This window comes from Macrosteles quadrilineatus, unplaced genomic scaffold, assembly GCF_028750875.1.
Source record: "Macrosteles quadrilineatus isolate MER2022 unplaced genomic scaffold, UCM_ALF_1.0 Scaffold_3__2_contigs__length_128488019, whole genome shotgun sequence".
Taxonomy (NCBI): Eukaryota; Metazoa; Arthropoda; class Insecta; order Hemiptera; family Cicadellidae; genus Macrosteles; species Macrosteles quadrilineatus.
The window spans coordinates 92,640,712-92,695,779 of record NW_026542596.1 but is presented as its reverse complement, the minus strand read 5'-3'; the positions used below and the strand labels follow the sequence as shown (position 1 = coordinate 92,695,779).

The following is a 55,068-nucleotide window of genomic DNA, read 5'->3' as shown; positions in this document are numbered from 1 at the left end:
AAAAAATAGTTTTGTTCATAAAATAAAATTATAAATGCCTAAAATTAAATTTTATAATTTTTTAATTATAAAATTAAACTGTCATAACCTAACCAAACCAACCAAACTTGCTTATATGAAAAAAATTGTTGACAAAAAGTTAGTGCTACCAGCGGGATTCGAACCGGGTACATTCGGATTATCAGCCTGACACGCTATCCACTACACCACCGAGGCCGATGGCTCAAACCGTATCGTTGCGGTAATGGTGTTCCCTCAAAGTGACGTCAGTAGTTAGTGACGTCAAACGGCACCTAAAAAATCTTCCGTGTGCCGTTTTGGCCATTTTACTAAACTATGTACAGTTTAAGAATATGTATACAAGATGTTCCTTAAGTAAAAAAATCAGGAGAATAGGTTTAATGGGTCAAAATGAAAAGAAAACAAAAATTAACATTTTTTCCAAAAATAACTCGTGAGCAAGATATTTGTCATTTTGTTTTTACTTTCTCCCCCTATACATAGTATATGGAAAAAGTATTGTTTTTGTCCAAATTTTCGAGTTTGAGTTATGAGTGGATATATCCGTTTTCGGTCACTTTTCCCCCCTATACATAGCATATGGAGAAAGTATTGGTTTTGTTAATATTTTTGAGTTTGAGTTTTGAGTGGATACATCCCTTTTGGGTCCCCTGAACCCAAAAAAGTGGTTTTCGGAGTAGACCACACCTGTAGTCCGATTTTTATGAAATTCAGTAGGCCTATATAAGTGTCCATTGTATCTCCAGGCTTTTTTTAATTTTATTGAAATTTTGATTTTAAATGGTGATTTTTCCATAAAAACCCATAAAATAACGGAATATAGGATTTTCTTGAAAATGGCCTGAACGGTTTTGATACTGTAGTCCTTTTAATCCTGAACAAAATTGTAGAACTCATATTCCTGTAAAAATTACGGTTCAAAAGTTATTGTAACTTATGTTATTTTCCCATAAAACCTCAACAAAAAACCGGAAAAATGGATTTTTCCAAAAGAAAATCGATTCTGATTGAAATTTGTCTTTTATGTCCTTATAATTCTAAAAAAATATGTAGTGCAATCTCCCATTACTGTGAAAATTGCAGTTCAAAAGTTAATGCAAAATTTACCTATTAAATATCATAGTTAATTTATTGATAAAGTTTATCCATGTTTGCCTCCTGGATTGAATAATAATAATAATAGGTTAAATACCTTGTATACGTCCTCAATCCAAGTCGTCTTTTATAATGACTATAGTTTCGTTTTGTGTCAGTTTGAGTCAGTCAGTGTACCGGTCCGCACAATTATGTAATCACTTTTGTTTAGGCCGGCCAAAAAGTATAATTTTTCAATGTTACGTGTAAATATAAATGTTTTGTGTGTCAGTGTATGTGTATATGTGTACTTAACGGTGACCAATGCTATAAACAGTAATTAACAAGACAGAAAATTTGACAATGGGGCTGTTGGCCCCGAAACTATAGTCATTATAAAAGACGACTTGGATTGAGGACGTATACAAGGTATTTATCCTATTATTATTATTGATAAAGGTTGTTGGCAAGCTAATGGGAGAAAGTACGTTTCAGATTACTGATACCTTTTATTTGTGTTTAAAATTTATATTTCAAAAACTATTCAAGATATCTTTATGAAATTTGGTGTTGCGAGTAATATCAAGTCATAATTTAATTCAGAAAAACTACAAATAAGAAAATATTTTTGGTTTCCAAGATAGCGGCCATTTAAATTTGTATAGTCATAGCTTAAATTTGAAAAACAGAAGTTTTAAAAATGCCAAGAACACTAGCTTCTATTTAGCTTTTAAATTCCCTATCAAGTTCAGACACCAAGTTTAAAAACATCTACCTAATAATAAATAGCTGAGAAATCAAACACAAATTTTAAGCGTAAAATGAGGCCAACCTGACTGCATGGCCTAATTTTGGCCATACATGGTGTTTTTATCTGGAATTATAAATGGTAAATTAACTAACGTGTTCTTGGAATTTTTTTCATAAAATTAGAATTTTTTTGTATTAAAAAATTAAAATGCTTTTTAAAATATAGGCCTAAATGAGAAAATGGGAAACAATTTATCTTTCTAACGACACATTTATGAAAAAAAACCTTATTCTTGATTTCCTTTTTATTTTGACCAATTAATTCTATTCCTAAATAAATTTTGTATTTACTTACAAGACACCTGTATATGCCTTGCAATTTAGTTTAATTATATTACTTATCTTTAACACTTGAAACAGATTTCAAAATTGAAAAAAATTATGGTCAACACCAGAAATTACAAATCTCAAAACCAAACCTTTAAAAATCATATTCCGAATCTCAAAACCTAAATGCAAAACTTTTTACTTGCCTAGTTAAGGTTACAATAAATTAAATAAATAGAACTTGTTATGCAATCAAAACTAAAAGGAATTGGACTTCTGACCCTGTCATAAAAACAGGGTAGGCTATATATAACTATTACATTCATTCGCTTTAAACTTAAACGAACCTAGAAACATTAATTTTTACAAACAAGAAACTCTTAAATAAATATCAAACTCCTGCCACTGAAATAATATAGATATGAAATTAACTCAAATGTTTATATAGTGGTCAATATTATGTCTATGTCAATGATCTATGACAAAGAAATGTTGGCAGACTTGGTTTTGAGTCTTGAATCTTAAAACCTACCTATCGAACCTCCAGAACAAAACTCTTCCAACGTTTTGGTGGTTTTAAGATTTCAGATTTGGTTTTGATACATCACTAAAAGAGGATAGTAAAACAGTTTTTAGTAAAAAACCAATACATTTATTACAACATATAACTGTGTTAGGAGAAGTACAAAGTGCATCAAATAGGTAAAAGATTGTATATAAATATATTTTCCTACTTAAGTAAGTATAAATCAACTGTTTAAAAAATATCTGTACTTTCTATGTGTTAAAATTTCTGTAGTTTAAGTTTATTGGCCCAGGAAACAGTAGTAGTCGTTTACAGTAAAACCAAAGTCTTCTTTTAGGCACCTATAAAAACATATAGCAATTATCTTCTAATAGTGCCATGATGCCTACATAATCTTATATATTTGAATGAATACCAAAATCAAATTAATATGAAGGGCAAATAAAATTATTTCGAATTCATTTAAAATTTAATCACAGAAAGTGATTCATAATTGGTGGAGGCGCCAATTTTCTCTCATATTGATATCATATGTTGGGACTAATTGTCACATAAGGTCAGGAACCGGCAAGAATTTTAGAGGAAGAAGTAAAAAACCAAGCACTGGTACCAGTTATAGCTCACTTGGCACTATGTAAACCTTAATTTGCAGACAATTTATTCATTGCAAAAGATGATAAGAACAGGTTTTAAGTTGAAGTTACTCAATCTCCACTCACTAAAAAACATCATCGAAAAAAAATTATTAACGTTAAAGTTTTAGCGGTTAGTTCAACTTACCTTTCGGTTAGTCGAGTGAAAGACGTCGGTCCACAAACGCAGACGTAAGTTGAGTTAGGGATGTCAACAGAGCATGCTGGGAGATGGGGTTGAAGTAGGGAGATACTAACATGTCCAGTCTTCTTTGTCCATTTGGTATCAGGCTCTGATAAGACATAGTCGACAATAAACCTAGAAAATAATTTCAGACACTTAAAACATTCTTACTGAATTCTCGTAACTACATCTACAAAAACATAAATCTAATTAATTATAAGACTAGCCTTAAAATTAATTGTCAAGTTAATATGAGTAAAATGTGGCTGTTGGTGATAGGAGTACAACCATTGAACATATTGACGTTATTGTAGCTCTTTAAAGTTCACAATCCTGAGGAAAGGGATAATGTTTTTGCGGTGTCAACATGACAAAACATATGCTGATTCAAATTATGTACACTGATCATAATACATAAGAGATAACATTGATACATAAGATAGATAATATTGATTGGGAATTTTCATGAAGTACGGAAATTTAATCACATCATCAAGAATAAGGATACATTCTTTATTAAAGTGCACATTGAACTGTTTGCTGATTGTCACAAAAACAAAACTGAATTATGCAACGAAAATCTAAACTGTCTCTGTTTTAATAGCCTACTATACTTTTTTTATTTTGTGCTATAAAATAAAATTAATGGTCATTTTGCAAAACTTACCTTGAGTTTTCTTCTGCAAGTTTGTCTAAATGTTCTCTCCAGATGATATCTTTCTCAGTTTTATTGAAAAATATCAGGCAAACTTTTAATCTGAAACAAGAAAATCAATGGTTAATAAAGTCTTACCTAGTAGTAATGTAGAAAAAATTCAATATACGTTTAGTACAACATTGTAAGCAGTGGTGTATAGATTTTCCATTGTGAGAAGGCTCATTATTGCCTAACTTGAATAACATTGCATATTTTACTAATCTCACTGCAATCACAGGAATTGTTTATGAATTAGTAGCCATTACAGAAGATGGTGATATCTCCTTGACAGTGGAAAATGTTCACAATTTCACCACACTTAACATGTGCATTGAAGTCGAGTGAATGGTAAAAACCCCCACATTTCAAATTTTTAACACAACTTTGTACCATATCTTACAATATGATGGGCGCAAGCATTGACTTTGGTTATTGAAGTAAGGACCAGACGTAGCCTGGCTCGATGAAAAGGTAGGTAGGTAGGTATTATACACCATAGAAATTAATTTAATGACACGGAGTGGGCCAATGACTGGCTTGATTAAACTTTGTTAGTATTTATTCTTAAATTGGCTACGGCTTTACAATGAGACTTGCATGTCTCGTCTTCATAGTCAAAGTGTGTTATCTAACACTACACTGACCCAAAGAGACCCTCTCACTACTCATCTTGAACATTACATACGAACCTGGTGGATCTCAGTGCCCATGTTATAAGGGACACCATGGGTGTGATGCCTGTTCCAGCCGCGACCATAACTAGGTCCGTCTTGCCTCGGAGAGGGGTCAAGGAGAAGCTTCCCTGAGGTATACTGAGCGACACTCGAGCGCCCAGAGGTCGAGAGGTCAACCAAGCACTCAGACGACCCTCCGAGTACCTCTTGACTAGCAGACGCACTGTGTTCACTGGAGGAATATTGATACCAGCCAGACTCGTTACAGGAGTGTAGGGACGGAGCACTGCTTCTTCACCTTCTGTATGCGGGGAAGAAGTATTAATGGTTTACAAATTATATTTAAATGTCTATTATATGAGATTATATAAAATTATATGAGATGTCTATGTTGAAAGAACGAAGACTTGCTTGGTCTATCCAAGAGAGCATTTAGTATGTATGGGATTAAGGAATGATAAAAATTTAGAGTACATTATATTCTACTTGGATTAAGGGTTGGATTAGTTTTATGACACTAAATTGTAGCATTAAATTCAACTAATAGTTAAAGTTGAAATGGGTTTTTTTGGTTTAAAAACTGGTCAGACCAAATAAGTTTTTTGATCCTAATTCATCATAAAACCTATTGGAAGAAAGTATATTACTTTGTTAGGTGCTTAATTGACAAATGTATAAAAAATAAAATTTACATTTCAACAATGAATGATAAAAACGTGTTGCAGAGTTAAGTGTTACTCAATGGAGTCTAATTATTTGGCTGTACCCATTTTTGTACTTGTTCAACATCTCTTATAAACACATCAAAATTTGGAAAACCAACCTTTATTCTTTAATAAATGGGGAGAAAGTAAATTAAAATATAATATTTTCCCTATTGACAAAACTTTACGAATCTTACTACGGGAAGGATGGCTTACCATTAACCACAGCCTTGACGGTGACATGATGACCGACCGGGATGTGGTTGTATACATTTTCCGTGTACGCAAAATCAATCTGGTACGTGTTGTGCGTTACAGTCACAATATTTATCACAGACGCTTCCCAAAACTCCGCAATGTCCTTTGTGGAAGGTTCAAAAGAGCCAAAGCGAGACCACAGGCCAGGTTTTAGTTTCTTCAGTCGCAGCTGAACTTTGCCAGCAGCGTCGGTCGTGACCCCGCAAGGCCAACTGACCGAGGACTCCAACCGCAAGTGTTGATTCTTGTTGTTTATCCTGAGGCAGAGCAAATTGTCTCCTTCCAGCTGAATATGTACCTGTGGAAATCAGCTGATGTATAGTTATACTTAGTTTAAGTCTGATTTATACTTTAGCACTCTGGAACTAAATCTAAGAATTTTTGGAAAGGGAATAGAGTTCAGCTAGGTTACTTGAGAAAATTAGAGTCCAGCGACCAATAGATATACAATTAGATAATACAAACATAACACAGATGTATGTTGTGTTGTTTTCCACTTCAACCTACTCTCTGAAAAATTCTAACATCAGGACAAAATATCAGTGTTATTTTTTGAGTTCTTTTGTTAAAATGAAATTAAAATATCTTCATCTATCCAGGCAAAGTTTGGGCCGGATGACACTTTATTTAACTTAACCCAATTTAAAAAAGGAAAATAGGCCTACCATTATTGTGAATGGTAAAATTTAAGATGAACTGATACTTACATCAGGGCTCGGGACTTTTGTATAGAAAACCAGACATATTGAACCAACTTGTTGGAACCAATCCATCTGAAAAGGTCTATTCTGAGCAGTTCCATTTGGTAAACTGGCTGGAAAGGAAAAGAACTTTTAAAATTTGAGAAACACTTAAATATTTAATTTTTCCACTATAATCTAGGTTTTCAAATATCTTTGGTTTCCTCACAACACATGCAAATATTTTGTTCAAAAAATCCTATATAACTTCTACGTACAGGGAATTCAAAAGCACGCTGCTGCGGCCTGTGTCTTTGTAAGTGCATTGAGTTAAATGGTAGCTTTATACCATGCGGTGGGTTACTTGTGCGATGGCGAACCTACGGCGGGCTAGATGAAAGTGGATTTAAGGTGCGTTGCGTTTTATGGGAGCTTTTATATATACTCTATGCGACAAGCCGCAGCGGCACTGAAAGTACAAATGCCTCCTTAACACAAAGCTGCATTTTTTTAATACAATTTTAAAGAATGATTGATTACACTCTGAAAAAATTATTTTACTATACAATAATAATTAGTTAGGCCTATTAGGCTTACTATTATTATTAACAAACTAATCTATATTGTTGTATTATGCTACAGTCTGAGTTTTAGCAGGGTGCTACACCCCAGATGTATGATTAAAATTTTAGTAAATTTAAATTTTAATACTTTTTATTTCTAATACTATTTATAGTATTCTATCTTAGCATTACTACAATCGCTACAATTTTTAATGGTGAATAGAAATCCTTAAGTTGGCAGCCCTTTCAGCCCCCACATTGCCACGGTTGCAGCGGGGTGCGGCGTGACGCAGAGTATGAAAGCGGCCTTGGGTGGTGAAACTGTTGCGATAAAATCCCAAACAAAGAACCACAACAAACATAAATTAGCTTACTGATTAGTTCACATTCAAATTTTTAAGAACCCAAGTAGTTTTATGTTAGTTTTTTCCTAACATAAATTTTTAATTTTAATCATTACTAATCTTTAGTTTTTATGTTTAGACGTACAGTCGTACAACATACCTACCAACTCTGCTAAAGTCTAATGAGGGATAGAAGAAGGTATTTAACTCATTATCCTAAAGAGGGGAGAGGACTTTTTTGTCATAGGACGCTAGGCACTAACCCGGGATCGTTTTTAACATTTCTTCAGGGTTACCTAAGGGTACGGCATTTTCACTTAGGTAAAATCAATTGGCGATCTAACAGAATTTGACCCCGGGACCTCAGGGATCGAAGTCCCGTGTTCTACCACTGGACCAGCTCTCTCGCCAAAGTGGGAGGAGTACTGGTATTATATGTGATGACACTTCCGTCAGGTAGAATATATGAAATATCAAAATTAGTACTGGTACAAAGCAACTTTTTTACTTCACTCCATAGCTTATATTTACTTTACCAAGTAATGATTATCAATACCTGCAGATTTGACCTGTAGTTGATTCGTAGGAGTGCCTGGAGGAGAGAGAGATGCTGTTATATCAATGTCTTCGTCACACGCTGGTTTGAGCTGTCCAACCACACACTTTTGTAGTATAGACTCGTAGTTGACCCACGCATGCACCTGTGTATAAAACACATAAACATTACAACCAGTAGAACATTGTTTAAATTATTAATTTTAAAAAATATTAACCTCACCTCAAATAATTATAGTTTAATCATCTTTATTAGTAAACTAAAAGGTTTTTCATCCTGTACGTAATTTGTATAAGAGTTTTTCATTCTTTCGAATGTGAGATGAACGTTTTGATTGCAACTGTGAGAGGTTCAATATGGAGAATGTATAATTTGAATAATTTGTGTATTTTATATTCCAAAAACATTATTGCTGTATTGTTTAGGATAGGCTCTATAGCCCTAGACTAACATTGTGCAGGTATAGTAATAGCTATGTAATAGCAATGAATAAAAAACCTATAAGAAGTCCAATGCCTTCGTTAAACATTCATTCTGAGAATATTTGAGTTTTGGATGGATCCCGCGGCGGCTGCTAGGTAGACAATTTTCATGTTTATGTCATGTTTAATTAATTACACAATGAGCACGGGCAGTCGTAGGGAGTACGGTAGGAGGAGGAATAATAAACGAGAATTTGGCGTTGAACTGCTATGCTAGTGCTGCAATTGCAAGCCGGCGACTGGCGAGTGGCGAGACTGCCTGTTTTCTCTATGCTCGTAGTCTATGCTTCTGCTTTTAAATTTAGAACTACATTCTTTTCCAAAAATAGCATGAAAGAGAAAAAATTAATAAAACGTTGTGGTAACTAACTTAGCCTAATTTGATTCATTTATATCTAATTATTTTGGTATATAAGAACCAAATTATGAAAGGTATTAGCTTGGCCTGTTAACTGGTTATAGGATATAACCTACAAGCTGTCAATAAAGCTTGCAGCCTGGCTCATTGATCTATTAAATATGCATGCCTTTTTAAGGTATTTATTTGGTTGGACGTGTAAATATAATGTATCACTTCTGTATCTTACATCGTTAAATATTTTAGTAGCATCAGTGCCAACTCCTTTCATCAGCTCTTCCAGTCCTCCGGGATGGAAGTCCATATAACTTGTCACATTGTATACTTTGCCTGTAATAGGAAGTGAATTAATTACCTGTGTCTGCCTAGAACTAACAAGTAATGCCATAAAAATGTTTATCTTCAACCGTTTAGCCCTTTCAATTCTGTTCTTAAAATTGAAAAGATTTACTTTACAAAGCATTGTTTACTTACTTGACCTACGACCATTTTTTAAACTAGCCGTTTCAATTCAGTTCTTAGAATTGATAAGATTCACTTTACAAAGCATTGTTTCCTTACTTGATGAAGTTGTAAATTCACAAATGCTAGACAAGAGTAAAAATATGTATATTTTGTAAAAAGATAAAGTGAACAATAATAATTGAATGAATTAGTAAACAAATAAATATCATCTGTTAAATAAAGATTTATATACAGGTAAGTAGTTAGGCACTACAGTACCCCCTTGCCAGTGGTTGAGCTGTGTAGCTGAGCAAACACGAAAAAAATCAACTCTGGAACCGTACTGGAAAATGAACTTTTCTCCCAGAGCGCGTAGTTAATGGTGTAGATCTCAGAATAGGTTTAGATGTCAAGGTACCTCGTTGTTGAATGTCAGAATGAGAAAAGTGAGGAGTAGAAGTTATGGTGTCTCTGGAAACGCTGGTATCATCATGATCGAGTTGTAAGGAATAGACTGGCTTAAGTCGATCCATCGAAATGGTTACATCATTGCCTCGCATCCGAATAACTGCAGTCTTGTCAGATCTTCTAATGACGAGGTAAGGACCTGAGTAGGGGGGATCGAGTGCACCCTTAGAAATGTCGGTACGTACGAAGACATGAGTGCATTTTTTGAGATCCTTGAACACGAATGGCGTCCTACCTCCATGTCTTGTTCCATCAACTGGTCTTAAGTTGTTGAAATGCTGACGCAGATCTTTGGCAAAACTTTTTGGGTCAAGTTCATGGTTGGAATCGCTAAGTGTAAGGAACTCTCCAGGTAGGCCATACAGGAGTTCAGCTGAAGAAGCTTGTAGATCATCACGCCATGCTGTCCGTATTCCCAAAAGTATGACGGGCAATACCTCAGTCCATCAGGCTGTTGCGTGGCATCTGATGGCTGCCTTCAGTTGACGGTGAAAACGTTCAACTAGTCCATTTGACGATGGGTGATAGGAAGTTGTTCTGAGACGAGTCGAACCTAACAAATCTCCTAGGTGTTTAAACAGGCTTGACTCAAATTGCCGACCTTGATCTGTTGTAATTCGTAGTGGTGTTCCGTATCTCGAGATCCAAGTGGTAAAAAGTGCTCATGCTACTGTTTCTGCTTCTATGTTTTCGATTGGTACTGCTTCTGGCCACCTTGAGAAACGATCGACACAGGTCAAACAGTACCTGTAACCTTCGGAGACAGGTAGCGGACCAACAAGGTCAATGTGTATGTGCTCAAACCTGGAAGATGGAGGGGCGAACATACCTACAGGAGTCCAGTTGTGACGTGATATCTTGGACTTTTGGCATGCCATACAAGAACGGGCCCATCGACGACAGTCAGAGTTCATTGAAGGCCAGACAAAACGTTGACTGACAAGTTTCAATGAAGCTTTAATACCTGGGTGAGAAAGATTATGTAAACTGTTAAAAACGGTTTGTCGAAATGGCCTTGTGATGAAGGGACGAGGGATGGGAGTAGATATGTCACAGTAAAGCAAAACCTGTGTTCCTGGTATTGGGACCTGTAGAAGTTTCAGGCTGGAATCAGACTGTATGTGACGTATTAACTCTTCATCTTTGCTCTGTGAGTCTGCTAATGCCTGATAGTCCAATGGAACGGTAATCGTCTCAATTCTGGAGAGGGTGTCAGCTACCACATTACCTAGTCCAGAGATGTGACGGATGTCTGTTGAGTACTGCCCAATGTATTCCAAGTGACGAAATTGGCGGGGAGAGCATTTGTCAGGTTTTTGATTAAATGCAAAAGTGAGTGGTTTGTGATCTGTGAAAATGGTAAACTGCCTACCTTCTAACATATGTTTGAAGTACTTTACCGATAAATATATTGCTGTCAACTCCCTGTCGTAGGCACTGTAATTTTGTTCAGCAGGGGTTAATTTTTTTGAGAAAAAGGCCAAAGGCTGCCAGTTATCACCTATCTTTTGCTGCAACGCACACCCCACAGTATGGGCGGAAGAATCGCAGAAAATGGCCAATTGAGCATCTGGTACAGGGTGAGACAGCATCACAGCTTTACTAAGGCTTTGCTTGCAAGCCTCAAATGCTTCATTACTTGCTGTGGTCCAGTTGACAGGGGAATTTTCCTTCACATTAGCCTTCAGTAGTTCGTTTAGTAAGCTTTGATGCTCCGTCGTGTTAGGCAAAAACCTTCGATAAAAATTGATCATACCAATAAACCTCCTTAGTTCCTTAACTGTTTTAGGTTTAGGATATGAGTTGATGACTTTAACCTTTTCAGGCAAAGGTTTGATACCTTCTCCAGACACTTCATACCCTAGAAAGCTAACGACTGATGTTCCTAGAACACACTTACTTGGGTTAATGAGAATCCCGTAAGTAGAAAAACGGTCAAAGAGCTGTTTTAAGTGTAATACGTGTTGTTCTTCTGACTCTGAAGCTACTAGGATATCGTCGATGTAAGCATAGCAGAAGTCTAAGCCCCTAAGCACGCCATCTATAAAGCGTTGAAACGTTTGAGCAGCATTGCATAGTCCAAATGACATGTAAGGGAATTCGAACAGACCAAAAGGTGTAGTAATTGCTGTCTTGTGGACGTCCTCAGCAGCAACCGGGATCTGGTGATAAGCCTTAACAAGATCTAAGGTGGTGAATATTGTCTTACCATGAAGTTGGTGAGAGAAATCTTGAATATGGGGAACAGGGTACCGATCAGGGATAGTTCTAGCATTCAAAGCCCTGAAATCTCCACATGGCCTCCACTCATTGCCTTTTTTGGGTACCATGTGAAGGGTAGAAGACCAGCTACTAGAAGAGGGTCTAGCTATACCTAGTTGTACCATGGATTCAAATTCTTTTTTGGCGAGTTTAAACTTATCCGGTGCCAGGCGGCGGGGTTTACTGAACACCGGAGGTCCTGGTGTTGTCTCGATATGATGTTCTGTGTCATGTTTGGAAGTACAATCAGGTTTACCTGAAGGTCTTGTGAGGTTTGGGTATTCATGAAGTAATTGAGAGAAAACTGTTTGTTGACAAGACTTAATAGTTTTAACACTACTCACTAAATGAACTGAAGGAGTCTGACCTTTGGAAAAAAATGAAGTTGACTGGTCAACTAAACATTGACATCGTACATCAACAAGCAGATCATTATGGTGTAGAAAGTCTACCCCTATTATTGGTTTGGATACATCAGCTACGATGAAACGCCAAACAAATGAGCGGCGTAGACCAAAGTCTAAAGGCAAAGATACAAGACCATATGTCGTAATTTCAGTATTATTAGCTGCATATAGGGTATAGTCAGTCTTGGGTCTTTTTTTATCTAACATATTACGAGGGTAGACGCATACATCAGCTCCCGTGTCAACTAGAAATTGTTGTTTGGTTACCTTATCGGTGACAAATAGGCGACGGGAACATGTGAGGCTCGGAGTCGCTTGTCGCCATTAGAGACTCCCTGGGTCGTTTCCCGATCTGCTTCCTTTGAATCTGCAAGGGTCGGTGCACTTTGTTGCTGCGTCGCCGAACCGCCAGTGATACCAACAGATGTCATGGCGATCAAATCGATTCTTGGAGCGTTGCCATGATTGTCTACGTGGATATGTGTCTGATGTCTTGTGGAAATTTGGACGTCTCATGTCTTCTTTGATTCCTGCTATTTCTTGTTGAAATTTGTCTGTTATTTCTCTAATATTTGATGTCAACGTGGTTGTAAAGCGTTCCATCATTTCTTCCATCGAGGGAGCTGATAAGGACGCCTCCGATACTTGATGGTGAGGACTGACTTCATGGACAGCATCCGCAAGCTCCGCCAGTGTATCGAGGTCCGCAGCCTTTTGTGTTACCAAGATGGCTTGTGTTGCTGAAGGAAGACGGCTAAGCCATTGAAACCTCAGTAGTGGATCAGGTATCATGGTTCCGGCTAGGGTACGCATGTGCCTCAGGAACTGTGATGGTGTCCGATCACCTAACTCTTCTCGTTCCAAAAGTTGTTTCGTCTTCTGTTCCTGGGACAAGGTAAACCGTTTTATAAGTTCTTTTTTTAACTTGATGTACTTTTCTTCTGCTGGAGGGTTGGTGAGGATATCCCTCACTTCCGCTGCGTATTTCGCATCTAGGTTACCGCAGACGTAAAAGAACTTAGTTTCATCAACCGTGATCCCCGCTAGAGAAAACTGGGTTTCAATTTGAGCAAACCACAATTCTGGATCTGAGTGCCAGAAAGGAGGGATCTTGACTTGAATTCTGTCTACTGATTGTTCTCCGTTTGACATTTCGAATCACGTCGGGGTCACCAAATGAAGTTGTAAATTCACAAATGCTAGACAAGAGTAAAAATATGTATATTTTGTAAAAAGATAAAGTGAACAATAATAATTGAATGAATTAGTAAACAAATAAATATCATCTGTTAAATAAAGATTTATATACAGGTAAGTAGTTAGGCACTACACTTGACATACGACCTAGCCGTTTCAATTCAGTTAATAGAATTGATAAGATTTAATTTACACAGCATTGTGTTTATTTACTTTACATTAGTGATGGGAACTATCCGAAAGAAACAAACGATTCTACGAAATATGGCGCTGTATAGGAATGCCAAATGCCACAATACCAAAACTATCTATCTGATCAGGCGCGCAAACTGATGGTTTATCGATTCATTCCCTAGTTGGATAGTTTTGTCTCCGGAAGCAGCACAGACGCTCCCCACCCCACTACCTTAAAACGCATCAGATGAATCATCCATCTGAAGACTATCGGATGAATCAGTCGTTTGTCCCATTACTACTTTACATCATTTTTTTTTATTAACAACACTAGTAACAGACGAATGAGGGTTCAAGGATTGAGAGAAAAGAAGTAAAATTGTAATGCTTCAAAAGTCAAGTTATCAGCTGTTGAGACCAATTTAATTGTTAATGATTGGTCGGTACAATGAGTTGTGCATCACTATCAGTGGCAATGGGAGGTTATAATAGTGATTGTTAGTAATTAAAAACTTGTCGTAGGTAGGTGTACGCAACTCGCGTAAAAACTTAAAAGAGTAAAGGCTTTTGCTCTAATACAAGCTGGTTCTATAAAATGTTACTGTCTAAATACAGAGCCAAGTAAGAGGGGCGTTTGAAATCAAACCTGAAAATTGCATTAAATGAGCTTAAATTTTAAATGGCAAAATGCAATATTCTCAAAAAAATTGCTGTGTTTTTAATTTTACACTTTACACTTGTTGTAAACCTGTGTTGTGAATTTTTCTTATTTCTATTACAATAGTTAAAAAGTTCTTTTAGTAAATGTTATAGTAGACAGAAAAATTGTGTCGTCCTGTGTTTTATTAGGCTTAGGCCTATATATGGAATCTTAATCTTGATTAACAACTTAGTAGATTTATTCTTTGGAGGGAGGGGGTAAACTTTCTGCACTGAACAGGAATATGACTAAGCCTTCCCTCCAAAAATGTGCAATGTGTCCTCAAGGAAAAACAGTTGGGGACCCCAGCTTTAAGCCTCAAACGCTGATAAATCAGCTATCAATAGCAACCGAGCTTTCATTTAAAAACTACGAAGAATGTGAGTAAAAAACAACAACAGCTAAAAAGTATGTCAGCGACCTGGTGGACAATAACCCCGAGCAATCCATGGTGTTGGTATTTATGAGAAGAAGAGAGCACCGTATATTAAAGGTTTTAATCCTATCACAGTAGGATCTATTGTGAAACTTATGAGGGTTTCAGCTGTCTGAGCAGCGCTTAGTGGGATAGGCCCTTTAAAATAAACAGTGGACGGCTGAGATTTTCTTCTATAGGGTACTAAAAGAAATAGCTTATTCCCTATATGGGAAATTCGCTAATAGGAGAATTCTGTGATTGTTATTGTACCTCAAATCGGACCTAATGCTTATTTTAACTTGGCTTATAAAGAAAGAAAAGTTCACAGGTCTTTTATGTTCAATGTCACTTCTAGACTGGTATGAAGAACTTACAAGTTAAATTTTTACACTTACCTCTAATCGAAAGCCAAGCATCATCAGGTTTGTTATGTTGGGCCAACTGTGCCTTTGTCACACTGAGGTAGGCTCCACCCGTCCCTGTCAAGTCTTTCCCTGAGTTTCCGAGGCGAATCCAATCCATCAAAGAATGTCCAGGCTTTAACGCCACTTTATTTCTTGGGTTACCTGTACAAAAAAGCTCATTTGGGTTACCTTTTGAGTCTCTTTTAGCTACGGTCACTTTTAAACTCAAAAATTATATATTAACTGAGTAATTGTCAGAGGCATCTTCAGTGGTACTCTTTGTAAGAAAAACAGTTAAAACAACGGTCTTGTTTCCGACCAATGTTAACTAGGGCTACCTTAAGTTATTCTTTTATGATTTTCTTGGGATGAAAACAATTGGAAAAAATATAAGGCTACCTATTGAAGAAGTATTATTACAAATTAGTTAATTGATTACCCTTAAATATAATATCCTTAAATATCAAGCTCAAGCTATGACAATAGGCCTAAGCTAGGCAAAGGATGTCCCCCCCCCTTTTTACGGGGAAGCCCCTCAAGCCACTCGTCTCCCGATCAAATTCCTTCCTGATCGGCCTACCCAAAAATTGCCAGGATTGTCAGGCCTACCCAGAAAAATTATTCCTGTAGCCATTCCTAGGTAGGTAGTAGGTAGGGCCTATAGTGCTAATTATTTTGGGATTTCATAATTTGATCTATAGTAGGCTATTATCTTAATAAGTATAAATTTAGCTTAACATACCTGTAGCTGATCCTGAAGTCATTTTCTTTTTATTTAAGTTACACCTACCTAGCTATAAAAGAGTGTAAGTTACATCACTTCTAAGGGAAACACAGGTAGGGCTAGGCCTATTTCTAAAGTTAGTAGGGAAAACTACTACTTAGATTTATGCCACATTTAAGTTGTGTCAAAAGAGGAATAGGCCCATGCTAAACATTCTTAGTTTAGCTTAAAAGCATGAGTAGAAAAAGATTGACTGGTTTACTTTGAAACGCTGTTAACAAAGTTAAAACAAAAATTTATGATTGACCAACAACCCAGAGTCTAATGTAGATGTAGAGTAATTTAGTCAATGAAGGCTATTCTTATGTAGTGTGACAAGAATGAAGATTCGATTTGGATAATTTCACGATTGGTAGATAAAGCACGTCGAGACGTCAAGATCATTTTACCAAGGAACTATGCCTACTTTTCAACCTGTCTGGTTATTGTATAAAGATACAAAGTAATAAACATTTATAGCTTATATTTATAGTTTAAAAAAATATAGAAAATCATATATTTTGAACTCAAAATTAGGCCTCGTCTAGATTCTAATAACTATATCACTTTATAATGACAACCGTAAATGACAACAAAGCAGACGACAGACAGCCTTGAAGGGCCATTGAGTAAGGATTGCAGTTTTACAGGGGAAAAATTAATAGACTAACACATGTTTTCTTATAATCAGTGGCATGACAAGGTGATTCTGTCATTTATTTCAGTAATTAAATACTATTACTATGCCATTACTCGGTACTGAAACTGAATAATTTATTTTTCCTACAGTTACCTAACAATGTACATGTTCTCTCACTGATTTGAGAAAGCAAATTGGCCAATTCGCTCATCAGTGAGACAATGTTAACATTGTCTCACTCTAATTACTTTGTCTCACTCCAGATTTGCAACGTGAAGGCACGAAATAGTGAGCGCGTAACATGCAGGCAACGTCGTATGCGCGCGAAATATGTTGGCAGCACTGGCTGTAAATCAGCTGGTCAGCTGTTGTACTGTTGTACTTGTCACTTCTCATTAACTATTATATTAAAAGTTCACTTCTGTGTAAAAATAGGTTATGTTTCTTAGTTTCTTCACAAATTTATTTGTTTTATGGTAACTGTAGGAAAAGTATAATGTGCAACTCGAGTTCAAAGTACAATTGCCTCACTCGAGAAACGATTCCTCACTCGCCTACGGCTCGTGAGTAAGGATTTCTCTCGAGTGAGTCAATTGCTCACTTTTCTCACTAGTTGCACAAATAACTATTTAACAGGTCAAACTATGTTTTTAATAAAATAACAATCACTAGTCTCTGTTGCAGAAAAGACGCAAGGATTATAATATTTGATTATCCAATGACTTGATATGTAGATATGACCATTGAGTATAAAGTTTATACTCAATGATATGACATAATATTTTTTTATTAATTCATTACATCCAACAGTTTAATAATTGTCCTTGGACAATAAACTGTTGGTATGTATTTTTTTTAGTTGGATAGAAATATATCTATGTGGAATAAATAACACAATATAACGATTTTTTATAAGGGTGAAAAACTTAACTGTGCCCCTATATTGGTATCTCAGAAACTGTTATATTTCAATAAAACATAACATTAACAATACACTATACTACATGCACACTATACACTATACATACTGTATAGTGCACTGTGTACACTATACATGCTGTATATACACTATATACTATGTTTTAATGGTTTTATTTATGGTTGCGTAACACGATATTCATTTTTGTATCTGGTTTACTGTATTTGCTACGTAACTATGTTCACACATCACCACATGAAATTCAAATTTATGGTAACCTTCTACCGTAGAGCCCGGAACCCTGATGACCCCAAAAAATACCTTGGAGTATGGTTGGATACGAAAATAAATCGGAACTTCCATGTAAACAAAAAAATTCCTAAGGTATGCATATGCTTGCAAAGCTTTTCCCTTTGATCAATAGGAAATATACTCTGAAACCTGATTGTACAGTTCTAATCTACAAATCAATGATTCGGCCTTTGATAACATATGCATCTCCTATCTGGGGATTAGCTATATATAAAAAAAAAACTCTTCAACATTCAAGTGATCCAAATTAAACAAATTCCTAAGAATATAGCGGTGAATGCTCTGGTGATGGTTTATTAGAAACAGGCATATACATAAGGAGTGGAGTCTATCACGGCCTTTATTGAAAAAAAACCACCCCAAATTTCTGAAGTCTTTAAACAATTTTCCTGGTGCATTGACTTTTAAACTTGGCGAAGCAACTGAAAACAGGAGATGCTACGTCGAAGGCTCCCTAAAGATCTATTAAACGAATTAAGCCTAAAGAAAATTGAATTAATATGTTTATCTAAATGAATTATGTTGGGTGTCTCAGGTCTGGACAAACCCACGATATTATTGTTAATTTCTTGTTTATATTTTGTTAACACTTCTGTCAATAATGTCTTCGTTGAACCATAAATAAATACTGTAAAAAATATATAAAAACCTGTTATACGAATAATGTTATTTATTATTTGGCATTATGTTTTGGGCAAATGAAGAAATGATTTATATAATTGTAAAATGGTTATACTGTAAATAAAAAAAAAATTCAACCCTTAAAAGGCCCATGTTAAATTTCTTAAAGTTGGGAAAAATCCTCGTTGCTCAATCATTTGTACCATTTCAGATTTATACTATCATAGATAAAACAAAACTAAAAGACTAACAACCGGACAGAATTCAGTTCTGGCCGCTATTCGCGGAGAACTATTCGCCAGAGCCCCACTTCGTAAGAAGCCCCTAATACACCTCGGAACTAACAATAAAATTTTCTTAATCTGATCCATAAAGGATGAAATATCTATGTATGTTTTATCAAGTCAAACCTTGCCATCGTTGATTAGCAAGACTGTGCTTGTGTGACTGCCACGGCCACCTTTAACTCCAGGCCGCGGCCTTCGAAGTGGCAACATCGCAAGAAGGGTTGTAACAGCTGTTTTGTTTTGGAGGTAGCTAATGGTATTTGTGTATTTTTTGATAATATTTAAAATACTGACTCCACTACTTTTAAGTATACAAAAATATATTTTCAATTTAAATATTATTTTGGTTCTCAATTCTATAGGCTACGTTTTATTTTCAATCTTTTAATACTGTACATTATGTTCATAAAATAAAATTTAAATAAATAATACGCAAATTAATGAGCTGGTGTCATATATCAGCCATGTTATCTTATGGGACTCCTGGCACCAGACAAACACCACTTGCAACGTTGCCAATTCTATCAGGCCGCGGCCTTGTGATTGGCAACATCGCAAGTAGGGTTGTAGTAACAGCTTTTTTTGGAGGCAGCTAATGGTATATTTATGTGTATATTTTAAGAACAAGAAAGCTTATGGTTACTAGGCTATGGCAATATTGAATTCACTTTAAATGTACAAAAAGGGATTTTAAACTTTAATGTTGTTTTTGGTTTTAAATTATATATGTTTTATCTTATCTCACTTCTTACTAATATTAGAAATCTGAAAGTTTGTGAGTTTGTGTGTTTGTGTGTTGCTCAATCACGCATAAACTACTGGACGGATTGGGCTGAAATTTGGCATGATGATAGCTCACATTCCCTATTAACATTTAGGCATATCCCTATATCTCAAAAATCCTTTCGGGCTCCACCCCAGTGGCTCTGTAGTTCCCCATGTTAACTTTATGACTATTTTTTACAAATTGTATATGAGTATATTTAAATGGAATTAAAGCATCTTAACAGCTGGTTCGACTAAACAGTTTGATTCTGTGATGTTCAATAGCATTAACAAGTTAATAGGTTTACCAACAGGGTGCAGCACTATTTTTTTTATTTATGAAAACAGCTAATTTGCAACCAAAATTAAGGTGAGTGAGCGTAGCGAACGAACTTCAACCCGGGGGCGAGTTAGCGTAGGGAACGAGCTAAACCTGAAGGCAAGTGAGCGCAGCGAACGAGCTCCAACCTAAATGTGTAAGCGTAGCAAACGAACTTTAACCAGGACGTGATTGAGCGATGCGAACGAGCTCATATTGAAAATTAACAAGCATTTTACATAAAATCACATTAGGACAGGACAACGTCTGTCGGGCCAAAAATTTGTGGTACACACTTTACTTTTTTCTATGGTTTAGGTGCAGTGGTAGAACATTAGGTCTATGGTAGATGTGTGCTACACTATAGGAATTATATATATAAAAGGCAAAGCCCTCACTGACTGACTGACTGACTGACTGACTGACTGACTGACTGACTGACTGACTCACTCACTCATCACTAATTCTCTTACTTCCCATTTACCTAGGAGGCTGAAATTTGGTACACTGATTCTTTAGGCACTAAATAGGAATACCCCCGCCGCAGCAAACCTGCGGACTAAGCGAATTTCCATTTCCCTGAATGGATTTACACTAAAATGTCTCCTTAAAATTATCACATTTATTCCCTATTTAAATAGAATCAGTTTAAAACATACTTAGGTTTGCTGCAACAGGGAGGGTAAAAGTGTTTTTTATGTAAAATGTTAATAGTTAGTAAGAAATAAAAATATTTTCCAAATTTGGGCAAAATATGTTTATAAACAAGCAAACTACAACAGTTTACTTATTCTCCATAAGAATAACATAGGAATTTTAAATTTACAATTTTTTGGAATTTTCTCCGTAACCATTAGGCGCATTATAACGCTTCAATATACTAAATTGTTTGTTTTTTAAGCTCTACAAAATAGTTTCAAAAGAAATTGCAAAATTTTATGTTTTTTGGGTCAAAAATGGGAAAAACCCATTTTTTCCCCATAAAAGCCCCCATAAACCCCCGTTCCCATGGTCCGATCATGCTGGTTCGCGAACTCGTTCGAATAAACGTAGGTTTACATGTTTGTACCAAATTTCATCAAAATCGGATCATTTTTGCTCGAGTTATCGCGCTAACGGACACATATATATATAAATATATATATATATATATATATATATAAATATATATATATATATATGAATTTGAACGGATGGTGTTTTTGACCTCTAGGGACCTCAAAACGAAAAAAAAATCGGTCCCGGGTCCAGGTCTTACCGTGAGTACTACGGTAATAGATTATTCCCTATATGGGAAATTCGCTAAAACTAAGCTGTTTTTATTCTGATCGGACTCTCGGGCTCCACACCAGTGGCTCTGGAGTTTCCCATGTTAACCTTATGTGTACTCATATTTAAATGGAATTAATGAATCTTAACAGCTGTTTCAATTAAACAAGTTGGTTCTGTTCTATGATGTTCAATAGCATTAAAGTTACAAGGATTACCAACAGGGTGCAGCACTATTATTTCTTTTACAGTTATGACAACAGCTAATTTGCAACCAAAAGGTGAGTGAGCGTAGCGAACGAACTTCAACCTGGAGGCGAGTTAGCGTAGCGAACGAGCTAACCTGAAGGCAAGTGAGCGCAGCGAACGAGCTCCAACCTAAAGGTGAGTGAGCGTAGCGAACGATCTTCAACCAGGACATGATTGAGCCATGCGATCGAGCTTACGTGAAGTTAAACGGGGCAAAGCCCGCGGGTACAGCTAGTCTAAATATATAAAAGGCAAAGCCCTCACTGACTCACTCACTCATCACTAATCCTCCCACTTCCCATTTACCTAGGAGGTTGAAATTTGGTACACTGATTCTTTAGGCATTAAATAGGAAAACTAAGTTGATTTATTCTGATCGGACTCTTGGGCTCCGCCCCAGTGGCTCTGGAGTTTCCCATGTTAACCTTATGAGTACTCATATTTAAATGGAATTAATGAATCTTAACAGCTGTTTCAATTAAACAAATTGGTTCTGTTCTATGATGTTCAATAGCATTAAAGTTACAAGGATTACCAACAGGGTGCAGCACTTTTATTTTTTTTTTAGTTATGACAAAAACTAATTTGCAAGCAAAAGGTGAGTGAGCGTAGCGAACGAACTTCAACCAGGACGTAATTAAGCCATGCGAACGAGCTCACTTTTGAAGTTAAACGGGGCAAAGCCTGCGGGGTACAGCTAGTACCTTATAAATTAAAATACTAAATTTTCCTAAACCGTGTCCTCTCATACTTGGCTTAAAATACCTACTTTGTATGGTCTATGGTCGCCATTTCTTTGCAAAGTATCAAAAGTATCTCGCATAACGTAATAAGCATTTTTATACTTAAATATGCTAACCCTTTACGAAGTACGGGTACTCTGCTAGTTTTAAATATATTAATAATTTTATTTCATGATGGTTGGCCTCTGAATCGTTAAAATTAGCACGAATAAGGTTTAAATTACCTGGCTTCTGTATCTGATCCTCGGTAGTTTTATGAAACTACAGCTGTTTCATGCCTATTACTGGCACATCTTCAGGTTTGTTGAACGCCAGCTTCTTTATAAAACATCCCTCGGTGTTGAGTTTGTCATGGATATACAAAAAACATGCAGACATTTACACACACGAAAACACGCACGAAACATTTAAACATTAATTAAAGAACGTTCATATCACGTTCATCACATTTCGCAGTCGTTCTATAATTAATGAACAGATACAGACGATGCAGTCGGTCGTCAGTTTTTAGCCGTGCACGTGCCTTAATGTTTTCGTGTCGTGTCCGTGTTTTGTGTTGTACCCTATGTACTATTTATTAAACTTTGACGCAATGAAAATGAAGAAACCACGTAAAAAATGTAAATATGTAAATAGCTCAGATTAGTGTATGATGACTACGCACCCGACGATGGAGTTATCTCCGAAACGGCCGTAGATTGCCGTAGATTGCGAAGACTGTAAAGTAACCTTTATATTTAATTAATGTTTAAATGTTTCGTGCGTGTTTTCGTGTGTGTAAATGTCTGCATGTTTTTTGTATATCCATGACAAACTCAACACCGAGGGATTTATAAAACATCCATAACACATTTATAATACATTTTTTACGTGGTTTCTTCATTTTCATTGCGTCAAAGTTTAATAAATAGTACATACAACACAAAACACGGACACGACACGAAAACATTAAGGCACGTGCACGGCTAAAAACTGACGACCGACTGCATCGTCTCTGTATCTGTTCATTAATTATAGAACGACTGCGAAACGTGATATGAACGTTCTTTAATTAATGTTTAAATGTTTCGTGCGTGTTTTCGTGTGTGCAAATGTCTGCATGTTTTTTGTATATCCATGACAAACTAAACACCGAGGGATGTTTTATAAAGAAGCTGGCGTTCAACAAACCTGAAGATGTGCCAGTAATAGGCATGAAACAGCTGTAGTTTCACAAAACTACCGAGGATCGGAGACAGAAGCCAGGTAATTTAAACCTTATTAGTAATAATTTTATGTTCATAAATTTATATTTAAATGAATAATACGTGATTTAATGAGCTAGTGTCACCTGTCTGCCATGTTAACTTATGGGATGTCTTGCGCTAGACAACACTACTTGCAACGTTGCCAATTCTACCAGGCCGCGGGGAGTTAAAGGGGGTCGTGGCTTGTGCCGTGCTTATATCATGCAGATTGCTTCAGCCGTTCAGGGAGGAGTATTTGGAAATCAAAGGCAGGAATTTTAAAAGAGCTTTGCTCGCTCCACTCAATAACCAATGCCTGAACTGCCAGACTTCGTTTTCCACTGAACTATAATGAAGAATGTTTTCCTATCATATTCTTCTTCTTTCCCTGTTAGTTGTCTGTCAGTGTCAGTGTCGCTTCCACTACTTATGTCATCCAACTAACCTAGAATTTAAAACCATTACCAATCAGTATGAAATTATCACAACAAACTCTAATAGGTTTAAAAAGACTTGGAAATCAAACCTTAATATCAGACGAGTGTTTTAAATCGTTGTTGAAGGCTGCTGCTTCAGTGCTATGTGAAAAGTCAAAGTCGTACCCAAGTAAGTCATAGGTCTAAGAGGGAATAGCAGTATGATCCTAGATACAATTATTGGGTAGGCCTACAGTTTCTTAACTGGGCTATGCTAATATTGTTTGAAACTATTGATTCGATAAGTAAAACCTTCATGCGATTTTTTCACTATCAGCAAGTTTGCTTGGTTAGGTTAGGTTATGATAGTTTAATTTAATAGCAGTATGATTCTAGATACAATTATTAACATAACAACAAACAAGAGGTTTTATGGTTTATGTTTCTTTAATTTAGTTGTTTGTTGGGTTGGTCTATAATAATAAATGAATTCTATAAAGCTTATCATTCTGGTTTGTTATAGATTGATAGCATAAAGTTGTAGCTAGAATCATTTGTGTTTTATTTTTCTGTAACAGGTTAAAAATACTCCTGCCGCAGCAAACCTGCAGACTAAGCGAATTTCCATTTGCCTGATTGGATTTACAATAAAATGCCTCCTGAAAAATATGACATTTATTCCCTATTTAAATAGAATTAGGTTAACGAGTACCTACTTAGGTTTGCTGAAACAGGGAAGGTAAAAAGGTGTTTTTTGTTGTAAAATGTTAATAGTTTAGTAAGAAATGGATGTATTTTAATTTTAAACATATTCTATCAAAATATATTTATAAACAAGCAAACTACAACAGTTGACTTATTCTCCATAAGAATAACATGGGATTTTTAAATTTACAATTTTTTGGAATTTTCTCCATACCGGTAACCATTAGGCGCACAATAACGCTTTAATATACTAAATTATTTGTTTTTTAAGCTCTACAAAATGGTTCGGAAAGAAATTGTGAAATTTTGTGATTTTAGGGTCAAAAATTTGGAAAAACCTATTTTTGCCCCATAAAACCTCCCATAAACCCCCGTTCCCATAGTCCGATCATGCTGGTTCGCGAACTCGTTTGAATAAATGTAGGTTTACACGTTTATACCAAATTTCATCAAAATCGGACCATTTTTGCTCGAGTTATTGTGCTAACGGACACACACACACATATATATATATATATATATAAATATATATCAATAAATAATACACCATAGTACCCTTTTTTTTAAAATTTTTTTTAATGACTGATTTCAACACTAAGGCCATGGTCACAGTCTTTCACAATGTTATTAAACATAAATATATATATATATGAAATTGAACGGATGGTGTTTTTGGCCAGGTCTTACCATGAGTACTACGGTAATAGCTTATTCCCTATAAGGGAAATTCGCTAAAAGAGCTCTCTTATAACTCTCACTACCATACTGTACTGATTTTATATTTAAGTTTATGTCTCCACATTGGAGATTTGATTTATAATGCACATAATTTGTCTCATGGGCACCCGCAAGGTTTTGAAACAAGGCGGGGCAATATATAGGTCTAACAAACATCTGGGGGGTCCGGGTATAAACTAAAAAAGTTCTGAAAATATAGTGTTTTTAGTAAGCCATTTGGTGACACATAGAACCGACCAAAACAAAATAGTATTTTGAGCATTAAGAAGGGTAAGTCATTGTTTTTTATGCCAAAATAAAAAATTAATAAGCTATTTGAAGTTATTATGTAGGCCTATAGTTTATATGGTTAAATCCACAAACCAAACATAGAAAACACAATTTACAGTTGAATAAAGCCTAGTTAACAGCCAAGAAAGTTGAAGTTTTGTTTTCTGAATAGTTTTGTTAATGTATATGAGTCAACTACTTATTTGATTTAAACATCAATTTAAAACATTTATTCGCAATGACCATTAACTTATGAACGTACTTTTATAAATTTCTTAAAACCCACTTTTTATTCATAAAAGTGATTACAGAACATTACAGGTATTGAATTTATTCCTTATTTTTTCAGCCAGAGGGGGTGCACTGTGGGTGCCCTGCCCATGATTTGTCTTGGCCTAGGTACTCAGCATAGCACGTCTTTCAATTTTAGCTTTAAGTAGGCCTATTTGCATAGCAATAGATACAACATATTTATCCTAGATTTTGTTGCAATTTAAATAGGTACTGTATCTTAGTACCCATCCAATTTTCAATGTTTATATTATAGTAATGAATGTTTATTTTAATATTTTTGAGGTTGACTTTTTACCATGGACCAAATCATAGATCAAACACACTCCCTACTTACTAAACATATTGATGTCATAGACTTATCATTGGTATAATTAACTTACAGTTGCACTTTTTAAAGATAAAAGTTTCCCTATATCAGAGTTTAGTGTATTTAATAGTGCCATCCACAGGTTTTTTTGCTCTTATTAGACGAGGCAGCCAAGCTGCGCAACCAGCCGGGCAGCCAGTCGCCTGTCTGGCTGCCTAGCGTAGCAACCAGTAGAGCAGCCACAGGGCAGCCACAAAATTACCAACAAGGCCAGTCTCTTGTTAACAGTGGAACAGTGTTGGTGGAACAGTTCTGTTGGGGAGAGACACTTTTTTGGTGCAGTGGTTTAGTCACCTCCCTGTTCCTTCTTTTTAGATTTATTGCAACTTCCAACCACACTCACTTCACTATTCTAGTTGTTTGCTACAACATTCACTCTCACTTAACAACCAGAAGACATTGTTCACCAAAAGAATACTGAAAGGAAAACAACACACAATGATGTGACCGGCAGAGATGAACGCACTTCCACGAGTGATGATCTACTACTGATGTGTGTGTGGCAGTGGGCGACTGGCTGCCCAGTGTAATAAGATCTGTAAGCTACACAGGGGCGCGACCAGACTGAGCAGCCAGTGGTTGCCTGTGCGGTCGCCGGGATCGGCAACCAGCCGGCAGCCAAACAGTGGCAACTGGCTGCCCTCGTGTAATAAGCTCCATAAGAACCAATGCCCAGTGACTAACTGGCCGACTGGCTGCCCGGCTGGCTGCGCAACTTGGCTGCCTCGTCTAATAAGGGTCTAAGAGAGGGCCATGTGGCCAAACTTTGCCTGTATAAATAAACCATTTACATTTCATTTCCATAGTGGAAAGAATAATTCAGGCTATAACTCTTTTATGATAGGAAGGTAATTTTGTAGGTATATACGTAAATTATTTTTACCTTTCACTTTTAATATTAAGTTATTCCAAACTCAATCACTCCAATATTAGATTAACTTATGTACGGTATGCATTTATGCATTATAATTTAGTTAATTTACAGTGATGCCATGTGCAGTGCAAATGCTTTATCAGTTTAACTCCCCTATGCTCAACCATTGACTATTGGATACTGAATTGAATATTGGATGTATCAATAGTAAAACACTCAACCTTTGTTTTTCCCATTAAACATTTAATTTGAATTTTCCTCCACAATTTAAAACTAGATGACTATAAAGCTATTGAAACTATGAAACCTTTTGTTTAATATCCCACCAAATTGTTTGATCCCGAGTAATATCTTTTAATTTTTGTTGTGTTCAATATTGTTGCAGGAATGAACGAGCTTTCCTCTTCCAAGCCTGATATTGTTAAAGAGAGTTTTGCTTCCCTCTTGATTCTGATGGTTGAATCGGCTAGGCACAATTTAGACGTAAATGGCCTAACCACAACACTAGAAAATTACAGCTTAAATTTGTCTCGCTTGCAAAGAATTCGGGATTTGTATCAAGCATATGGGAGCAAACTTCAGTTGTCGTTGAGCAATGTGGGAACCTCTCTCCCTCGCATTTTAGACATCAAATGGAGATTAGATTTGTGCATTAAGGTATGAATAGATAATACTCTTAAATTTATCCTTCAACTGTAGAATTTACTTTGCATTACAGTAGAACCTCGATAACAGATCACCCTTTGATAATAAGGGTCATTTTCAAATCTCCTTGAATTTATTTTACCCCTAATCACATGTTATTGCAAATCTCGATAAGAAGACAACCTTTATAACAAGTCATCTATAATCCCTATGAGACTCTTGTTATACAGATTTTACTGTAGGCCTATTTAGTAGAGTAGCCTACTACCATAGACAAATAGAATAAATATAGACTGTCAAAAGGAAGGTTCCGCGATGTGCCGCTCGGTGTTCGATTCGCTGCCGTCGTGCTACCAGCAGACGCTGCAGCGGTGTGCGTCGTAACTACACGGCAATCCTAGCGGTGGATGCCAGAACTTATGCTAATCGTAGCACAACTGATGGTCTATATTCATTCTATTTGTCTATGGAACTACTTAGTGGGTTGCTCTTGTTGGTTCTAACTTATAAACATTCATTAAAGTTACTTTACAGTGTATTTGATAAGTAATTTTAATGGAACTCTTTAAGGATGATTTTTTGAAATTATGTCTGTGCTACTAATCACCAGGTCAGTAAAAAACAAAACAAAAAAAAAACAAGTCTATAATTTTTAGTAATTTAATTGCAGGACACAAAACATAGAAATGTTCTCACAAATGTAGATATTCTCTCAGAAGTGTTCCTCAGCAGGTTAAAGGCTTATAGCATAGTCTCAAAATCCTGATATTGCTACAATCCACTTTTCACAGGGCAAAAATGCACACACAATTTATAAGTTAGGGTGTAGAACAGAGTTGCCACCGGCCATGAAAACCTTGAATCATGCTAGAATTCTAGTGACCATCAATTATGCACGAGTTATTACATTGTACCATGAATTTTCAAGACAAATAATGATTCAACTGATACCATTAAATTTGCTAAATAAAATGTTTCATATTTTCAAACGGGTAAAAAGGAGGACACAATATTGGAGCAAGGCGATTGTGTTCTGTTCTGCTTGGCAATTTTAGAAACTTAAATAGCATACATACTCTTCCAAGTACTATCAGCATTCTTCACAGTGTCATAGTCTACATCAGTTTCGAGTGTTGAAGAAACGATGTTTCTGATTTGTACTCATTGATTATTTTGTAGCATGGTCGTAGTTTAATTTTCTTATCACACCACAAGACAAATTATTTGATTTATTTTTGGGTCCGCGGAATTGGCTAACTCTGGAACTCGCTAACCCCATGTTAAACGCCCTATCTTCAAATTTGGTCGATGAGAGGAACTCGCTAACTTTTTCGGTTTCGGAATTGGCTAACTCCGGAACCCGCTAACCCGCTCTAGAGCCGGGTTAGTGAATTCCGTCCTCGTACGGAAGTCGCTAACTCGGTCCTTCTGCGGAACTCGCTAACTCCCAATCAGAAGCCTCGCGGGCCGTCCAATGGCAGCCAAGCACGAAGATTTTTGGCCAGTGTTGCCGAAAGTGTAGTACCTATATCGTATCGGTACCATAGTGTCGTATCCTACGAATAATTAGGAGTAAGAGCAACGTAGTCGATAAAATATATATTTAGAAGCATGTTTAATATTATTCTTATGATTATTAGGGTAGAAAATGCATTATAGTCTTACCATAGACTAACCAACACAAGTAAACTTTACATCCTATTGTAAACTTTGAAGCTCGTTTTTCATGTCTAGTTCATGTCCGGTGACACTGATCGCTAGTGTTGACGAAATTGTGTTTCTATTATTTTATAGTTAACTTCATGATTTGTTCTTTACTGTTTGGTTATATAACTAGGGTACGTGTTATTAGTTGTGATTAGAACGTTTTATTTGGTTAAACGAGGTTTTAAATCACTGAAAACAAGAAACAATCGTAAACAAAGCACGACCTCTAAAGACAGTGCACCAGACATATCTAACAATAAAACTGTCTTCAGCTGATCCTCAAGGATGAGAAATGTACTATATAATATAAGGGAGTATGTTTTATATGTGGTTTTCTTACTTAAATAGTAGTTTATTGGGATGCAAAATGATAATACTGTACATTTAATTCGGATATTATACATGTTATAAAATATCTATTTTCGTAGTCCACCATTTGTTTCTTTTATTCGAAAAAATACCATTTTGTTAAATTCTGCAAATAAAATTATTAAGTTCGTTTTTTATTTACTGGGCTTGTAACCTTGAATCATAAAATTGAATCATAATTTATGCTAAAATTTACACGTTAAACGTCATTACAGAAATACATTGTAGTGGTAATTTATTTTTAAATAAAGCTATTGAATTGAAATAAATATTTATCAATACATTATAAAGTGGTAGGCCTAATGTGTTCATGGATTGCATTAAAAATTTGCCTATGCATAAATACGAATTGCAAATTTCTGTTATCGTAGGCTATTAGGCCTACTGTAGTGTAAAACCCGTGTCATCCTCTTAATTTTGTTTAATTAATATTAATTTTACGTCTTTCAATAGGCCTACTTTTTAAAAGTTTTGAGTTTTTATGGTTCTAAATGGACCCAGGCGTTCTTGTTTGTTACCATTTTTATGAATGGTGGCCATAGCCAAAATTACCTGATCTTATCAAAAAACAAAGCTATTGTCTATTGAGTAGCTCAGTACCGGGGAACGGGGAACCGAGCAATGGCTTGGTATATTCATATTCATATTCATATTCATATTCTTTATTCATATTTTTGTACAAAGGTGGTACAATGAATAGCGTCAATAAAAAGAAATACAACTACAATGATATTAGTAAATATTAACAAGTAAAATAATAACAACAAGTCTTTAGCTAGTCAAGAATGAAATACAAAATTAAAATAACTTAATGCTACCTATGCCAGGGAGGTGGAGAACTCTTCCATAGAATAAATAGCTAAATTTAATATATAATCTTTGAGTAATTTTTTAAACTTATTAAAATCTGTTTCTTTTTTTATATTTTTGGGAATAAATTTTAAAAATCTTTGGCCTGCATTGGACGGTTTTTTTTCATAAAACTTGAGCCTATGAGGTTCAACAACCCCACTTTTTTTCCTAAGCTTATAGTTGTGGCTTGTAATCGGGTTTTCACTCAAATCTTGTTTTCTAGCAATAAGAATAACTTCATATATATATTGTCCATAAACTGTAAAGATTTTTAGATGTGTAAAGTGTTGTTTGCATGAATCATCCCCCTTAAGCTTGAGCATTATCCTGATAGCTTTTTTTTGCTGTTTTAAAATAGAGTCCATATTTCTTTGTTTTGTTGAACCGTATAATGCTATGCCGAATTGGATATGGGAATGTACATGAGCAAAATATATATTCTTTAAAGTGTTTATATTGCAATAAAAAGACATTTTTGATAGAGCATAAACTCCAGAATTAATCTTTAGCAGGATCTTTTTAACATGCTCATCCCAATTTAGGTGCTCATCTATTGTTAAACCTAGAAAATTTATACTACTTTCCCTGTTGATGTTTTGTGATTTATATTCTAGTGTTGGATCTGAAGATTTTCGGTTTTGTTGTGTTTTAAACGTTATGAACTTAGTTTTTTCAGAATTTAAAATAAGGTTATGATCATGTAAGTAGTCCCCAATGTTATTAAGTTCATTAGAAGAAAAAATTTCTATCTCCTCCAATGAGTCAGCTGATAAAATTAAATTTGAGTCATCAGCGTAGAGACATAATTTTGAATTTTGTTTATGAATTATCATATTTTCCATGCCCCTCAAGTAACACAAAAAGAGCAAGGGCCCAAGAATAGAACCTTGAGGCACCCCAAATTTGACTGGTCTATAAGCTGAGTTTGATTTCATTACTTTATTTTTATCCGTTAGATGAGATATTTCTACATATTGAGACCTATTTGTTAAATATGAAGTGAACCAATTAAGAGATCTTCTTGATACTCCCAGAATTTTAAGCTTTTCTAGAAGTTTAGAGTGTTTGACACTATCAAAAGCTTTTGAAAGGTCCATGAATATACCTGTTGTAAACTTACCGTGGTCAACTGAGTTGATCACGGTTTCAACAAAAGATACAGCTGCACTGACAACAGATCTCCCCCTTCGGAAGCCATGTTGATTTTCATCCAGCATTTTAAAACTCTCCAAATATTCATAAAATTGTAGATACACAGCTTTTTCATATATTTTGGAAATGGACGGAAGTATAGATAACGGTCGATAATTTGATACATTTGATGTGTCGTTCTTTTTATGTAATGGAATTAATTTTGCTTGCTTTAATTTTTCTGGGAATATTCCTGATACAAATGAAGAATTTATCAAATGGCACAGAATTTTATTAATGTTATTTTTAACACCCTTAATCACTGTGACTGGGATTTCGTCATGGCCACAAGAATACTTGTTTTTTAACGAATTAATGATTCCTTCCACCTCCCTCTCACTTATTGGTTTAAGTTCAAATTTTTGCTTAATGTACAAGTCATCGCTAAAACTATATGTGGGTACATCACAATTCACAGAATTATTATTACTAGTCAGATCAGTTACAATATTACTGAAATGCTCATTGAACATGTTTGCAATTATATTTGGATCAGACACAATGACAGAATCTTGCTTTAAAGTTATATTTTGTGATTGTCTCTCATTTTGACCAACTTCAGAGTTAATTATGGACCAAACTGTTCTTTGAATATTAGTGGAATTTTTAATCTTTTTCTGAAAATAATTATGTTTTGCTTGATTTAGTTCAGTTTTATATAATTTTTTTTCTTTGTCTAGATAACATTTTAAACCCCTACTCTTTTTACTCCGATACTCCTTAGTTGTTTCTATTATCTGCTTTTGTTTATCCTTCAGCTCTTTAGATATCCAGGTACATTTCTTCTTTCTTTTTGTAACCAGTAATTTTGGAAAAGCCTGATCAAAATAGAAGGCAAATAATTTGTAAAATACATCATATTTATTTTCAACCTTAGCATAGTACACGTCAGCCCATGTTTCCTGGGAAAGTAGCTTTGAGAAAAGATTTATATTTTCTGATGAGAATTTACGTATTTCTTGTTTTATTGGTAAATTTAAATTTTTTATGTAATTTTGACATTTTATTTTTAGTAATTTTCCATCGTGATCAGATAAAAAAGTAATCAGACCCTCTACCTCTACCCTGGATAAGTTGATATTTTTTATCAAAAAATTGTCTATTGCGGTTTCAGAATTTTCCGTAACTCTTGTTGGGAAACTGACCAGGTACCTCATGTTCTCTGATTTTAGCATCTCTTTCAATAGCATATGTTTGCGATCATTTTTTAATACATCAATATTTAGATCACCTGCAATGATTAGCTTATCACATTTTTTACTTAAATACTTAATTAATATACCTAGTCTATCTACAAAAATATTTACATTTGAGTTGGGTGATCTGTAAATACCAACTACAATAAACTTTTCCTTATTTACATTCCATGAACATGCACAAAACTCAAACTGCTTCTCCTCAAGAATCAAACCAGTTAAGGAAACTGGCAAATTAACTCTCCTCAAATCAAAGCCCTCCCTTGTCAAAATAATAACCCCCCCTTTACTTTTATTTTTTCTGGAAAAGTAAGTCCTCGATAAGTAGGATTCAATATTTAGTCGTTTTATTTCCTCCTCTCTCATATCGTGCTCAGTTAGCACAACTATGTGAGGAGTTATCTCACTTAAAATTGCTTGTAAAGAATTTATTCTAGAAGCTAAATGTTGTATATTTTGATGGAAAATAGTTATTGTATTTTTTAAAGACTTAATTCTTTTGCAATTTGTTGTTTTACATTTGTTAAGGTCTAGGTTTGTTTTTTTGCCAGTTTCCCCACCAATTCCACACATCCCAGAATTAGCAATTGAATTATTTATAAAAAACTAGTTTGAGTATGAAAGGTAAAAGATTTATTTCTGGATGGAGACTCACTTAAAGATACTGCATTGAACACATCACTATCACAATTGCTCTGCTTTTGGGTATCACTATTACTCACAACACATAAGCCCTCCTTAACTGCTTCATTATACTGTAGCTCTCCAGGAGCCAAGATGGGATGAAGGTCTGGTGTAGATTGGGGTGTTCCTTGAATAGCACACGCTGTCTCGCTGTTATTTATCTTAACTCTCTTGTTGTTTCCATCTAAGGTAGATGTTGAAGAAGTACCAGAGTGTGTTGACTTGTTGTGAGGTTGAGCAACTGCAGGCGATAAGTTTTGAGCTGCTGGCGGTTGAGGCTTGTCTCCACAGGCATTCAGAGAGGGCGGAGAATCACAAGTTTTAGATTTGTTGTGCAACATACATTGTATTTGCCTTGTAAATTCTTCATGCGATAATCCATTTCTTAACCGTCGGAAAGATTTTTGGTAATATGAGACAACCGTGACTGAGGCATTAGTTTCTTGTTGAAATTGTAATAAATTGGACACAAAATGACTCAAATTTACATTATCTCTGACACATCCAATCGGAGAGCATATGAGGTGTTTCAGGCCTGTTTTTTTAAAGTGTTGAGTTAGGTCTTGAAAAGCAGCATCGTAATCTTGTTGAGTTGGTTTGCCAAAATATCTTTCCTTGGTGATCAAACTGTATACTGAAGCACCATTTTCCTTGTTCTGTATTGCCAGGTGGTTGGTAATGCATTGTGAAACTGTTGGTTTACCAAACTGTGATTTAAATACTACTGCCACCCCTGCAGACATATGGCGTGGATCATTGAAATCACTAGAAATACTGTGTGCAAATCCAACACTGCTATCGTTCTTGTGTTGCTTGATCACCCTTTCCATGTGAGTTTCTATTACATTTATTGTATTATTTGAGTTAGGTAACAAAAATTCTTGCTTTTCATCATGTGGTATTAACTTTCCATCAACAGTGCTTTGAGCAAAATCAATGATCATGTAAGCCAGCCTTTTTTTACCTCTGTAGTTTAAATGCATTCCATGCCGTGAAAAATCATCTCTTTGGAAACATTCAAAATCAATGAGTTTAACATTAACCAGTCTTGCAGAAATTTCTCTGATATAGTTATTTGCCAATGCTATATCATAATGAATGTTGTCATTGGGCTGCAGATCGAATCTGGGAGGGATAGTTGTTATACAAACTGGTCTTGAATCACATAAAAGTTTAATTTTACTTTCCATTTCTCTGTAAATTACTTCTGAGGACTTTTTCATATCATTTGTCCCTACTATCAAAATAAGGGGTTTTTGGCTGGATTTTTCCGCTTGACTGTAAATATGTTTAATGTCAGCTCCAGACTTGACCAAACCACTTACATAAACTTTGTTTCCACTGCACAAGCCAACAATCTCGGGGACTCCTTTTCCTTGACTATCTGCATATAGTTCAACTCTGACTGGATTTTCGAGTGGGGAAACCTTCATACCCAGGTTTACTTTTTTCTTCTTTTTTAACCTATTTTTGATGGAGTGTGTATTTTTATGTTCCACAGCTTGCATTTTGTGATCCTCCTCTGAAAGTAAACTGAAACTGTTTTTCAAAGGTAGATTAAAACATTGATTTTCCATAGGTAATTTGCCCTTAACTTTTTTTGGAATTTCCCATTTTTCATCTGTTGTTTGGCACTGTTTGTCATGATACGTATATAGCTCATTTGCCCGAGAAAATTTGGTGTTGCTTTTCAATGAATCTGGTTCCGGCAAAGGCAGCCGAAACATCATGTCGAAGATGTCTTCAGGTGATAATTGGTGAAAAGTTTTCCACATGGCTGCTAACTGAGCTCTCTTTGTTACAATGCTAGCCTGTTTGATTGAAAAGGGAATTTCACTGTTTGCTGTTTCTAACATATCTAGAGTATTATGTTTTATCATCTGAACAACAATATCAGTAAATATTTTTATACACTCGATTATAAAAACAATATAAAGTATACCCAACACTCAAATCAGGAAAATCCGTCAAGTCGTTGATTAAGAATCGTGAATTAAAATAACCCTGTTCCGTTTTATTATATGTATTATATCTTCTCCTATTATTTACTAGAGGTGCATAGGTGTACAATCTAAAAACTGTTTTAAAACATGTAACATTATTACTAAAAAAATTCAACACATTTTAGAATTAGGCAACTATTTACTAGTAGGCCTACAATGCTTTGGTTTAAACTATTAGGCATAGATTTAGGCTAAGCTATTCTATAATTGATATGACTATGTCATATTTTTTTACACGTAAGTTGGAAGATTCAACGACGAACATTTAATTTTAAATCTATGAATTAGTTATGAAAGTTACAATGGTTGATTACTGTATCAATTGATAGTTTTGATTTATTACGACATTGCGATTAAATTTGTTTTCCGTGTTTGAGAACTTGCGTGTATTTTAGCTTAATTTCGTAGATGTTTAATTATTTAGGACCAATTAAACTAAATTTTCAATATTTTTCATATTCTATTATTTTTTTATACTGATAGCATTTATGTTTAAGATCGAAATCATAAACATTTAATTGACCATTGTACAGTTCAATTAAAAATGACTTTTTCATGATTTTTTTATTGTCTTTTAATTACTTTGGGCTAGTTATCTGTTGAAAGTGGAATTGATAACAAAAAACAATAACATTTACTGTATCTTCATTGACACTGACATTTTGAAATACGGCAGTGTACGATTATTTCGTCGTACAAGGTTGGCAACGCTCCCTGCAGTCGGCGCGGCAGGGTTAGCGACTTCCAGAGTTAGCGAATTCCGCCGCGAGACAAAATCGAGTTAGCGGGTTCCGGAGTTAGCCAATTCCTGACTGAGACGGTTAGCCAGTTCCAGAGTTAGCCAGTTCCGACACACGACCGAGTTAGCGAGTTCCTGAGTTAGCCAATTCCTACGTCTCTTATTTTTCAGTCAAGTGCATTGGAACATGAATCTCGACTGGTGTATTTCATAACAATTGTAACAGAAAGAACTGAGAGAAAAACTGTTTCTGAAGAAGTAACAGTGACAAAAAAACACACCTTCACATGCTCTCTTCAGCAGCTACAAGAACTTGTCATGAAGTTGAGGGATGCGACAAGACTGATGCAATCAATAGCCAATTACAAATAAATAAGAATAAAAAAATAGGCCTATATTCATTGGCCATTAGCTAATTTCCTCGAAGGAAAGTAGCTGTTTATATACAGTACTTGTAAATATTACCTTTGTAAATAAATATATTGATATTTGTTTTGTACACAATTTACATTAAGTTAAAAGAATAATAAATGAATATTATTACTTAAGCTATGGTTTCTGAATTAAATAACACTCATCATTCGTAGAAACTTCATTTTAGATTGAATATTGGTTTGACCTTATCAAACGTTGACAAGGTTGGCAAAGTTCAATAAAAAATGTTGATGAACATCTTGTTGGAGAGTAGTTAATCTAACAGGACTATTGGTTCTTAATTTCCGGAGCGATGGTGTAACGTTGGAATGATTAATTCATAAAAATCAAGACCAAGACCAATTTTAAGTTTAATAAGTCCTTGTTAGGGATGTGTCAAATCCAAATCTCGAATCCTAAGAAAAGATTCGGATTTGAGATTTGATTAACGAGATTAAAAAATATAATGTTTTTTTAGAATAGAATTGTAAGGCATACTGTCACATTGCCTAAACATACGAGGTTATTGACATAGTAATATACAGTACTGTGACATTGCCTGACCATAAAGGTTAAATTGACGTTGTAATATACAGTACTGAGACATTGACTAACCATAGAGGTTATTGTTGTCGTGGTGGTTGTAAGTGTTAAATGGTTCCTATTCCATTCTTGCTTTTTTAATCACTATAAGCTCTTTTGTAACTATTTTTGGGACTTTTGATTATTTTAGGATTCAGATTCGAGATTCTTGGATTCGACCATCACTAGTCCTTATAAAAGTAATATGTGATCATAGACAAAAAGAATTAAATAAAGACTGACAGCCGTGCTGTGGTTACCATAGGTTCTGGCGCACACCGCTGGCCGCGCCGTATAGTTAAGTGGCGCGTAGGCCGTAACTACATGGCATTCCCAGTGGTGTGTGCCAGAACCTATGGTAACCGCAGCACAGGTGACGGTCTATATTTAGAAGAAGAAATATTCAAAATTGAATCCACCGTCGATATTGATTCTCGCCATTATATATTTGTGTTTAAATAAAAAAAAGGTTAATTACAGAGAATTACAAAACGTTATGAACATCTCTTTGTGACCAGTGGCAGTGGTCTACGAGGACTCTGTGACGGAGTCCTTCCATTTTCAAGACTATAGTAAAAATAATAATAATAAATATAAATATGACTTTTATTCCTGCATTTGAATGTACATAAACATTAGCAATGTTTTTTGACAGGTAAAAATTGACGCATCATGTTTTTGCAACAGATAGCCTAGTACACAGGGATTCACTCCCATATAAGCTGCATTAAAAAAATGACCTATCACAGCGCTGGGTGAAGCTCTAATGCAATAGATATACAGCGTTTGGGACTCCGTTTAAACAGTAGCTTTAACTATTGCTACAACAAGCGCTGAGCACTAAGATCTGTTGACTGCCACACAATATTATCTGTCGAATAAGAGAAGGCAGTATTTAGTGATTCGTAGAGGTTATGTTTGTCATGCACCAGTAATTTAGGTGTTGATTAATTAGTAGCCTATACCATCGCTTCTCTAGAAGTGTTGTGCATTGAAGCTAATAAATTATGAACTAAAAAAATATTTCTGCAAAGTATGCAAGCTCCGAGGACAATTAGTTATGAACAAAGAGTTAATTACAATTACAGATGTGCCTATGAATAAAACAATTTATATGAAAAAGGCCTACCAGGTGCCTGTGAATAAAAGTTTATTTATGTAAAAAAGGACTAAACCGTTGACCATATACCATAATTAAAGTTGAAATAACTCATTTTTTTCAACTTATAACTTTTCTCTGGTATCAGTTACCTACCAAAAAATTGATGCTTCCTCCCACTACTTTAACCCGCCAGCCGCCACTGTTTGTGACAATATCTGTAAGCTATAAATTCCCAGCAATTAGTATTAATACTTTAAGATTTCTTTCTTTAAAATAACCCCAAAACTATTTGAACCCGAAAAACTGAAATTTAAAATTTTCAACACTAGATTCCATTTTATTCACGGCTTCAATAATTAAAAATCATTTGGATAACATATTAAATTGTGGTAGAAGCTAGTCGCAAATTTGAATATTTCGTTGAAATCCATCCGTCCAAGATTTGACACGTCACCAGGAGGAGGAAGATAGAAAATAAGAAAACGTATATAATTTTATATCAATTTGTGCCATATATTCCGATGTAGCATATGAGTACACCTTATCATCGAGTATTTTATTTACACAAGGCAGTCAACAGTCTGAGTCCGTGCCACTCTCTGACAGTTCCAGATCTGCTTCCAGCAAAGCCGCTGGGGGTACGCTTCCATTAACATGTCCTGAAACACACACAAAACTTGTTTAGATTTGAGTAAATGGAAAAGTACCCAACACTTTTTCCTTGAAAGCATTAACCTTTCCAGGACTATAGGCGGCCCCTAGCATTTTGTGCATAGCGAACGGTAGGTGGATATATCCGATTATCATTTTGGGCTTTGCGGACAGTAGGCGGATATATCTGCCGATATTACGACAGTTATTGTTATGGTTGATTGTCTATAACATCATTATTCTTTGTAAAAACACCCTTTTATTTAATTAGCCTCTATCTTAACAGGGTGTCCATAGCAACGCATGTATTAAAACGGCTGTTTTTGCTGCAGTATGACAAAAAATACCTGCATCCAAAAGTTGAACTATATTGAAACCTCATACAATGTGTACATAATTACAGTTCCATCTCAGATAACTTGCAAATATTACAGAAATGGAAGAAAAGCTATTTAATGTTCACACTTTAAGGTTATGAGATTTATAAGGCAGTACAGTGTGTACAGGGTACCCTAACGTACTGAATGACAAAACAAACAATCAAGGAAATGCAATTCTTCGACACTGTGATGCTCCTGGAAAAGAGTAATGACGCCATTGGGCAAAGTACACCACAGACAACACTCCATCCTGGAGTCGTCGCCCAGAATTAAACATGTGCGTACGCATGATATGGCCACTGCGACCACGTCAATGTTTGTTTAAATTTAATTATATGTATTTATTGTGTGTCATGACAGTTTTATTTAAATGTTGAAGACAAAGCCATAGCGGATTCAACTACAATATGATGTCACGGTGCTGACAAAACGCGTAGTAGTAGTCTACAATAATTGGAACACCAGAAGGTAAAATTATCACTAACAAAAAAGTGTTATTGCCAAAACATAATAATAGTGAGTGTACCATTAGTGAGCCTCTGCTTAGAGTCGTTGTGTGCCGGGGGAGAGTCGCTGTCACTATCAGATGAGTCACCGTCACTGGAGGAATTGCTGGAGGAGCTCGCAGACAACACACCCACTCTGGATACTGCTGAGTCCTGGTAACAACCAATCAAACGTCAAAGAGAGAAGAACAACCAACAAAGTATCCTTACTATACAGTTTAACAAGAAAGTTCTTATGTAAGGAAGCCTAGAAAAACAACAGCGAGATGGTAACTAACTAAGTTTTGGTGAAATTTCTCAACACTCAAAACTTGTAACCCTAATTACTCAAGGGAAAATAAACAAAAATTAGATGGAAGACAGTTGCAAGATTACTCACATGACTTACTTGTTTTGTTTTGACTTCTCACAAGAACTAACAAAATAGTTTGAGAGTGCTTTAAATTTAGATCACCATCAAATAATGTAGTGGGGCAGATTGTCTGTGTTATTAATTTAATTTGTGAATTATCCTAACATCAAACAAATTTAGTTCTGTTTATTTTTAAGGCCATGGTTGATGTTTACTACGCAATTAACTTATTTTGTAGAGAGAAAGGCATTATAAATTAACGATGTTTATATCCAAGACTTCACTAATGAACATAGATGAAGATACAGTAGATACAATTGACTGAAGATTTTTTACCATCAATTTAAAAAGATATACAAGAGTAGCAAATAAAAAAAATTAAAAAAATATAAAACAATAATAATGACAAATAGAAGTTTTTACAAATGTTTAGTGGTTAAGAATTTCAGCCAAGTTTACTTTCAAGATAATATACCAATTTTCACAATAATTTCATAAATAAAATATTGATTATATTCTTTCAAGATTATATTCTTATCCAGACTAGTAATATCACAAAAATCCAGATTTTGTCCATACAGGAACATACCTCTTCAGGCTCATGCAGTTGATTGTTGTAGTAGGGAGATTCCCGCAACGCCTCTGATAGGTTGGGGGATGAGAAAGCATTGTCCAGTGGGTCTTCTAAGCCTATCATCGGAAGACTACCAGCAGCTACTGGTGAAAGACTGCAACATTTAAGAGGTTAAACTTCAATAAGCCTCCGTGAGATACTTTAACAATGTATAAAAAAAAACACGTTTTGGCTGCATGGTTTCTATACTCTTTGTCGAACGGTAAGTTGCTGTTTACCAAAAGGGACCAATTAAGTCTGCTGGAGTACAGTTAAGTCAGCTGGAGGTTGGTGAATTTACCCATCACTTGTACTTTGGCTGTACTTTTTTAAAATGGCAAACTTCTCAACAAAGCTACACAATAAATGAAAATTAGACACATAGCACTTTCACAAGTAAAAAATGTAAAGGTTTCAAAATGATACCATGTTGCATTAGTCTAATATCTATACTATAATATGAGTCATTTTTGAGCACAATGATTTCATAAACGGCTCCTAAGATTTCCTCCAAATTGTTATAAATATCTTAGTTTTAGGCTAAAAACAATATCCATGCTAGGCTCTGTTCTGGGAAACTGTTTTTCGTTAAAAACTTGAAATGAAATTTTAATATTTTTAACATTAGTCTTATGGACTGTCAAGTAGCTATGGCAGTTTTACTAAAATGTAAACAAATTAATTATAACAAATCATCTACATACGTACAGTAGCAAATTACAAAATGAAGTACAAATGAAAAAGACATTCCTATGAATGCTATCAAGCATTAATTATATAAAATAAATTTGGAGTATATGATGTATTACTAACCAAAGGGATAGTTACGACTGTTAAAAAACTTTAAGCTTTTACCGTAAAACACTACCGAACTAAAAGTCTAGAGGAAAGGCCAAGGGCATTTTGTATTTTTCGAAGATGCTGGAATTGATGCGTTGTTCCACTATCCTGTAATTAGTTGCGACGGTCCGCGGTCCCAGTAACTAACAAAATAACGGTCAAAAGATGTTATGTATCATAAGTTTTTTTGGAGTTTATTATAATAATTTTCAATATAGATTGCTTGTCCACATGAAAAAAGTTTGTTATGTAGGCCTAAATAAAAATTAGTGAAAATCTACCGAAAACTAAATGACTTTACAGCTTAATTAATCGTAGCAAAACTGAAAATATATGTAGGATTATAGGTTTAATTTTTTTAACCTCTTGAATAAATCAAACACTTCGAGCAATACTCGGTCTCCTGGTGTTTTTATTTATTTCATGTTATGGATTCAGGTTGAATTTTACTTATACCGGTAGGCCTATTGAGACGTAGGAATTGGCTAACTCAGGAACTCGCTAACTCGGTCGTGTGGCGGAACTGGCTAACTCTGGAACTGGCTAACCGTCTCAGTCAGGAATTGGCTAACTCCGGAACCCGCTAACTCGATTTTGTCTCGCAGTGGAATTCGCTAACTCTGGAAGTCGCTAACCCGGCCGCGCCCACTGCTCGGAGCGTTGCCAACCTTGTACGACAAAATAATCGTACACTGCCGTATTTCAAAATGTCAATGTCTATAAAGATACAGTAAATGTTATTGTTTTTTGTTATCAATTCCACTTTTAACAGATAACTAGCCCAAAGTAATTAAAAGACAATTAAAAAATCATGAAAAAGTGTTTTTTATTAAACTGTACAATGGCCAGTTAAATGTTTATGATTTCAATCTTAAATATAAATGCCATCAGTATAAAAGAAAATAATAGAATATGAAAAATATTCAAAATTTAGTTTAATTGGTAACAAATAATTAAACCTCTACGAAATTAAGCTAAAATACACGCAAGTTCTTAAACACGGAAAACAGATTTAATTGTAATGTCGTAATAAACCAAAACCATTAATTAATACAGTCATCAACCATCGTAACTTGCATAATTAATTCATAGATTTTAAATTAAATGTTCGTCTTTGAATCGTCCAACTTACGTATACACATACAGGGTGAGTTTAAAATGCCCCCCCCCAACTTTTTTCTTCATTTTTTCAAATATCAATCCCAGACCACTTCCAAACATTGTTGGGTAGTAAGTACTTCATTTTGACAAGGTGGTCATTTCTGGCCGCCATCTTGGATCCAAAATATATCTTGGATATTGGATGCAAAATATTTTTTTCAAATGTAAAGGTGGGGTTGTGACCCATTATTTTGAACTAGATTTTTACCCTGATTACAATGCCACAAACCGTTTTAAAAAATATTGATTCATTCCAAAGTTATGAGGGCTTTTTAAAACTTCATTTTTAGCCCATTTTAACATTGTACATTTACAAACTAAGGACCATAATCTCAAAATAGTGCTAGATAAAGACAAGTATACACTACCAGTCATTGTCGACTTATTTTCACTTGGTTATGACTGATGTAATTTTTTCGGCCGCCATCTTGGATCCGCCATTTTGAAATATGATAAATTATTTTAAATATGAAGGGGGTATTGTGACCCATCATTTCGGATAACTTTTTTAAGCTGAACTCAATTCCATGATCCGTTTTTCATTTTCATATTTTGATTTTGAGATATTCACATTTTTAACAAAAAAAATGCAATATCTCATAAATAAAACTTGATAACAAAAAAATGATTGCGGCATTGAGTTTAGCTTAAAAAAGTATTTCAAAATGATAGGTCACAACACACCCTTCATATGTAAAAATAATATATCACATTTCAAAATGGCGGATCCAAGATGGCGGCCGAAAAAAATACATCAATCATAACAAAGAGAAAATATGTTGACAATGACTGGTAGTGTATACTTATCTTTATCTAGCACTATTTTGAGATTATGGTATTAGTTTGTAAATGCACAATGTTAAAATGGGCTGAAAATGAAGTTTTAAAAAGCCCTCATAACTTTTGAATGAATCAAGATTTTTTAAAACGGTTTGTGGCATTGTAATCAGGGTAAAAATCTAATTTGAAATAATGGGTCACAACCCCACCTTTACTTTTGAAAAAAAATATTTTGCATCCAATATGGTGGATCCAAGATGGCGGCCGGAAATGACCACCTTGTCAAAATGAAGTACTTACTACCCAACAATGTTTGGAAGTAGTCTGGTATTGATATTTAAAAAAATGTAGAAAAAAGTTGGGGGGGGGGGACAATTACAACTCACCCTGTATGATGACATAGACTAAGTTTTTATCTAGGCCTAATAGTTTGAACCAAAGCATTGTAGGCCTACTAGTAAATAGTTGCCTAATTCTAAAATGTGTTGAATTTTTTAGCAATAATGTTACATGTTTTAAAACAGTTTTTAGATTGTACACCTAAGCACCACTAGTAAAAAATAGGAGAAGATATAATATTCATATAATAAAACGTGACAGGGTTATTTTAATTCACGATTTTTAATAAACTAATTGACGGATTTTCCTGATTTGAGTGTTGGGTTTCCTTTATATTGCTTTCACAAACGATATAAACTATACCAAGCCATTGCTCGGTTCACCGTTCCCCAGTACTGAGCTACACAATAGACAATAGCTTTGTTTTTGGATAAGACAGAACCATCCTGGAAAAAAACTCCAGACTTTTAAAAAGTAAGCCTACTGAAAGACGTAAAATTAATATTAATTCAACAAAATTAAGAGGATGACCCGGGTTCTACACTAATAGCCTACGATAAAAGAAATTTACAAGTTGTATTTATGCATAGACTAACTTTTAATGCAATCCATGAATACATTAGGCCTACCACTTTATAATGTATTGATAAATATTTATTTAAATTCAATAGCTCTATTTAAAAATACATAACCACTACAATGTAATTCTGTAATGACGTTTAACGTGTAAATTTTATTATGATTTATGATTTAAGGTTACTACAAGCCCAGTATATAAAATACGAACTCAAAAATTTTATTTGCAGAAGTTCACAAAATGGTATTTATTCGAATAAAAGAAACAAATGGCGGACTACGAAAATAGATATTTCATAACATGTAATAGATCCAAATTAAATGTGCATTTTTATCTTTTTCATACCAATAAGCTACTATTTAAGTAAGAAACCCACATATAAAACATACTCCCTTATATTAGTACATTTCTCATCCTTATGGATGATCTGAAGACAGTTGTATTGTTAGTTCTGTCCGGTGCACTGTCTTTAGAGGTCGTGTTTTGTTTACAATTGTTTCTTGTGTTCAGTAATTTAAAACCTCGTTTAACCAAATAAAACGTTCTAATCACAACTAATAACACGTCCCCTAGTTATAAAACCAAACAGTAAGGAACAAATCATGAAGTTAACTATAAAATGATAGAAACACAATTTTGTCGACACTAGCGATCAGTGTCACCGGACATGAACTAGACACGAAAAACGAGCTTTAAAGTTTACAATGGGATGTAAAGTTTACTTGTGTTGGTTAGTCTATGGTAAGACCCCCCTAATGCCTTACATACCCCCCCTAATGCCCTAATGCCCTAATGCCTATGCATTTACCACCCTAATAATCATAAGAACTTCTCTGTGGTTAAACATACTTCTAAATATATTTATTTTATCGACTACGTTGCTCTTACTCCTAATTAATCGTAGGATACGACATTATGGTGCCGATACGATATAGGTACTACACTTTCGGCAACACTGGCCAAAAATATTCGTGCTTGGCTCCCATTGGACGGCCCGCGAGGCTTCTGATTGGGAGTTAGCGAGTTCCGCCGAGGGACCGAGTTAGCGACTTCCGTACGAGGACGGAATTCGCTAACCCGGCTCTAGAGCGGGTTCCGGAGTTAGCCAATTCCGAAACCGAACAAGTTAGCGAGTTCCTCTCATCGACCAAATTTGAAGATAGGGCATTTAACATGGGGTTAGCGAGTTCCAGAGTTAGCCAATTCTGCGGACCCGGCCTATTGCATCTGGTGCTGATAGTGTGGCAGTGTATTGTATGCGACTCGTCCAGGAAAGATTCAGTAATGGCATGAAATGCTGTGCTCGGCAGGCATCGCACCATAAACACCTAATTCCAGGCTTTGTAGTGTAATATACTATTTTAACACGTTCGCTGCTACGGACGTTCCGGAACGTTCGCCGGGCCATGGCGCCAGGAGCTAGGAACGTTCCTAAACGTTACCGTTCATTGTTGTTTAACGTTTCCATGGATTAGCCAGCTCGTCACGAGCGTCCTATATTTCTTTGCAGCTCGTGGTGACGTACTTTTCTGACAATAAAAATATTTTTTCCCAAAATCACCACCACTCAGGGTCACTTAGGACAGGGCTTTGTCCCACCTCTTTCCTGCTATATAGCGACACTACTTTACCGACTGCAACCTGGGTAGTGCACTGCTATCTATCAGAATCACTTAGTACTACGTCCAAAGCCAGTTTTATTGCAGAACATTGCCATCCAGTATAACTACTGTTGTTTTTAGTGTAATTCAGTGTATCAGAGGCAATGTTACACAGCGGCGAGCGTTACTTCAGCGCCTGGTGCCGTCCCGGTATCTAGCGGTCAGCAGGGAACATATTAAGCAACTATGTATGCAGGTTAAGTATAAGAAAGGGCCATGGGGCCCTAACTTTGTTGAAATAAAGAATTTTCATTTCATTCATTTACAGTGACATATTTTGTATAGTGTAAATCATGTTCCTGATAGGATATGAATGACTCTTAACCAAATATAAATTTCAGGTGTTATACTTTATACTTTTAATACTTTTCTATGAAATGGCGACCATACAAAGTAGGTATTGTAAGCCAAGTAAGAATGGAGATGAGTGTAGGATGAGTGGCGCGATCTTGTAGTCATGTTAGTGACTAAGGCCGACATATTCCTTAGACACAGCTGTTAATTAATAGCCCATACAGCTAATGGCAACTTAGGGACCTACAGTTTATAGTGGAATCCAAACCACAATTTTGCCTTGGTATATACGAATTGGTATAATTATCAGGATAGTACTGTGGATAGTAGTAGTTACTTACTAGTGCAGACGTTAATCCACACCAGACAGTATCGCATCCACAGTGCATGCCTATAAATATCCACAATTCGTGACCTCCTAGTAGCTGGATTACAGGACGACGCCACCCGTCCCAGTCATACAACATTGGGACATAGCCTAATACAGTAGAACCTTGATAACAAGACTCTCATGGGGATTGTAAAATAGGACTTGTTATCAAGGTTGACTTCTTATGGAGGTTTGTAATAACATGTGATTAAGCGTAAAATAATTTCAAGGGGATTTAAAAATGACACTTGTTATCAAGGGCGACTTGTTATCGAGGGTCTTCTTTTTAAGGTTCCGCTGTAGTATTTTAGGTTAATAGGCCGGTAAGTAGGCGTTTACAGTACAATCTTAATAGTCCCCATAGGAGGTTTGCCAAGCGCAGCATCTCATGCGAGTTCTGTAAACATCTAATACAACCCCATAAGTTACATACAAAATCAACAAAAAAACTGCTAAACCATATAAATTTTTCTATCATTTTGCCCCTTTGAAAACATGGAATAGGATACTATAGCTCGTACTTGTTTTTGAATTTATCAGGCAGCAGATATGAGATTTGGGGTGGAATGTCTAGTACCGTGGTATCAATAGTCAAAGACAGAGGTGAGCTTTTAAACACATCACTTACAAAACCAGTAAGTAGGCCTACAGGAAGTCTTTTAAATTAATTTACATAACATTATTTTATAGTTACCCTAAACTGAAATCATCATTTAGGATATGATAAACAAAATTTATCCATTTAACAACCAACACAGAGCGAGTCTGAAGTGCCAAGCATAACCTTATAATTCCAATCCATCCAAATACGAGCCTGTTAATATCCAAACCAAACGTACACCATCTAAACTGAACCAAGCAAACAATTTTAGGGGTACCGTCTATACACATCTATTAAATATATTTTTCATTCATTTGTCGGAAATTGTGACACAAATTTTTGTATTTGCCTCATTTTAAATGAGTATAAGTTATTGCTCCTGTGAACATTATTTTCATCTTCCGATCACAATCTTTTCGATCATCCTAACTCTTTGTATTCCAATCAGGGAATGGCCCCATTTGTCCCATGAGGGGTTCAACTGTATCTTGTAAGAAAAAGCAACACAAATCTAGTAAATTTTTCACAAAAGCTAAATTTTTCAATTAAAAATATAAAAACAATCCAGTAATAAATTATTTATCCTTCAAAGATAACAAAAAAATAAAAATAAATAAACTAGGCCCATAGTAAAAAGTATTAAAAAAGTCTCTTCTTCAAAAACTTGAGGCGAGATTGTGGTGGCCTAGGCCTACTATACCTCAAACTGGAGACCTGGGGGCTCTTGTTGCTGTATGAAGGTGAGGCGGGGAGGGGGGAGTGCTTGGGCAGAGGCACGCCTAGACCTCGCGGCGCCTTGTGGCTCGACTGCTGTGGAGGCGAGGGCTTCTTTTCCATAGGCGCTGCAGCGTTGTGGCTACTGCCCACGCTGTTACTATTCGACTTCTCCATCCTAAACACAACATACAATTTGGATAAAGTATGCTATTAACTTCAAACATGGGATGATTTTTTACAACCTACAGAACTATTGGGCAGGCCTATTCAGAAATAGTTCGGTTTGCCAGGTTTGTTTTAAGGGTAGATACAGTAAACTAAAGATTTGTTATCATTGACACTAATGAAATAAATTTAAAGTTTGTCTAAAGTAAAATATTCTGTTCCTTTAAACTTGTCTTTCAAGTCTGATAAACTTTGAATAATTTATGAAACATTAGGCCTACCTATAAAACAGAACAGACCTCTAAGACTCTAAGATCCTAGTTACAGTGCGGGTAAAGTTTCTGTGCGAGCGACCAGATCTGGTTGGGTCTTGGCGAGGGGGTTGGGGGGGTGGTACTTTTGTGAAAACATTTGTGTCTTGCTACTCACTCACCCCTACCCCCAGCACTGCCAATAGCCGGTACCCGTAAGTTTTAGTTCGGCTAGTAGCGACCTGTCCACGCGCACACAAGTTTTGGCCGTAGGCTACTGTACTGACAGTACCAAGACTGCGATCGGGAAGTTGAAGTTCATATAATAAATTGCTAAACAATTTTAATGTTGCAACTGATTTAAGACATTTTAGAGAAAAACACAAATTAGTAAATATATAGTTTACCTATAGCCTATTGCAACTTTTAAATGCCTCAGTAAAGTTTTGCTTAATGCCTCCAGTAGGTAAATCAATAACAGGATACTCTAGACCTAGACTTCTAGTAATAGTAGGCTGTTTGTTAGAGGGAGTACAGATTATTGACAAAGTTGATTGATATCCTGTAAGCCACTTCCGAATTGAATAACCAACTTTTTCCAATGACAATAGGCCTACTTGTAACTTAATAAATTGTTCACATTATGGTATTTTTATCAAGTTTTGAATCACTATCAGTTTTCATTTCTAACTCTAAAAGATGGGGAAATGAACCTTCTTTGAAAGCAGTTGACTTAACTTAACTTAGGCTAATTAACACGTTCGCTGCTACGGACGTTCCAGAACGTCAGCCGTGCCACGGCGCCAGGAGCTAGGAACGTTCCGGAACGTCACCGTTCATTGTTGTTTAACGTTTCCATGGATCAGCCAGCTCGTCACAAGCGTCTTATAGTTCCTTTCAGCTCATGGGGACGTACTTTTCTGACAATAAAAAATATAGTTTCCCAAAATCACCACCAGGGTTGATAGAACAGGGCTTTGTCAGGGCTCTTTTCTGCTAGATAGCGACACTACTTTACCGACTGCAACCTAGGTAGTGCTGCTATCTATCAGAATCACTTAGTACTATGTCCGAAGCCAGTTTTATTGCAGAACATTGCCCTCCAGTATAACTATTATTGTTTTTACTGTAATTCAGTGTATCGGCGGCAAAGTTACGCAGCGGCGAGCGTTAGTTCAGCTCCTGGCGCCGTCCCGGCATCTAGCGGTCAGCAGCGAACGTGTTAACCACTTCTAGAGCAAAGAATTTCTCAAGTTTTTCATCAAAATACAAACCTAGTCTTCTTGAGTTGAATATTATTTGTCAACTTTTCTAGAGTAATCTCTCCAGTTGTTCGGTCGATGATGAGCACACATTCTCGCTGGTAAGGTCGATGAGACCCTTTGAAAACAGTCTGAGCAGTTCCAGAGCCATTTTGGTGAGGAACAGTAACAGTCACCTGATGATTCGCTCCCACATCCACTGTTGCCCGCTTGCTCTCATCCACACTTGCTGGTTTGAAGTCATCTGAAAGTTTTAGAGCAACTCTACATTCTGTTTCAATAACATAACTTATAAGTTCTAAGCCCAATAATATACTAACTTCAGGCCATGGGACGTCACAGAGAATCACAATAACTTAGGGTAATTTGACTATTACCCTAGTTCATATTTAACATAAAACATTAGGCCTATACCATATTCTGTGAGAAAAAAAAAAAACAAAGTTTAGGGCATCAAAACTCTTAATTTTAAGACTTTTTGGCTAAGGATGAGTGCCAACCAGCATTCAAGTTTTATTTTCAGTGAGATTTTAGATAGGCTACGTAAGTAGGCATATCCACTGTTCAGCTATAGCGGTGGAATTTTGGTTCTAAACAATTTAATCTTTAAAGCCAAGATTTTTTATTGGATCAGACCTAAGCATCTCTAACTAACAATAAAAGTAGTTTGTTAACACAAAACCTATGCTAACTTATAGGCATATTGTTCTATCCATTAGGTCCTGGCCTTAAAGAAATATCTAAGAAAATATAACTTTAAGACTTGTGTAAGTTAGGTATTAAGTGGTTTAAGAGCTATTGATGAAAAAATTAAAAAAGAAAATATACTTACACCTTAAAGTGTGAAATGCAGTTCCTTTACTATTGGTAAAAGTTGGACCTAACTTAAGTTCTCTCACATCTGTACCTAACCCTAATTTATCACCCATCCTTTTGCCATTCATGTAACAGGTTGATTCACCTGTACAGAGATGTCTGGCATGTTAAGTTAAAAGAATTAAGCCACGATTTTACATAATTGGGACCTGGCGTGTTGGATTACTTTCACTATGGAGACTTATGAAATTTGATATAAATACGAACTTAAGTGAACACAGCTTTTTAAATTTTAGACACAATCATTGAAAAATTATAAACACTTGTACAAGAAACCACACTGTTATTTATAAAATTCAAGAGTACAAAAAGAAACTTAGCTGGTTATATTCATTGTTTTTATTTTAACGCTACCTATCCAATCCCCATTCCAAGATCTCTGACTGACTAGAACTTCTGGAATCTGGAATAGATGGGGATTCTGACATCTGGTTATCTGGTTTAACGTTCACGTATTACATTTGGTTTTGGGTTTTGCCAACAAGCCAATGAAAATTATGTTTTTACTGTTCGTCACAAAAGAGTGATTATGTACTATAACGACCACTATACATTTTTATATTTCATTATAACGTATAATTATAATGATTGCATCCATGGTGAGTACGTGAATCAGGGATAAGTTAAACTATTCAAGTGATTCTAAATATTATTAGGTTATCTCTCTAACTATTATTAGGTAATCCACAGAGCTGACGGCTGACACCTCATACCTCATAAATGAACATATTAGAAATATTATCTGTAATGTCAATGTCTAGCCTTACTGTAGCCATGCACGGCCACCTTTAACTCTAGGCCGCGGCCTTCGAAGTGGCAACGTCGCGTCGCAAGTAGAGCTGTTTTTGTTTGGAAGCAGCTAATAATGGTATTGAGAATGAGAATGAGAATGAGAATTTTATTTAGTCTTTTAAACATGCAGTTACATGCAATCAGACAAGTCATATAATAATCATCTGGCATCAGTTAACAGTCCCAGTTAGTAAATTGGGTTGACTTAGCTTAAATCACACACCATGCACAAAAACAGGCAAATATAATAAATAAATAAATAGTTAAATAATGGCAGCTACAATAGTAGAATAAATAGTGCACAAACTACTCTTATCTACTTTCAAAAAACACACCATGCACAAACTACTTCAAACTTCAGGCACAGCAAAAGCATCTACTTACAACAGCTGTAGGAATTTCAAAAAATTCTTTTTCCTACAGTCACCCGACAAAGTTGGCTTCCTTGTACTGTTTATAGTACAGAAAGCTGCTAATTGCTGCATATTTATACTTTGCCGTACGGTTTATACTTTGCCGTACGGTTTATACTTTGCCGCACATCAGGATTCCAACGAAACAACACAAAACAGCGTGGTTCCATTATGTACGTAATCCGTGTACGCTTGGAAATAGGTTGGCAACACTTCAAGATAATTATACTATGAGCAGCTGATTGACTATTATAACTACGATTTAACCCGTCATTTCGTGTTTATAGTTTCGGTATTTCTGAACTTTCTGGACTTTTCTTTTAAACGTTTTTAAAACCTTCCTACGATCTTAATAAACAAGAAAATACCTTTTAAGCATTTTTTTTTAGGCGCAGAAACCACTTCAAATCAGGGCCGGATCTACAAAATATGGGCCCCCCTGCAAAAGTCCTCCAAGGGCCCCTATAGCTGCGTACGGGGCTCCGGGGGGTTTGGGGGGTGTGGAGCACCCCCCAAGAGAAAAGGGGGGGTCCGGGGGTCCCCCCCCTGAAAAATTTCACATTTTTATAGCCGTTTGGTGACTTTCTAAAGCAATTTTTAACGCCTAAAACTGTGTCCAATAATAGTCCAAAAACTCCCATTTCACCTGTTGTTTGTCACGATCAAGTAGACATAAGTAGAGTAGAGTAAAGTATATTTTTAAATAGTTTTTACTAAATTTATTTAATAGATCAGATTTATTATCCTAATGGAACTAGGCCTATATTAAAATATGAATAGATATTGCAAAACATAACAACTAATCCTCTATTGTGGTTTCTATTTCATAATTTAACTTGCACTTTTTAAACCTAGTTTTAATTTTTAGTTTTAATCTAATTTCTAGAAAATCCTTTTCTGCTCTTGCATGACTTTTGAGATTGGGTTATAAACTAAATCAGGTTTTGGCGGGCCTAGCTAGCAGTTTTAACTCAACTCTCTATTCAAAACTTACAACCTCACCACTAGCATACTTCGTAGAAATGTTTTTCACCTAATTCATTGTTCATTAATTCGCACTTAACTACACTTATAACGAAAAGAAACAGAGGTACAGGTACAACTGTGTATATTAATTAATTATTTAATTTAACAACTATAGAATACAGGCGGCACGGCGCGATAAACATAACCTCACAAAACTACAGTAGTATTCACTATTTTGACTGATCTCTAAATAATTGCGTTGACAGATTGAGATCGCTCGCTGCACCCAGCGCTTGTCGTGGCAATAGTTTAAACTACTGTTTGGACGGAGTCCCAAACGCCTTCGAATTAGGTCATTAGATAACGCTACAAAGATTGTACAAGTAAGTACCACGACAGACTTATGACTTATTGTTCAGCTCAACTGTGAGAGTGAGTGCTAGTGCTAGTTGACACTTCGTCGTCCACGTCGCTCGGTCCGGTCCGATCGGACTGTAGTGGATCTGTGAAGCTCGCCATATGCAGCTGACGTGCTGACTGGACTGAGCTGACTGAGGATGGACTGAAGTGGCGAGATTGAACTGTCTAGCTAGGGCGAGGTCCCGAGTTGTCGACGAGTAAAATCACAAGTCTAAATTTACTTAATAATTCTAACTTTAGCTTTTTTTTTTTTGATGTTGACAATATTTATTTGTCTGTCAAAACTAAACTTGCCGTCCTATTCAATTATGTTTATATGCATTAAAATAATTTTAATTTTTACGAGCTCTTTGGGCCCCCTAAGGGCTTGGGCCCCCCCGCATTGCGGGGTTTCGCGGTTCCTAGATCCGGCCCTGCTTCAAATTACAAAAACATACGGAACTATATTATCAAAACGCGGAGCACATTTCTTGCCGAGGAAAAATAGCGGAGTGATATGGACCACGGGTACTACTTTCTCTAGGGCACCATTTGTGTTGCCAGCTGAACCTAAAAACGTGTTGCATAGTGTTTGAAAGACTAATTATTTATATGCTTTATAGTGACTGTAGGAAAAATATAATGTGTAACACGAGTGAAAAAGGCCTTTGCTGCACTCGAGATCATTCCACACTCGCCTGCGGCTCGTGCGTAAACATTGCTCTCGTGTGCAGCAAAGTGCCACTTTCACCACTAGTTACACAAATAACTATTATAGCATACAAAGGATGCGCCAATAACAACTCTTGCAGTTTCCGCTTAAACTGACGAGTCTCCAGGTTTCGTGCTGAATAAGGCAATGCATTAAATAGATTTATCTATACTATTATAAAGATGAGGTGGTGTCTGTGTGTGTGTGTGTGTGTGTTTGTATGAGATAATCTCAAAAACTACTGAACCGACTGGGCTCAAACTGCACACAATTGAAGCTACAGCTCCGAGGATACATATAGAACTATTCCCGCCTCGATATAGTCCTAGGGCTCTGCCCCGTGGGCTTTCAAAAATTTGAGGTGAGAGATTTAAAAGTAAATATTGATTGGTGGTATCCATGGTAACAAAGAACAAACCTATAAAGTTTTAAAATGTAAACAAGCAGAACTAACTGTCAGATGAATTTTGATTTCACAATTCGACACAGCTGGTTCAAACATATTAAATACTGCACGAATATTAGAACAGAGAGGGTAAGAATTATAAATTTAAAATAATGAAGTCACTAGGCCGAATGTAAACATTATTTCAAATGAATTAAATGGAGCTGTCAAACCATATGTTAATGTAATTTCATTAGTAGGATTCTTTTAGTTACTTCATTTGTTTACGTTTATGATCTATTATACTGAGTCTGTTCTAATATTTGTGAAATGTAGTAATACATTTTATAGGAAATAATTCATTGTAAAAGAAATCATAACAAAGAACAAACCTATAAAGTTTTAAAATGTAAACAAGCAGAACTAACTGTCAGATGAAT

General features: G+C 35.6%; 3 protein-coding genes across 3 annotated transcripts; 1 reads left to right on the top strand and 2 right to left on the bottom strand.

The window, feature by feature from the left end:
* Positions 1–2,850: 2,850 nt before the first annotated feature.
* LOC128990019 (cytochrome b5 reductase 4-like) lies at positions 2,851–16,612 on the bottom strand. Its single transcript, XM_054412230.1, has 10 exons — positions 16,047–16,612; positions 15,296–15,466; positions 9,060–9,160; positions 7,991–8,135; positions 6,555–6,661; positions 5,806–6,145; positions 4,901–5,186; positions 4,182–4,271; positions 3,479–3,649; positions 2,851–3,039 (listed from the first exon to the last, which is right to left on the bottom strand). Exons 1-10 carry the CDS (start codon positions 16,066–16,068, stop codon positions 2,979–2,981), a joined length of 1,494 nt encoding a protein of 497 aa, XP_054268205.1. The 5' UTR covers positions 16,069–16,612; the 3' UTR covers positions 2,851–2,978.
* A 7,229-nt stretch (positions 16,613–23,841) lies between these two features.
* Positions 23,842–36,905, top strand: LOC128990261 (COMM domain-containing protein 3-like). Its single transcript, XM_054412574.1, has 3 exons — positions 23,842–24,023; positions 27,467–27,738; positions 36,639–36,905. Exons 1-3 carry the CDS (start codon positions 23,891–23,893, stop codon positions 36,837–36,839), a joined length of 606 nt encoding a protein of 201 aa, XP_054268549.1. The 5' UTR covers positions 23,842–23,890; the 3' UTR covers positions 36,840–36,905.
* Positions 36,906–39,054: 2,149 nt separating this feature from the next.
* Positions 39,055–51,365, bottom strand: LOC128991163 (ELL-associated factor 1-like). Its single transcript, XM_054413941.1, has 6 exons — positions 50,918–51,365; positions 50,098–50,329; positions 48,391–48,582; positions 41,044–41,182; positions 40,123–40,255; positions 39,055–39,224 (listed from the first exon to the last, which is right to left on the bottom strand). Exons 1-6 carry the CDS (start codon positions 51,027–51,029, stop codon positions 39,139–39,141), a joined length of 894 nt encoding a protein of 297 aa, XP_054269916.1. The 5' UTR covers positions 51,030–51,365; the 3' UTR covers positions 39,055–39,138.
* Between the last annotated feature and the right edge of the window lie 3,703 nt (positions 51,366–55,068).

What these genes read in the sequence shown, in the direction of transcription:
- LOC128990019 (XM_054412230.1), bottom strand. Translation starts at nt 16,068, where the DNA reads ATGACTTCAGGATCAGCTACAG. An exon ending in GACTTCAGGATCAGCTACAG is followed by an intron (nt 15,467 to 16,046) that starts GTATGTTAAGCT and finishes TTTTTTGTACAG; the next exon opens with GTAACCCAAGAAATAAAGTG. An exon ending in CTACTAAAATATTTAACGAT is followed by an intron (nt 8,136 to 9,059) that starts GTAAGATACAGA and finishes TTTTATACACAG; the next exon opens with GTGCATGCGTGGGTCAACTA.
- LOC128990261 (XM_054412574.1), top strand. Translation starts at nt 23,891, where the DNA reads ATGAAATTATCACAACAAACTCTAATAGGTTTAAAAAGACTTGGAAAT. An exon ending in AAAGTCAAAGTCGTACCCAA is followed by an intron (nt 24,024 to 27,466) that starts GTAAGTCATAGG and finishes ATATTGTTGCAG; the next exon opens with GAATGAACGAGCTTTCCTCT. An exon ending in GATTAGATTTGTGCATTAAG is followed by an intron (nt 27,739 to 36,638) that starts GTATGAATAGAT and finishes CTTATTTTTCAG; the next exon opens with TCAAGTGCATTGGAACATGA.
- LOC128991163 (XM_054413941.1), bottom strand. Translation starts at nt 51,029, where the DNA reads ATGAATGGCAAAAGGATGGGTGATAAATTAGGGTTAGGTACAGATGTG. An exon ending in ATTCAACTCAAGAAGACTAG is followed by an intron (nt 48,583 to 50,097) that starts GTTTGTATTTTG and finishes TGTTGTGTTTAG; the next exon opens with GATGGAGAAGTCGAATAGTA. An exon ending in CCCCAGGTCTCCAGTTTGAG is followed by an intron (nt 41,183 to 48,390) that starts GTATAGTAGGCC and finishes TAAATGTTGCAG; the next exon opens with TCTTTCACCAGTAGCTGCTG.